The sequence below is a fragment of the Ctenocephalides felis genome, unplaced genomic scaffold, assembly GCF_003426905.1.
Source record: "Ctenocephalides felis isolate EL2017-DRISC unplaced genomic scaffold, ASM342690v1 CF-g0.4_SCAFFOLD_03571, whole genome shotgun sequence".
Taxonomy (NCBI): Eukaryota; Metazoa; Arthropoda; class Insecta; order Siphonaptera; family Pulicidae; genus Ctenocephalides; species Ctenocephalides felis.
Window position 1 is genome coordinate 28,556,828 of NW_020539725.1, and position 72,089 is coordinate 28,628,916.

Genomic DNA, 72,089 nt, shown 5'->3' on the forward strand with positions numbered 1-72,089 from the left:
TGTGTATTTAAAAATGAAGGCAATCATGTGTTCATATATAGAAATAATATTACTGTTACATAATTACTTGTGAAATAGCCTAGTTCTAAAATGCAGTATAAGCACGTTTTGTCTAGGTTCAATTGCACTTTAGTTGAAGCTCGGATACATACATGGGGGTTGACAATTTATATTTATATATGTATATATATACTATACATATAACGTAGAAATTTTGCAACGCATTAATGTATCAAAGCGTATGTGCGTGTTTGTGTGAGATCCTGAACTAAAGCAATAATTGTCATTTAAGAGCAGACACATCGTTAGTGCTTTCTATGAAACAATATCACGCAGACAGTTTCCTGACCCTTACTACTATGAATCTCAAAATGGTCAAACGTTCTATAATAGTTTTACATTTATTAACATGGTCACATACACATATAAACGAGCAGAACCTCGGTAAAATGATTATGCTTAATACGCTTTGTATTTTATGTTAAGTAGTTATGAAATTTATTAAAACTCTCCTTCGATGAACTTAGGTTGTTGGGTTATAATCCAACCCTTGTAGCTGTGGACTGCTTTAAACACTGAATTGTTTGTATATTATGTATTTTTGCAGTTCTTATTACAATCACTGATTTGTCACTAAGTTATAATGAAAGAAGATATATTCAAATATTTATTTATTATAAATGTTGTTTCACGGACTTTACTTTCAGAAGTGAACAATTATTTCTATCAAAACACTCTGCTACCCCCTCTACCAGGGGTAGCAACCATTCCGTGTGAAGCTTAATGCCATGAAGGTTGTCACCTTCATGACCAATATAATAAAATGAAAATACGTCCGAACACGCTCAAAATACCACCGCTATACTTCGATTTCGTTATAAAAATAGTATTGATCTTAACTATCATGAAAAAAATAAGAAAACAAGTTTTTCACATCGCTTGAAAATTGTGTGCAACATAATGTTGTGGTAAAAATGTATCTATTATGCAGTTATTTTGGTTACATTTTAATAAATTTTTTTTTATTTAAGTTTTGCATCCGTGATCGTAAATAAGTAATGACACGATTGCACCAAGTCATTAAGACTTTTTGTTGAACCATGAAATTAAAATTTTGAAAATTATAAAAATTGGCGGGGTCCTTTTTTAAAAAATTCACTACAAGTGTGTTGGCAAGATTTGTCAAAAGTTGGTGGATTTATAATCAGAATTTTTAATTGGTAAAATATAAAAGACTCTATAATTTCATAATAAAATAAAATTGAGTGAAAAAATAAAATCCTAATTTATCCATTGAAAAAGGATTATGCTAGACTTCAATAGAGTCTTATTAAGTCTATGTGCACATATTTTTTAAATCTAGATGAAAATCTGTTAAATAACTTTTTTGTTTATATATATATATATATATATATATATATATATATGTATATAAGTTTACACGATTTCATTCCAATGTAGCTGACACGAAATAATCATAACTGCATCAATATGTAAATTTAGTTTTGAACCTGTTTGATTTCGAATGAGTTTTTGCGCTTTGCACTGACTTTTTGATTTGAAAACATCATCAGTTTATGTACAAAATCATGATGCGTTTATACAGCAGAGTAGTGATAATGTTATTCCATCAGATTGCGAGAGATTTAAGATAAATTCATCAATAAAATCCCTTTTATTGGGTACAAAGTTAAAACTAATACAATTATAGAATTTGTCTGTAATCATCATCTTGTCCCTCTTGAATGTCCGATACATTTTTCTGTGCTTTTTCGCGAAGCATATAATATGATTTAGGTGCACTTTTTTAGTTTTTCTGTAGAGTAAGTGTCTGTACACAGTGTACTATAATGTTATTAGTTTATTTCCTATTCAAAATGTGAATCAGGTTGCTTGTTAGTGAAGTTCTCCTTTCTACGTAAGCACCTTTGGAAATATTTATTTTATTTTGAGATGAATATTAATTTTTGCTCAATAAAATATGTTGTGTTCTCGGTTTACATTTAAATTTTTGTTAACGTTTTTTAATTATGTTCAAACTTTGAGTTTGCAAGGCTTTTCAGAAGAATTACTATAGTGATTATAAAGAATCCACAATGGTTTTAAAATGCGTTTATAAAGTTAGTATTACAAAGTATCTTTTCCCAAGTAACTTTCACATTTGCAATTTGCATACCAAAGTATCCAATTTTTGGATACATACCTTTTATCTAATGTTTGGATAACAATATTTTATCTTTCCTTGCTCGTAACTACAAAGTGACTTAATATTTATATAACAATCTAAACTAACACAATATTGAAAAAACAATTGGATGCAAAAAAAAATATTGTATCAGAATGTGCATATTTACATGTCTATATGAATACTACACATACAAAATAGAGAAATACATAAATCCATCGCTTTTAGATGTATATATGAATAATAACTGATTCTAGAATATTTTACTATTTATTACTTAAAGTTAATACAGAGACTATATCGTTTTGACATGAAGTAAATGACCAGTAATGCTGCATGGAAAACTTTAATATGTATATGTAATTGTGCATATATATATACATATGCAATCAATATTTGTGTATTATAATTTATATAGTCAAAAAATAGAAAAATTCATATATCCCTTTGCTCAAAATTCCAATCTGATTCAGTCGAAATAAAAATGTTTATAAATTATAAATGTTTGCGTCAATTGCGTATTTTGTCCATGGCGTAATAAATATGTTTCGCAGGAAATTTAGTTAAATGAGCTTTCGTTTTATCCATGAATGTGATTAAGTTTCACGCAGCACAAAACGCATTTGCGTTCATACATATATGCTCATAAATGCGATTTTGCAAGCGGTGCATTTCAAATGTAACTAGCAAAATATACTAGATATACGGAAAATTTACCAGTGGAGTAAAATGTCGATGTAAGTCTATGTTGAAATTATAACTGGGAAAATATTATTCGAGAAAATGTCTCTTTGATCGATACCAAATTTAGATTCTTAATTTAAATTAAATAAATAAAAAATATTATAAAGAAAATGTTTTATAAATACCAATGAGTATATAATTATACAAATAATATCTTCCAGAGCACCGTGTTTGAGAAAAATATGATTTACAAAAAAGAGTGCTACAACGCCAAAACGTGCATTTTCATATTAACACTTCAAAAAAGTCGATATTTTGAGTTTCTAGTAACACTTGTGGCCCGCTTAATAACGTTTTGTGTATAAATAAAAAACTACAAACAAAACGACTTACTACAGTTTATTAATAATTAAATAATAATCACGTTAAACATCCTATTAAACGTAATTGAACATCATGTGTCGTTTGGGATCTGACGTATTAGCCACCGTCCATTGTTTTATTCAAATTACGCTTCTACAAAAATGTTCAAATTAAAAATGTGAAGTTTCTACGCAATTTTGAAATAATATTTCACCTTTCCAACAACATACTGATTAGCACGAATTTTTCAAGACTAAGACTGGCCAAATAGGTAGCCATTTTCGAGTTTTAGCGGATCATTTTATCGAGCTCCATTTTTATATATAAGAAAAACTGTTAAAACAATAATTACAAACGTAAATTCTCGTCGTTTATCAAAGCCCAATAATTTTTGATTATGTGCATCGATATGCTTTAAAGCCTTGTTGAGAACTACATGTAGAGGATTTGAAAACAAAATTCAAGTATTGTGCTAATGTAAAAAAAACAACCAAAATACTAATAATTGCTCCCCAATATGTATATAAACCCCAAAAATTCAAAAAATTCAATTGCATTCACATTTTCCAAAACACTCTTCGTTTTTGTGTATGAATATATACACTGCATTATTCATGATCAGCACCCATTTAATTTGGACCATATATAAATATTTTTTCATTTATCAAAACCGATATTGAATAATACTTGTTATCTGTAATAAAATTCATTTGTGATGCGTATAGGACGCATTCAACACATTGGGTTTTGATGGTAGATGCAAAATAGAGGTTTTATTATGCGGTTTGTAGTATGATGTTCATGAGCTATAATAAACGCAATTATTTGTAACATGGGTTTCAGTTAATTTGCATAACGAACGTTGTGCGATCATATGAATCCAGTTGTAAATAAATCTGTCTAACGCGGACGCGTGGACACATATTGCATATGACATATTTAATTGTGCATACTTCATAACACTAAAACCAAAACTGGATGAATTCTGCACAGAATTGACAGACGAATGACATCTATTTTGATACTTATTTTCTACGGGGTTTGCGGTTTAATTATATCTATTATAGGAAATATTATTTCGCAGGATATTACAATCATGATATTCTGCTGAAAACCACATTTGAAAGCTCGTCAATATATGATACAAAATTATACAATGCTTAACGAGCAATATAATATTAATTTTAAGCTTCTCTCTAACTCTGAAAGCTTGCTGACGTTAATGTACTGACATAAATCCATTGGCCAAAGCTACTACTGGTATCAGCAAAACTTGTTATTAATTAATAGTGAAAAATAATAATAAGAGTGATTTGAATGGTGTTAAAAAAATTATTTAAAAGCTGAATGATCTTGACGATGTTTAAAATTTTTTTCAGAAATTTCTAAGAATGAAGCTTTTTCAATAATTTTATTGGCTTTGTCAGATACCTTTTTGACCAACATATGGCTGTATCCATTTTTTAGAAATTCTTTTCGAATACATAAATTTTTGGTTGCGAAACTATACATTTGGTTAATAATTATAAAGATTTGCAATATTTAACTGTGTAATTATAAAACTAAATTAAACTAGTTGTTATTGATAGTTTGCCTAGAGGCAAGTTACATGAACTTCCCGATATTTGTAAATGATAGACTTAATCAATCAAAAATCAATTAATGTATGAGTGATTAAGAGTATTCTGATTGGATTTATTGCACATAATTGAAAACGAACGAACACGTTAACTCGGAGTACTTTCTAAAAACAAATTTTCAAAAATCAACAATTTTTATAATTGAACCATTTTCCGTAGGACTTTAATGGTTTAGTATGTTCATTAAGACCAAGTACTCTAGCGTTATACCAAGTAAATCGTCTAATTTTAATTGTAACAAACGTTAAAAAACTACTAATTTTCTCAAACGTTGATGATTTTTTTAAATTAAACTACTTGTCGTAAGGCCGTACGTTCTATAAGACCATGACGCCAAAAAAGTTCCATAAAAATCGACTTAATTTTTTTTATGGGTAACTAGGTGCTCTAACAAAATTCAATTTTTACTTGAAATCACACTTTTATCTATATTTGCTAGTGAATACTGATAATACTATGCTAAATATTAGACAGTTCGAAATGGGAACTTAAACTTTGGGTACAAGGCCAAAGTTCGCGCCACTAGGATACGAAGAGATCCAGAATTATATTTGTTATGAAAATAATTACATATACAATTAACACTTTTGATAAAAAAACATTTGGCAATAAGATGACCTGCTAATTTTCCTGTTTTTATGTAACATAATAAAAAAATATGGCTTACAATTTATTAATACATTTAAATGAACTTACTCGCTAATTCACGAATTTTATTAGGTCTGATAATTTTTTGTTTGTTGATTGCTATTCGGAATTTTATTGCAGGCGATAAAATAGACCCTTTTCCCGCTCGCAATAATAAACATTACATATATCCGAATGTACAGAAACAGATATTATTATACAGAGTGGTACTGGGAAATTCACAATGAATTATAATGCAAACGATTCCAAATGAAAAAATTAAACAAAATTAAAAAACTTTTTGAAAGTGTGGTAGACAAATTGTAAATGAGTTATGTTGAAAAAAATTTAATTATTCACTTAATACAAAAGTTTAATTAATTATTCAGTTAATAGTCAAGTTAGTATTTGATGATGAACGTATAATCTCAAAAATAAAATTAAAATCATAAACTAAAATACGGTTTGTGTGTGTCTCTTGATAATTTTTAAATAGAACGGAATAATTGCAATAATTTGTATACAAAATCTGGTATTAATAAATTTTTGTAACAAAAAGAAAATATTTTTTATTTGAATAGGTCGTATGAATACAATATTAGTTATAAAAATTTAAATTTTTCATACATATATAAAATATATCTGAAAACTACATATACATTGACTAATATAAGAGAACATTCATATAATACAGTAAGAAAAATGTTTGCATGTAAATACTACTAAATATGAAAGGTACTTTTTGGATAAGATTTGTGATATTTGAATAAATAACGAATGTATATTCTTAAATATGAAAATATATTCTCATAATATAAAACAAGCTGAGAGTGAGTACTATTTTTATAAGCAATATTCGCAACTAATAAAATAATTAAACCAAGAAAGTTTGTACTAATTTGTAAGAAGTATTTGCAAAATTAAAATACTTAAATAAAACTTGCTGATTTTTGAATGAAAGTAGTATAATTTTGTAGTTCTTGGTCTAAAGGTTGAAAGCTTGTATACAAAAAGAGATTTGATTATAAAAATTCAATAAAGTTAGAAAAAATTAGATGCACCTTTAGGACAAACCCTAGATATATTCCGATCAGCGTTGATATATAAAATATCTTTTTCATAATAAAATAATTTTTAATAAAATTTTTTTACATCTATACGTTTCGGCGATAATCCTAGCCTCAATTCAGTGAAATGATTAGTTAATCTTAGTGTTAAATAAAAAAAATCAATAATCCATGGTATCAGGATTTGGTAATGCACTACACTATGCAATATAAACATTAAACTTGTAATTAAACAAAACTTCACAAAATACTAATTAAAAAAATATATAGTGTGTAATATATGTGTTGTTCGTAATACTGATGTTAATTGGAAATTGCAAGGATTAGTTTTTGCAAAAACTTTATTTTCGAAAAAAAGTTGAACCTTGATCTAAATAGCTGAATCTCAGCTCATCATAACGATTAGGTCGAATATTTACACGTACTAGAAAGAAAAGGTTGAAACTCTCCTGAATGCAAAATACCTCTTACGCCTAGGTTATTTTTCTCTCGCCACTCAAACAACAAAGTAAGCAATCAATAGGAAAAGTTTATAGTCGACCTACACAATCATTGATACTAGTTGTTTGTAAAACATTTGTAACTTAAATAAAATATACAAAAAATAATAAAAACAATGTGTATGTTCTCTCTATTTTTTGCAAATAAAATATTAAAATATTCCGAATGCGGGCCACACAGTAATACTTGGTTTTATGCGTATCTATATTCATTGTATCTCTATATACACATTTAGAATCATGATCCAACGTAAATTATGAAAAGCAAATCCTCGCCCGTTGTAATCTCGTTTTCGATTGTTGCCGCAAAAATATTATTAACCCCTATTCGAAATATTATCGCAGTATGCGATTCTGCCGCCCCCGAAGGTTAACCCGTTAATTGGATTCAAGTAAACTGCTGTTGCGTGATAATTAGGCATATTTAACAAAAACATATAGCTATATAATTATTGTATCTGATTAAAAAAACTCATGAATAAACATGTGTACAAATTATCACTTTTTGTTGGTTTGCATTATAATAAAGTTTCCATAAAACGATATGATTAGGAAAAGACAATGCAAAACGTAAAGATGATAATCAAATAATTGGTTAGTTTGTGCAATTTCTCGAGTTTTTTATTCATCTGGATAAACAGAAACAAAAATTTTAGCGTTAGTCGTTTTTGAGCAATTACAATTTTTGTATAATGAATAATCCAATTTAGGAACTAGTGATGCATGGCATCGTGGCTTAAGGCAAATGGCTGAAACTTCCCGTACCGCAATTTAAAATTTTCAAAAGCTTTAATTTTTTTCAAACTTTTGGAAAAAAAGAATTTGAGAATTTTGATAATTTGGAATTTATTTTAACGTTTTTTGGAAATTTCAAGAAACAGTTAAACATTATAAATCTTCGTAGAATGAAAAATGTAATAGATTTTTTTTAAATTACAATTTTTGTAACAACAACTGCTAAATATTTTAACATCAAGTAACAATAATAAACAATAACATAAATTTAAATAAAAAGGAGTATAAAATAAAGGATAGTATTTTTATTAAAATGATATCCGTAGTATGATGATTCAATATAAAATAAAAGCAAATAATAATAAAATTAATAAATAAAATCTATGAATAATAAAAATCATACTAGGAAAACAATAAAGTGGAATAAAAAAATAAGTGACAAATAATAATAAAAATAACAAAATAATAATATTAGAAATAATAAGATAATATAATAATAATAATAATAATAATAATAATAATAATAACAATAATAATGATAATAATAATAATAATAATGTTAGAGTGTAATAAGAAACGTAAACAAAATTAGCACTTGATAGTGAAATCTCTTTAAAATATCTAGAAATTCATCAATGTGCATATGTTGAATTTGAAAATTTCAAAAGCTCAAAAAAATTAGATAATTTTTGAGAAGTTTGAATTTTTTTGAAAACATTTGAAAAATTTGAATATTGGAAAAATGCCCTTTCCAAAAATACTGATATATAGAAAACTTGAAATTATGAAACTTTTCGAAGTTTTTGATACCCATTCAGGTTTGATCCATACTGTCGAAAAGATCTGATTTTCGGCTGCCAAATAGCATTTTTTAAACTTTATTTTGTGGAATTCCGAAAATATAATTTCCGTCTGACCTGTCTTTCATCAAAAATTCAATCATTTCTTCATTACGTCAACGCATGTGCAATGTTTTTTTTTATATCATTCAAATCGGATGCCATCAAACTTAATTTCCATTTTGCGCACTTTTTTATCAGCATTTCCGAACAGGACCGACATTTCTCAAAAACAAATGCTTTTTGAAAAATATCAATCGGTTGAGCGGCGCTCCCAAAAACGTCGATAAAAAATTGTCCCCACACATAAACACACTTGCATTTTTTCTAAGGTATGTCAAAATTATTCTAAACCTCTGGAACGTAAAGATAAGCAAAAAATATCATTTTTGATTTTTGAACGATTACTATAACTTACCCTACAAAAAGATAAAAATAGGATTACTGAAAAATGTAAGAATCTCAGAGATTTATAGGATTACTATAACTTACCCTACAAAAAGATAAAAATAGGATTACTGAAAAATGTAAGAATCTCAGAGATATTTGAATGTGTAAAGTCTAAAATAAAGAAGAAACACTTTATATGTGTTTATATGTGGAAGAAGAAAATAGTGTTCGTACCTAAGGAAGTTTTACTTCCACAACCTGTGTGACCAAGCTTTATCAAGCTTTATCACTTAAACGAGCTTTTCCATATACATGGTATAAACGCACGTATCTAGGAGTATCTTTGTTCTAGAGATTTCGGATTAAATCAAATTAAACCCCGCATGAAACCTCCTTTAGCTGGATATGTGACGCATTATTGTAGAGTGCTGCAACGTATATTCTATATTGTACAATATTGTAACATTCCTTAAGACATTAATATAGCGAGATATAATGGGATAATAATAATACATAATGCCGTATGAAATATAATAAGATTTACGTGTAATGAAATTACTCGAGTTAAACCTCGAGACGGTTTCTGATATTGTTAATATGTGTGCTATTAGATGCGTGTGGCTTTTTGAGATATATTATATCACCGGGCCAATTTATATAAACACCGCACACCAGGAAAAGCTCACATTATACGTGAGTATATATACATATATGAATGCATTTCTCATATCCATGTGCTAGACGATTTACCTTCGTAAAAAGAACGGTTTTCACAATTTTCTGTGTGAGATTAAGTTGAATCAATAATATTTTTAATTCAATTTGATAAAATTAATTTCTCTTTATATAGAGAAGGCTGTAATGACGATTTTTCAACTCAGATTTTATAAGAGAAATAACAATAAAAATAAATGTAGTTTTGCAATGTTAAATGATTATTTGACTATTTTGTACGATTTAACTGCCTATAGTTATTCTGACAAATGCCTTATCAGAATGAATATTTTTGTGAACATTAAAAGCTAAATTACAACCAGGATTGACGATTAAATTTAGACTGGATTATCGAATCTCTGAATTAGCATTCGCTTTAGACATTTTAAGTACAATATTGTTCATACTTTTTTTCCGAGAAGATCACGATGAAAATCTTGTAACTCTTGACTATATATATTTTGATTTGAAGATATAAGATATGGTCAAGATTTAAAGCAAGAGAAAATTTTTAAGCCAACGTTTACCATTCATCATGGTATCTATTTAAAGACCACTGTCTAATTTTAGCACAAATTTCTATTTTTTTTATTTTAAGTTTTATTATATTATATTTCTTCCATATTCTCCTCTAAAATTTTTGAATATCATTCTCGTCCTTTTTTGTACCCAAATTATAATCATATGAGTTTTTCATTAGTCTGTTCTTCTAATCTTGATAAAAAGTAATTTTGTATTCCTCTAATCTGTAAATTCATACGTGATGCTAATTTCTAGATCCAGGTTAAGATTTAACAATGCTCATCAGCAATTTTTTTTTTTAATTAATTGATTTTTATGTGTATGCTAAGTTTTGTGCTAATAGCACATGTTCCCGTTCAAAACATTTGAGTATTTAAAATGCTTTCCTATTCACATTTCAATGCGGTATAATTTTCACATTTACGGCATCTGTATTAATTGGGTTCTCTAATGATTTCATTTAGTTTAACATAACTATGTTGCAAAGATGTCTAGTCATCATAATCTTCTTTAACTACCGCATAAATGACAGCCAAATATTGAATTCAGTTAATGGGTAAAAAAAAACTGCCATGAAGTAAAATTGCAGCAAGAAGATACTAGACACACACACACACATATATATATATATATATATATATATATCATGAAAATACACCTAACAAATACTCAACTTTATCTCTTACTTACGAGTGATGTAAAAGTAAATTGAACAAATCGTTTGATCATTTTTTCCAATATGTTCAGAAGTTAATTTTGTCTTGAAGTACACCTGTAATAAGTAAGTAACTTTGGGTACTTCTAATGTAGAAAAAAATTATTTTTAATACGTACGACCTTCCCCGAGGGAAATTATTGACCGATAGATGCACATACACATGTTTATTTTCTTCTACACACTCGTGCAATTATAAAGGTATCTGTAAAACATCAGTTTAGTAACATCAGAGCTGAACTTGGTGGTTTAATAAATAATAAATAAATATTTGTTCTATAAAATTTTGTTACAATTACTATCGCAGATTATCCAAACAGTAAAAAAACTAGCTTTGCCTTCAGATTATAATATTTTTGCTCTTTCTCCAAGAAAATCATGAAAACTATGTACTGTGTGAGCACAATAGGAACATTTTGTAGAATAAGATAATCCTGTAAAAAAGATTATCCAATGATAGATAATTTGATACATCGATTTTCATCGATGGTAACCTTTCCCTCACCAATATTTAAGAATTGTTTTGAAAATGTTTAAGCGGATAGATAGAGCAAATTTATTTAATCTTTTCAGTAAGCCCAGAAAAATAAAAAATGACACAAACCACAAGAACAGCGGTTACCCAACCATAAAATTTGTTCAATATTTAACCATTTTTATTAGTAGCAATAACAGAAATCAAAATTATTCCTCGAAATCAATATTGCGCTATTGATACATTTTCTAAAGTTTATTTAACTTGAAGTTAAAGTTCATGTTTTTGCAAAAAAAATCGATATGCTATTTTCAGATTTTCTCGACGTTTCAAGTTATTCTAAACCGTTTGACACCAAAATTGAAAATATATGGTATGTGTGGGTGATGTGAGCCAAAGTTCGGCCTTTTGAAGACGCATTATCAAAAGCGGCTACACAATTTTAGAAATTTAAGTGAAGTCATTTGATGAATCTCTATGAAAAATCGCCTTGACTAGTTTTGCACGGCAATCAGCATAACCGTTTCTTTGTCTTTAGCAAAATTTTGGCCAAAAAACTGAACAAATTTAAAAAAATTGAACGGTCTAAATGAAAAGGTTGATAATCGTGCTGATTGATTTTTGGTGAAAATCTGCCTGGTTTTATAAGATGCCTTGTTATTCTTAAGTTAAATTCAACATATTTTTATATGTTGAATATCTAGAAAAACTTACATGTGGATGAGGTAATAAGTACCATCCGAATCTTTACCCTGACAAATGTGTAAATAATAAAAAATAGTGACGGTAATTTGTAAAAGCTAATTAAGTTAAAAAGCAATTTCACAAGAGATAAATTAAATCAAGTTATTACAATTTTGGTGATAAATATTTCTGACAAAATTCCAGATTAAGGCTATATCTAAGGCTATATAACTTACATGTGGATGAGGTAATAAGTACCATCCGAATCTTTACCCTGACAAATGTGTAAATAATAAAAAATAGTGACGGTAATTTGTAAAAGCTAATTAAGTTAAAAAGCAATTTCACAAGAGATAAATTAAATAAAGTTATTACAATTTTGGTGATAAATATTTCTGACAAAATTCCAGATTAAGGCTATATACAGTGTTATCTCATTGTCAGTAAGAAATGTACCCATATAATTTACATCTAGCATTCGTTGAATAATGTAGCTATTATTTCGTAAAATAATATGATGTTGGATCTGTTCGCCTTCTGGCTGACCATTTTTACCCATATAGGATAAAAAAGAACAAATGACTAAGTTCAGAACAACAGTAAAAAAAACGTAGCTCTATTTTTAAGAACTAACTGAAAATTTTATTGAACATAGTTCGATAGTTGTTTGTTGGAAACGTTATGTATAATAAGACTTAAGACAGTATAATTACTTAAAGTCAAATTGAATCTATGTGCGCCCCCTACCCTACTATATAATATAAACGCATGTTGCGGACTATAATTAAAACAATTATTACTGTTATTGAATGTTTGTTTAAAAGATATCAATTACGACTCTCATTTATCAATTCTTATTAAAAGTGATTTTCGAAAAAGCATGCAGATTTATTGCATCGAGAAAAATATTTCCAGCTGTATTGCACTGTTATTGAATTCTTTAGCATCCTGAATATCCTAAAGCCAGCACACTATCATTTTCCCAGTAAACTATGTGCACTCCACCTAAATTTTCCCATAATATTTTGTACACATTATATTATTCAGCTGGTACATATAAGAGGACAAAAATATTACAATGGCCGCGCCAGTCTAGCTCTGACCTCCGCAAAGGGTATTATACATAAACATACCCTAATGAACCTGTGTGTAGAATCCACGTACATGCACACAATACCTGAGCGGTATGTATATCGAGGCGATTGTTTGAAACCCAGTAATTACATATCGGCCGCTCCATCAAAGATAATACTCGAATGTATGATTATATAATCAATATTATGTTTCAGATAATAATACGAGTATACGAGTATACATGCTGGACATACTCCATATGAACCTACTTGTTTCAAGCTATTATGCTTCCGAAGCCATAGGCATTTTTGTTAAAAATAATTCTTACAATAATTCTGAACTTCTTATAAATCTGTTACACTATGTTAAAAAATGATAATCTTGAAGTTTTTTTCACGAGTAAATTCAGGGCAAGCAATATTCTAACGTTTGAACGATTTTGATAGTACTTCTCCTCAATCATGTTAACTTATTATTTGAACTATATAACAATTCTCAATTATAATTTTTAATGATATTTTTTGTGCCCTGTCGTAGGTTGTCCTTTTGCTGATAGTGATTATATAATTTTTTTTTTTTAATTTCCATGTAACAACAAACTAGTCGGAAAGTCATTCAGTAATTTTAGTGTCTAAACAGTTATAAGATTCTCAAAAGATACCCAACGGAAGAGATTTGAAATTCAAAATTAATGAGATAAAGAAAAATAATTAAAATTACATATTATCATGATAAGTCAAAAAAGTTTACTCTTTTGCAAGTTGTTTTGGATGATTTTCCAGTAGCGTTAGCTTAGATACAAATCTTCTGATCAACTGTTACCATATACATGTCTTCGTGGAAAATACAACTTGGAACACATCTAGGAACGTCGAATATTTTTTAAAAACTTAATTCTGAGAGTTTTGCAAAGTTTAATGTTGGTTTGACTTGAACAACCCCAAAGCAAAATGCCATATGTCCATACTGGCTTCAAAATCACTTTACAGACCAGAATCTTGTTGATTAGACTTTCGACTCAATAGCAAGTATGGTTTATCGAAATATATGATTTAAATTAATGCAAATGCCTATTTTTCGGTAACAAATTTGTGATCTATATTTGAAAGAAAAATCACTATTGTTTAACATTAGGCTGTTTAAATTACTGATCCTGGTACTTACTGATTACAAAATATGCATATTGCTGTAATATGATCATTTTAATATTAGTTATGGTTTTGAAATGATAATACGCGAATTATTGATTTAATTTTTAATTAATTGTTGTAGTAGTATTTTTCATAAATATAAATTCCACTGTGCAATGAAGTTTCAGCCTGCTTCGTAATTGCAAAAAATTTGATCCAATCCTCTCTGTCGAAATCATCTACAATTAATACCGATTTTTACAAGGTTGGCCGCTTTGTTTTACGAACTATCGTAAGGTCCACATTATAGTTATTTGAGCATTAACTAGTTAATTACTACGAAAATTACTAAAATTTATAGACGTATTTGGTTTGATCCATTCCTCATTGTTAAAAAATCTACAGTATGATATCCATTCTTACCAGGTTGGGGCGCTACGTTTTACAAACTATCGCAGAGTCTACAATACAGTTATTTGAGCCTTAATTAGTCAATCAACACGAAAATTACTAAAATTTATATACGTATTTGATTTGAGCTGTTGTAATCGCCCAACAAAACAGTACAATGGATTCGTCAATTGATAGCCGGAACATGCAAATGAGTAAATCCGCTCGTTAAGATGATACGGCAAATACCGTAACATTGCACAGACTATGATATTGGGCTGTGTTTCCCAAACTCTGACAATAAAAACAAAATATTAGTTTTCGAAAGGGTATTGACGTCTTTCAATACACAATTGCACCACCCTGACTTTTCTAAGATTTATTCGCCAGTTTCCGAAAAATCTTATATAAAATTTCCAATCATCTGCTTCATAAGTTGGTCGAAATATCATTGAAGCGATTGAAACAAACAATTTTTGACGTAAACGTAAAAAAAATTCGAACAAAAATTAACGAGGTTCAATTCAAATCGGTCTGGAGTGTATTATTCGTATACTTGTACAACATATTATATATTAGTGTATATACTCTAACATGAATATTGATGTCGCGTGCAGAATGCAATGTGCAATGCAAAAATCCCATTTTGACCTCCATCATTATTGCTCTCTCAAAATTCTCATTTTTGATACTTAACATGACAAAAATCAACAAAAAATGTTTTTTAAAACTATTTTTTTTTATATTTATACATACACACAAAAAACTTTTTCACAAAAAAAAAATGAAATAATTTTTTTCCAATGCATTTTGTCTTGAGATAATGGTTTTTATTCAATTATTACTTAATAATTACTTTATTTAGAAACAGTGTAATTGAAGCAATTTCAATAAAACATTTTAAATTTTTTTTTATATAAATATATATGTAAAATTATATCTACTATATCAACTATTGAGCTTATCGATTCAATAAAGAATACTTTGTATGTACATGCAAATCAAACATCATTCGTATGAAAATACGATATGGAACATACTATTTTTTCATTAGAGAGATGTATATCAAAGAAAATTTATTTTATTATTAAATCGATCTAAATTGCATCAAAATGATGCTCAATCAATGTAAATATGGAAAATAATATCGTTGATTCAGTAGTTTCGTATTTATGATACAAAGAGTTTGATCTATTTTGTATTTACGAACAAATATTCATTAAATTAATCAAGATTATGTTAATAATATTATTTTATCAACTTCCCGAAGGAGAAGTTTATGTTTTCAAAAAAAAATCCGATTCGCTAATTTTATGTTTTCTCGACGTTTGAAGCCATTCTGAATCGAATGAGACCAAATTTGAAAAAAATATATGTGTGTGTGTGCGTGTATGTGAACAGATTTTTTGCCGTAAATCGACGTTTTCTCAAAAACGGTTGGACCGATTTCAAAAATTTAAAAGCCATTAGATTTATTTTTATGAGGACTAGCGTTTCTGAGTTTTGTGTGACGATCGGCCGATCCGTTTCTTTGTAGATCGCAGAAAAGTAAAAAAAAATCGTCCACGTTTTAGCCCGCAATTCTTTATCGATTTTGAAAATTCAAAAACCGATCGAAAGATATTGGTTGGGAATCGTGCTGATTATTTTTTGGTAAAGATCGGCCGGGCCATTTTCTTATAATAAAGTTTGAAAATAAAATTCGACGATTTTTATTATTATTTTTTTGACGGTAGATACCATAGTCTTCTAGATCATACTAAAATATTGCAGCCCTACGACAACTCGTTTCAGAATGATTTAACTAATATAAAAAATTAATAGAAAGATAAACAGAAAAAAAAATTATATAAAATCGATCTAAATTGCATCAAAATGATGATGGAGGTCTAGCGGTCTCAGAGATACCGAGGAAAAACTTCCAAACATGAGTGTTTAAAATTATGTAAGATTACTTATCATCAAATCGATCAAACAACCGATTTTATTATTTTTATCTTATTCAGGAAATTAAACTTTTAATTATGGTTCGTTATTTAAATAAATAAATTCAAAATTTTCGAAAAAAAAAAAATTTTCAAAAATTTGATAATTCGATTTTTTTTTTCCAAATTACTGGAATAACTTCAATGTGCTGGACATTGTTCTGAATGAAATGTATGTACACACATCCATATTTACGATAAGCCCAATTTTAAGAATATATAGTTCTTAGAAATATGTGAGTTCTATGTTCGTTCAATATAATATGTTAACATTTAAATTAATTTTTTATGTTTTGAATGTTTAATTGGGGTACGGAAAGCCCAGCAATTTGCCTTAAAGCACGATGCCATGCACTACTAGTTAAAAATATTAATAAAACCCATGAATGATATTGAACAGTATATGGTTCCCCCATAAATATTTTTCAAGATGCCTTTCAAGAGCTTTCGTGAACTACAATTCCAGTCCACGTCAGTGGAAGAACGATATTATTCCTTTGGTTTTTGCCGGGCAATCTGGCTCGCACGAAGTGGGTATATAGAACGTATTGCCCTATAAGGAATATAGAACGATCAGTGAATTATTAATGAGGCGATTCTCGAAATAATATCGAACGAGCCGAGTAATGGAATAACTAACGAAATATCATAGAAAATAACTAGGCACGCTCTGGTAACGTATAAGGCGAGTTATGCACACATACTTGGATTTTCCTAAGGGTATATTTCATTTTCTTACATTTGTATGTCCAATAGAATTAAGTTGCGCAATGGATTATTATGGAAAGTTACGTCACGTGTAGTAAATACAATATATTGCTCGTATTTTTATGCCAATAAAATGATTGATTTTATTAAAGTAAGAAAAAAGTGAAAAAGAAGTTTTTTCCTTAGTGAAGAGTGAGTATGGTTGTCCCAGGGTTCAATAGTGACAGTCATAACAGCTAAACTATACTGATTTTGAGATAGGGTGCAGAAGGAGAAAGATGTATGTTTGTTCGAACAAGTTTATATTATTGCATTGAGTCGGCGCCCTATGTTAACATAATCTGTTAAGATATACCCCAGTCAAATGAAGATTCAGGTTAGATATGCTTTGCATATTTGTACATATGTCAAACAGACCATCATAAATAAAATGTCAAAAGTCCACATTGATGTGACGTCTGCGATTTTGTTTATTCATGGTCAAAAGTACAAAATTCTAGTTTTCACTATATTTTGGATAACCATAAGAAATAAAAAAATGTTATAAAAGTTTGTATATTATACTAGCAATGTATGCAAAATCGTCGAAATCGGTTCGTTTTGTTTACACGAATGCTTCTACCAAATCGTTCGCCAAAAAGCTAAAAGTTTTTCCTTAATGGCTCAATACTTGTAATATGGGTAATATTTGTTAATAGGATAAATCAATCAAAGCCCAAAAATCATATAGATAGTATATTACAGTACAGCGGTCGATTTATAACATATATACTAGAGGTGGAGCTTTTGTCACAGATGTAACTTTGCCTTTTTGAATATTTAATACCGGCCGTGGTGCGGACAGAATGCGTGGTGTTGGAACATACATTTAATTCCATAGATAGCCAGGTAACAAATTTTTACACATGAAATGTATACATATATTTCTACTGACTATTAATATATTTCCATGATGTATGTCCATACAGGTTTTCTATCATAATCGTAGAAGATAAATATTAGCAACATTTTAAATCTTAATATGTGAAATATATATCCACAATCAAAAATTTCAAATAGTCCTACTGATAAAAAAATGATTATAAAGATACAATGTGGAAAATTTGAATATGAAGACACTTACAACGTGTAGCTTGAATCAAGATTGCTAATGGTCTAACATGTGGAAATACAGCAATACCGAACCAGTAGTCACAAGACACATTTTAACTACGAATTTATATTTATGCAAAAGACCAGGAAAATGCTTTTCGATTATATGTAGTATTAGAAAAATCTTCCTAAAATGTAAGGGCTATCTTTTAACTAACACGCGTTCTTCAATAAGATTTTTGACGATTTTTTCTCGATTGAACATGTAAACTGTCCTGCATAATATTATGATAACTACTGCCCCGTAGGTCAAAGTAATAAACAGAACTGTGCAGGTCCGTCATTTTTGACAGGTAATATAAAATTTATCTATCATAAAATTTTGGGATTCATTATTACTACCGACTATAATTTTTAATTGTATACGATTTATCTTATCTAGTTTCAACTTTATTTTTTTGCGATTACTAATTAATTTTTAAGTTAAATGCTTTAACTTCATTCAGACTTATGAACTTAAGAGTACCATTTTAGACCAAATTTATTAACAAAATTGAAGTATGTCGAATTCTTTGGAAAAACGCTTATACAATGAAAATCTCAATAAAAGATAAAGAAAATGTCTTATTGCAAAATATTATTGTTAATTTAGTAAATTTACTATTCATTGTGTTTCTATGTCTTTTATTGCAAAATATTATTGTTAATTTAATATAATTTCTATGTCCTGTAGATGTAAGTAATGTACCCAGAAGCCTAAATATGCGACAGCGCATTACACTACACTACATTAACATTCATAAATTACGTACAATCTTATGCAAACAAGGGCTCAAAAAACATACGAGCTCATTTATTAATTCATATGTCAAACATACACCGCGAGCTAGTACATAGATGTGGACAGGTGCAGATAACAAATAACTTGTATACAGGTATAAGAGTAGAATAATATACTATGTGCGTAATAGAATATTTAAACCATATAAAAAGTTAATTTAATAGCGATATTAATTATTTAATCATAAGAAAAGTACATTTTTACGAAGTAATTATTTAATTAAATGCAATATATAATATTGTGTTATGGAATATGAAAATAATCCAATTAATAACCGTGTAAATCAACTAGAATATCTGTTGAATTTTTGTAAAAACAATCTTTTTTCTACAAATTACAAATAAAATTACAAATAAATTTCTCTTTATATTAGGCAGATATCACAATTCAACAGTTCTATAAGCTTTTGTCATAATACTCCCAATAACAAGTCTTTTTCAAGAAGCAACCTGTCGGTGGGACTATGTACTGTTGATCAATTTTTATATAAACAATGAATAAATTTAATCAGTTAAAAATTAAAAATTAAAAATAATTTTAATTTTTTAAAATGAGCTAGGATTGGTTGATAAATCTTTGGATATAAAATTATATATTAAATTCCGAATTGGACGATATTCGTGTAAGAGCAATTAATGATAAAAGCAATAAAAATGATGGAATATAATAAGAATTTTTTTTAAGTTCTTTACAAGTATAAATTTTTATTTCTTAGCAAATTATCAATAAACGGTCAATCAACATGATTTTCAAACAATAAGTTTTAAATAATATTTAAAGAGTCAATAACGATTCAAGATGTTGATGTTCGGTGACCACTATTAAGTTTTATAAAATGACTTAAAATTTTGAAATTTAAGGGAATTAAATCGATCATTATTTTACAAAATTCTCAAGAAGTTAAATAACATTTAAACATTATAATTAATGATAATAGTGATTCAGCAATTCATATTTGTAAAATGTCATAATCCTGTTTTTGTCTATTTTTAATTATGTAATTTTTATTTTTCATCTTATTTTAAATATAGTAATTATACTAAGAAAAAAATCAAAATATCTTAGCTTATGAATTTAATTATTTGATAAAGGATCGGTACTTTAATAAAATATGTAATATTACGGTAAATTGCGATGTTCTAGTATACGTATAAATATAACTATAAATATAACGGTTTAAATATAATTGTATTTGAAGACCTTAAATCAAATGAAATAAATAATTTGTAGAAAGTCTTTAATATGTCTTTTCGACTCAATTTTATGTCATCTTCGGCAGATATTGAAACAGTACAGTGAATTATGCTTATTTCAGATGCGTTAATTAAATTTAACCACATAAAAATGTTGTAGAATCAGTTGTAATCACTAATTAATCTACAAACACTAATATTTGCAATATATTAATATTATACGTGTTATAATAGGTTGGAGAAAAAGAAATACATTATTTTTTTCGGTAGATAGCTGTAACAATTTCACATTTATGCTCGTTGGAAATGTGACAGTTTGCAGTAAAAAAAATTGTTTGCTGTTTTTTTGTTTGGTGCATTTGGTGAGTTACAGGGTCTTAAACCTGAAAGTGAACACAGAGAAAATTCGGCACATTTTACAGTTTTTCTTTGACAAAGGTAAAATGAAAGCCAGGCGGCTAAAACTGTGAATGGTTCCGATAATGCAGCAGCCAAATATGTGCTGCTATCGTAGATTCTATTCAATTCATTTTTGATATTAAAGATGCACTTCGCACAGGTAAGTCGGTTAATAGTTGAAAATGTTAAAGAAGTCGAAGAAATGATCGAATCGAAGGAGCTAAAAATCGAATATGAACTAGTTTCAAACCAATAAACCAAAATTTTAAGTAAGAAATAGTAAATTTCTTTTTCTCCAACCTAATACGTTATTTCATATTGTCAAGTCTAATGATGATAACGTAAGATCATGTATTGAAACGCATAACAAAAAAAGACAATTAGGGACAATGGACAACGTTGACAATGAAAAATATTTTACGAGTTTTTTTTAAATGGCAGGTTTTCTAGCTATATATATATATATATATATATATATATATATACTCGTATATATATATATATATATATATATATATATATAAGTATATATATATATATATATATATATATATATATATATAGAGTCGGATATAGTGGCACATAAATAGATTGAAACGGCTTCCAATTCGTGTGCGTGGATATAGAATGCACGAAGCGGGTAGTGTCCAGCAGGGTTGGTATCTTATCACTAATTCAACATTTAATGACCCGAGTGAAAACCAAATGCGATGACATGCGGCCAGACCGAGTTTCTAAATGTACGGACACTTATATACTATGTACCCTATTCTCTACACCGCATACCCTATTTAATACCAACGATATGCTATGTATACGAATTGTATATATATATCACTCGTTTTTCCACTTCAGCAAGATTCTGACATAGAATCCTATTAGATCGTTGTCGAAATTAGTGTAAACGGCCTTAACAAGTTCAGAAAGTTTATAATTTATTCTATTCTGTCTATATTGTAATTGACATATTATTTTAATTATTTAACTTTCCTAAATTGGTTATATGTATTACCCATAGACCTTATACTACATGGACTGCTAGTCTTCATATATTTAAAATTTTAAAAAGGGGACTTTTTAAAAATCAAATGTATCATATTATATTATATATTATACATCATAATAGTTAATGTAATTCAAATATTATCTGTAATAGTTTTATTCCATTCATATAATGGCAATTGTGTGGACTTTTAAGAATTTTGATATTAATAATCTTGCCCCTGTGAAATAAATATAAATAAAATCGAATCCACTGTTAAAATCGGTTTTTATAATATGATATTAATGCATATGACATTTAATGGTTAGGGAGTGTTCCACGATTGTCGGCAAAGCTCGTTCACACAGTCCCCTTCTATCTTTTGACACCTATTTCGCGATCGATTAGCAGTCCATGTAATATAAGGTCTATGGTATTACCATATAAAACTGTATATTACGAATGATCACAAACGCATTTAAACGCGAATAATAATTAAAATCGTTAGTTTATTTTTGGCCTTTGGTGAAATTCATCTTGCTTGTGTGGTACATAGTGCCTAGACTGCATTTTTTAAGTAATTGTTTCTAGTAATTATAGTTCTTTCTAAAAATTTAATGTCTCTATTTGATAACAAGTGAATAGCATATGAAAACTAAAATTGTATTATACTGAAGTATCAACAAAAGAAAAAAATCATCATTGGCAATTTCGAACAACAAAAATATTGCCGTTGGTGTTATATATACTATTGCCCTATATATATTATAAGTAGAAGAACAACAACAAATGCTTTGAAGTGTTTTAGGAAAAGTAATATTTCTTCTACGGTACTTAGTTTTTTTTCTGTTTCCTTATAAGTGCATTCCAAATTTTAAATATTTTGTAAAACAGGTAAGGCTCTAAAGGGAATTGTGAAGCCAATAGTTTTTTTTCTGAATTTTATGAATACTAAATTTGTCTATACTATATAACTATTTCTCAAGGATTTATAACGCTATTTTTTATATAAATAAATTAGATCACGTCGGCTTAAAAAAATTGGAAGAAATATCAAACGTTTCCAGTAATTTTCACAGGGGACAAATAAGCAGCATATAGTCAACTACGTTTAAGATCTTTTCATACTTGAGATACTTAAGATTGTTAAAGGAATAATTATGGAAATTAGCATGCTATAACAAATCGAACTACAATCAATGAGGTTTTCCTTCTTAGCCCGGACTTTTGTCCTGGTAACCAAAACTACTGTAACCAAAAATATTCTTGGTAAAAAAAATATTTGAAGTAAGGAATAGAAAACCTTTCTAAAAAGTTAGTTTATGAAATCTCCCTGATGAAATTCAATATAGAAAATTATTAAAAAATTATATACTTATATGAAACTGTATGTTGAATAAATTTTCGTTATTTATTATTAGTAAGTTTGTCTTTTACAAAACTAGGACGAGAGATCCAAAGCAACATCTACAGATTTGTAAATTTTGAAGATACACCTATATTTATAAAAAAACTTTATTGAAAATAAAAACCTGCAGACAATTAATAACACGCCGGAGAAATATCACAACAAGCTTTTATCTAGCCAAAATGTTGCCAAAGAATATCTACCTACAGATAATCAACTCTTGTAATCAATAAAAATCAAGAAAATACGTTATTAAATGAATTGTTAATTGTAATGTTTCAAAATTCAAGTAATTAGTTAAATACATGTACGCTCTAGTATTGAAGATTTTTAAGACAATATCGGAGTAAAGTCTTGTAAAAATATATCGTTAGATTTCTAAGATACACAGCTAGATTTTATTATAAAAGAATTTCTCAAAACCAGAAAATATTCTTGAGTAAAATAGTATAGATATATTTAATTAAAATTGTTAAGAACTCTTATTTTAGTCAAACTTTAGACAATATTTTCTTGGAATCCACATCTCTGGATTTGAAGCATGGTTCAATGTCGATTTAGGGATTCATATCCTACATATATTACTTCAATATTACGTGAGTTATTGAGAAATATTATGTCCTACGTATCACATTTTATATGGGACATATTTATCGTCATTTCTACAACTTGCAAGGGATTACAAGCACTTCTCAATTTTGATGTACTCAGGATACACTAATAAAACTTTTGACAAAAAAGGTCTATGAATTTTATAACATACCTGTTTGCTTTTGAGCTCGTACTTTATTAGACGTACATAAAGTGTGAAGATGGAGCAGAAATATATGAACACTTACAGAGGCTAAATATATTACATCTGAACGCATGGATTTCATATAAGAAGAGCATTCATCTTCATTATGATAGTTTACAATTTGTAGTGAAAATTCACGAGAGTAATAAATACTTTATATTACAGTTTCGATATTTATAACGTACGCTCTAATAATTATTATTAATAAAATGTCTTATATATTGATTTACTTTTGCTTATTAGGTTAGGTGTAGTGCACATCGATTATATTTTTTTTTATTACTGCAATGATATATGTATATAAATTATTATGTGTGGATGAAATATTGAATTAACTATGAAAGATGAATTCACAGCATTCCTTTTCCAATATTTATTAAATATTTTAAATTTTACAAACGTTTTGAGACTCGGTTTGTCACATCATCAGTGTAAAATATTTTATACTTAATCACTAAAATATGAACTCTAATGTTTGTATTATCTGATGTAAGACCAATGACCCAATGATTTTTGAGGTTCTTCAAATGATCATTGGATCATTGAATCATAAATCTTATGAAGGATAACACGGATATTTAAGTCCATATTTCAATGATTAAGTATAAAATATTACACTGATGATGAGACAAACCGTGCCTCGAAACGTTTGTCAAATTTGAAATGTTTAATAAATAGTGCTAAAAGTGTGTTGTGTGTTTATATTCCTTAATATATATATATATATATATATATATATATATATATATATATATTTCTTATAAATAAAATGATAAATTCACTTACCAGTTATGAACAAATTCTCGGATGTATCTGAAAAAGAAATAAAGAGTTTTTATAATTATTTTCATTCGGAAGTATTTTTGCTGTTAAAATATAACATTAATTCAAGAGGTATATAATATATATTAGTAACAAATTATATCAATTGTAATTTGCTGTATACAACAATATAGAAACTTATAGATTAGCAACTAACTTATTAAGTTCATTAATTTATTTATAGTCATCAGTTCATTCATATTAGGGTACAGAAGTAACTTTCACAATAAAAGCAAAAAATATTTTTTAAACCTCATTTGACTAAAGAAACAAATAAAAATATTGGACTGTATTCTAACTTTATTCGAAACAGTACAGAACATTTATTCCAAAATGTATTGAAGAATCTAGATGAATTTAATTTACTTGTAAAATAAATTATATATTAAATGTTGTTTTCGTAGTTTCTACAAGTTTTACTGCATAGCATAAAAATTAAAGATGATTATAAATTACAAGATATAGGTGTACATTAGAACAAAAAAATAATATTTTCCATAATTCCAACAAAATAATATTTTGCATAAATTAAATATTAGAAATGCAGTCGAGATCGTAAATAAACACGGAATGTAAAAGAAAAGTATTATTTAAACCTGTAAAAACACACTTATCTTATTTATTAACACCAATTAAACTGATGGTCTCTATATATGATTTTTATATGCACCTTGGCATTATAATATTTTTTATCACCACTAATTTCACTAATTATCTCTATATATGATCTTCATATTATTCTTGCCATTATCATCTTTAAATAGTATAATTTTATTTAGATTCATACTATCATTCATACCAACAATTGTATTGTAATTGAACTATACAATAGCACCATCTATTCATAAGAGACCCATTTTTCTCCCAGAAATGTATTTGTAATTTTAAGCAACTAATTCAAGTTCAAAAACAATAATATAAACCATAAAAATATTTGATTATACAATGAAGAATGTGCACTGGTAATGTGTACCTGTCTCTGATGAAACAGAATGGAAAAAATAAAAAACTAAAATACTAAGAATATGAAAATAAAGTATTAATAGTGACAGTGTGAATAGAGATATTCGTTAACGATTTTTATTATTTGTAGAAATTATTAACAAAAAAAAACATATTTTACTATTGTTTAATCATTCTATCTGTAATTGGCTAGTAATTCTGAATTCGGTAATACCACATCTGAAGAAGTTCAATTCTTACTATTTTTCTAATTGTAAGGTGAATTATTTTAAAACAAAAGTCTCAATATAATGATTACTTTAGCATTAAAACGACTAATAAATTGATTGATATTATAATATTACAAGTATGTCACACAAATGCATGCTAATGCATGACTAGTATATTACAGCTAGTGGGTGTTTATTGAAAATATTGACTCAATTAACGTAAGTCAACTACTGGTATTTCATGTCAATAAGGTAAGTACCAAAAACCATATGTCCTTATATATAAATTGAATATTCATCAAACATTAACGCCCAGAAATATTTGTTACGTACTCGAAAGCGAGCGAAAATATACCCAAGCAATTAGACTAATGACTCGCTCTTGGTTGATATTTGCACTTTGTTCTCCAATTTCTATTCGCAATACATTAAACGATATATACACACAATATATATATATATATATATATATATATATACATGTACATATAAATCTTTCGAAGTGTTCGTATGAAAGAAAATACGCATGTTTCTGTACATTTATAAATGAAACCACTTGCAATCACTCAGGAAAATTGGAAAGCGCTCTCAAAAAATAAATCGTGCCATACACACAATTGACAAAATACATTCTTACTTCATACTGACTATTGGCAAAACATTTTATGTTATTTTTTGCTTATGTTCCAAACATTGAACTTGAATTTCTGCCAGAAGTGTAAAGGTAAGTAATCACTTTCTTCCTATTTTCTGCTTCTTATTGAAGGATTCTGTTAAGTAAGATTAGATTTCTAAATTTCAATTTGTTATTCTTATATTATAACATTCCTCATATCACTATATAAAATTAGAGTAGACTTGATTCTATAATGATAGCAAAATAAAATAGGATAGATAAATATTTTTTTAAGTGTGAAAGAACTTTCTGAATGTGGGTTTAAATACTTATTTACGAAACTATAAAAGATAGTAATAATATAGCTTGATTGATAATAGTAAGATTAATTTATACATTTATAAATTACATAATCATGTAAAGATATTACTGGCGTAATAATAGAAATTTCGACAGCCATGTACAATCATAAAAAAATAAAGAAACTGTAAAATATTGGCTGTGAAAATATCTCAAAACTGATTCGTTCAATAAAAGTAACTAATATTTAGTTATATATTTATTGATCTCCCAGTAGTTAGAGGCATGTGCCATTTTCTCTCTACCACAAAGTTGCAAGAACAATAACCGCATCGAACAGCTAGGTATCAAGCAGTAGTGACATTTTATAATGCCATATAAAAATTAGCTCATACCAATGCCATAAAATTTACCTGCACTGCTGTATCAAATAAAAAATCATCAAAAAGTCAATCGTTGGATACATGGTTAAGAAAACTCATCATATTAGCATATGGGACTCGTTAATTCTTTAAATGCAAATGAAATGATAATTATCTATATATTTATGAATTTTCAGGGACGCTGACAATTGATGGTTTGGCAAAAAAATATCTGAAATTCAAGACTTATTATGATCTTTATTAATGTATGTATTTGTTACATATTTGAGATAAAATTCCAAAGCATTCAATTTTCGAATTTTAGAATAATTATGTACTTCAATGACTGTGATCAGAAGCAGGTGAACAAGTAGGTGAGATGATATCGAGCAATTAATGGAAGAATGCAAACGTTATTAAATAACTTTAGTCTTTATTTCCGATAAGTTGAATGTTCAATGTAATTATATTTTATCCTAATAATTCCAATTGTCCATTACTGTATTCTCATATAATATTTGTTCGACAATGTATTGGATTTTAAACAACTTTATCGGGATGGGAAAACCTCATCGGAACTTTGTGGAAAACTTTCTCCAACAATTCACCACTTGCACAATCCCTACACACTAATGGTAATATCGACAGGAACAACATTGATTGCTTTTACATATGGTCATATGAATAGAGGACTGGTGGGACAAATATAATGAAACATGAATATATGTCAAGTATTGGAAACAAAATAATCAATAAAATATTACATTAATTGTAAATCAAGTACAAATATTCCAAATATGTACGCATAATACAGCAAGATTTTGTAGCAAAAGTATGTGAAGGACTGGAGACGGTGAAATTGGATATGATATTATCGAAAAGGATTTTAGCCAGAAACGAGCTATTGTCTGAAAAAGTAAGGTTGAATTACTGGCGTACTGATCAAAAGATTCACAGCCATTTAAAATAAAAAAATAGAAAAAATAACAAAAGGTTGGATTTTTTAGTGACTTCTGGAATAATAGTTTTAACTAAAATGCCAATTTAACGAAGTTTTAAAAGAAAGGGTAAATTGCAGCAGGTACTAGAAGCAAAATCACATTTACAAAATATTGTCTGAAAAAGTAAGGTTGGATTACTGGCATAATGATCGAAAGATCCACATCCATTTAAAATATATATATAAAAAAATACAAAAAAGTTGGATCTTTCTAGTGACTTCTAGAAAAATAGTTTTGATTAAAATAGCAATGTAACGAAGTTTCAAAAGAAAGGCTAAATTACAGAAGGTGCTAAAAGCAAAATCACATTTCCAAAATTAAAGGTCTATATTGCCCCGGCTTCCTTTACATTTATCTGAAATATGTATTCATACACTGTATGTGTCAATGTATAGATATATATATTCATGTATTGATATTGGAGTTAGAACAGAAGTACAAAATTGATCATAGTATTACACAGGAAACCTGAATAAACCTCAGGCTCGTCAACAGGTATAAATAGTGTTTATGATTCATTCTACATGAAAATTAATTATTCATTTAATGTATATTAAAATTTGAATCAGTTGTTAAAACTAAATTAATATATAATATATTAAAGGCAAAGTCATGAAAATAGAAAAGAAAAATCAATTTTGAATTTCCTTATAAAAGTTGTAATGAGACGAATTGAAAATGCAAAGAAAAAAACATATGAGGAAAAAATACTCTACAATTATTATAAAAAAGATTACTTTGCAACATGAATTCTAAAAAATATAGAAAGTAGTTCGACTTATACTACAAATAGAGTAACAACTACATAATATCATAGGATGATCATATTTAAACTGGAAAAAAAGAAGAATGTAGATGATCAATTAATTTAATAAATTTAGAAAATTAAAAGCAACAGAGAAATAAAATATAATATGAAAAACACTAGTTTTAAGTCATAGATTAGAGCCAAAAATAAGTTCCGAATAGTAGAAATCACAAAAAGATTAATTTAATATTTGAATACACAATATTACAATTGAGAAAAAATATATAAATTAATAGATATCAATATGATCATTGAAGTTTCCTACTCTTTGTGCCAAGAGCTAACTAAATTAGCATTTGAGTAAACCTTTCAATTTTTATGTATCGCAGATTTTCGAAAAATTACTAGCTGTCTAATAACGAAAATATGCAAAATCATTTTCATATCAATTTGTATATCTTATGTAGCATTTATATGCAATAAATATTCGTTCAAAATGCTAAATATCCAGCAACAGTGCTAAATTATATTTCTTGACAACTAAACCTAACTATTTAAATAATGAATGGCATATTAATTCTGTATCATTGTGACATTTTATGTAAAGCATTTATATGTTTTAATCTTCTAATCCTCCATATACAGTACATATAGTATTGCTAAAGCATTAAATATCCTTTCTATCAATAAATATATGTGTTTCCGTGTATAAAGTTAGTAATACAAGACTATATAAGGCTTGAGAGTTGTATCTTATATATAGGGCTCATGTAAAGCTGAGCTTAAGTAGATCTGAGCTTAAGTCGGTTCATTAATCTGCATACGTACAAGCATTATCGTAATTAAGTGCTATAGTTGATTAGTGTAAAAGCTCTTAAGAAAAGCTTCTTTGGTAATCGATAAATTCGTTGCGCGAAAGCTCAATGGATGTTATTTACAATGTGGATGGTTACATTTTGTTAAGGAAAATTACTGAAAGTTCAGAAAGAAATAGATAAAAATCAATTATTATTTGTCAAATATGAAATCCCCATATAATTTTTCTAGCTATTTATAATTAATTATTTCCATGCATAAAGCAAATGTTTTAAAAATTAAGAAAATTATTAACACACAGTACTTAATTATTTAGTAAAATAACTGTTTATCTTAAACTGGTTATCATAAATTACAGAAATTAGTTTATAGCCATTGTAATTTAAAACTGAAAAAAACATTAATAGAACAATTTAATATTTATAAATTAAAATATAATTTTTTCCTTCTTAATTCTAATACCGTTTCATTTTTTATTTAACTTAGATGTTAATAATATTTTCCGCATTTATTATAAATTTTTGATTTAATATAAATATATTAGTATGTAACGTTTTTATAATATTCTACAAGTAAATTTCACTGATCTTCAATAAACAACAGCAAAAAATTGTTGATATTGTGTAAATTTAATAATTTATATAATACTGTAGAGTGTAGAGTAATATAAAAGTAGTAAAATTTAATCCATATATTAATCGGAGTTTTTAAATTATATAATTATATATTATTACAAAAATCAAAATTTTATAATTTATTGTGCATTTATCAAAACCTCAGGTTTGAAACAAATTAATAACATTTAGGCAGTTTTCCAATAAACTCCAGAAAGTTTGAAACAACATTTCCTCATTATATATTCCTATGGTCAATCCTAATGTAATATTTTTTGAAGCAATCAAATCATTTCAAAAGTTCTCTCAGAATGACATATCTTAAAATGAATACTTTCGCAATTCATATATGAAGTCTTGAAACAAAGAATGAACTGTTCGGGCAATTTAAACAAAATACTAAACGAATAATTTTTGCAAAGGTAGAACATATTTTAAGGTGTATCTGTGGTGTTAACGCCTAAGGCTCAACCCAGGTCTAATGAAAATATACAGAATCGCAATAATAAAACCTAATTCCTTTTATATATTCTGTAGTTTAAAATATAAAATAAGAATTATAATTAAAATCTGAATCATTTTCGATATACAAAAAAAAAATTGAAAAAAAATATTGAAAAAAAAATTTAAACAAACATTTTTTTTACAAAAGCAATTATTTGGTTAAAACAAGCAGAAAGTTTTTTGAATCATTCAAACCGGACGCATAGTTCTCTCAAAAACTGCCATTTTTTGCACATTTAGCTCTGTATCTCCAAAACCGCTAGACCTGCCTTTGCCAGAAACTAATCACCACTTCTCCCCATCATTACGAATTGAATGTTTCTTTAGATCATTCAAATCAGATGCTCCTATTTCTCAAAAACTCTATTTCTATTTTCTGCATTCTTTGCTCCGTATCTCCGAAACGGCTGGACCTGCCTTTGCCAAAAACTAATCAGCAGATCTCCCTATCAATAGGAATCGAATGTTTTTTGAACCATTCAAATTGGTTGATCCGTGCGCCCAAAAAGGTGGACGAAAAATTGTATCCATACACACATCCATTTTTTCTGAGGTATACCAAAATATTCAGAAATTTTTGCAAGGTAAAGTTATATACAATTTTCGATTTTTTTGCGATTACGATTACTATTACTAACCACGGGTAATAATAATTTAACATATATAATCTTTTAATGGTCTGGTATAGCCAATAACTATATCTGGTTCTTTGGCGAATTATGTATATGCATATATATATATATATATATATATATATATATATATATTTATATTGTAAAGTGGTTTGTAAGACAGTACATTCTTTTTCTAATACATATACACCCAGTCTGATATATTGATATATAAAAATCATTTATAAAAATATTTTTGCGGCTTTTCAAAGTACCTTCAGTCGATTAGTTTACCAAATACTCAGCATACCAGTTATCATTTATAATTATACATCAAATGAAGCAATATGTATATTAAACCAAACGCATAGTCAACTATATATAACCAAAGTTTATGCATCCACTATCTACTTGAGCAGGTAACATAGTATGACTATTGAACTAACTACCCCAAAACATATATCCAGCTGCTAGCAAACACATATCTAACACTCTCCACCTATACAATGCTTCGGCTATCGCAACTTTTTCTCTCGAAAATAATTGTTATTGCCACTAGCATAAACATTAGCGCGGTGAAAATGGGAAAAACATTTTTCCCTCTTCGCCTGAAAGAAAAGGAACAAAAAAACACATCGAAGCAGAATAAAATAGAATCGCACTGAATCGTTTGCGATATACAGGGCTTTGTTGGAAATTTATATTGACTTGAAAAATCAAATCTAAAGACGATCAAAATTATATATATTATATACTAACGTAAAACCTAATGAATTTGTTCTATAATACATAACCTATATGAATATTTTTAATATTAATCATATTCTTAAAATATTTATATCTTTAAAAACCATTTTTTAAGGTTCGTAAATAAGCAACATCACCATCTTTAGGTTCACGTAGCAGCAAATATAATCTTAAAGGTCCATATGAGTATGTTAGGCTATATTTTTATAAAGACTAAAAGTTTTTTGCAAAGCAAAATGCCAGTTACAACTTACAACTAGTCATTTCTTGTTTGTATATGTAATGTAATGTAATAACATATCATTTGCATGTAACAAAACCGTATTAACAATCACAATAATCAAGTTTAGCATTTCTTTGAAATTTGGAAAACCGAGTTGTGATGAAGAGGTTCAAAGTGCGATATTAGAAAAGATAGTATGCTAATAAATAAATATTAGCGCAAGAAAAGTAAGTGCAAAATACTAAACGACGAGATTTTATACAAAAATATGATAAACATTTCGGCAAGTATGTTATGTATATATATATTTTTTATTATAGGCATAACCGTTAAATGAACAAAGAAACAAACGACAAGCAGTAAGCTTACACTAATTTCTTGTAATGTTACCTTATTAAATCTTAACATTTAGATTCTATTATCTCTTATTACAGTTCACAACATATATAAAAAATAATACAGTTTTTATTTTCCATTTGGTTTTGCTGGTTGTGCGTACTATTTCATAGTATTGCAAAACGAATGTAAACAGAATGTAACCCTGTTTCATCGCTAATGAGATACCTCACATTTATAACAAAATACCTGGTTATGTACATATATATATATATATATATATATATTTATATAAATGCATTCATTCACCCATATACTATAATATATATAGAAAATCCCAGACCTTAACGTCAAGCTGAAACTGGGTGATATAGTATTGAGCTTAAATGGCCTAAAAAATTTTGAAAAAAAATTTCACGTTGTTTGAAAATAATGAGCTTTCGTAAGTGTAATCTAGAGTTTTAGTAAAGATTTATGATTATTTTTTGGTTATTGCGGTTAATTTTTATTAATTTTATTAATCTTTATTCAACTTTGGAACGGTAACAGTGAATCATATTTTTGGGACCACAATAAAAAATAACACAATTGCCTCAAGTTTTCAAAAGTCAAGTTTGTTCAGAAGAACATTAATTCACAATTTTCAACAATTTATTATAAATTTAGCGTAATAAATTTCACCAACTGTATAGCACGCAACTAATATGCGATTAAATCATTTGCAATTTGCAAACTCTTCTCAAATTATTTCAGATAAAATCTTATGAGAAGATTTCAAAATAATTACACAGATTTCATTAGTCAGTAATTAACTTCCTGTTAAATATTGTACATTCGCGATATTTGTACGTCTGGGTAACAAAGTTACAGATCGGCAGTATATTCCATTAACCAAACGCATTTCGAAAGTTTACACGAAAGTTTGTGCAAAAGTTTTCGGTGGTTTTGTAAGAACATTATCATATGTTTAATGCATCGTTAGGGAGACTAATTAATTAGAGCATCAGGTGTGTGTGTGTACGCCAGGAGCGGTTTAATTTAATTCACTCTTTGATGTTAAGTGAGAAACTCATTTAATATGCGATTGGAAGATGATGTCTCTCGGTTATTTATGGAATTTATGATTTACTTAGTGTAATGTATATTAGAAGTGTTTACGAATTGAAAGGAAAACTCGAACAGGATATGAGGTTAATGAATTATATGCATGGACTATGAAAAGGAAGTGACCTTATGGAGAGTATATGTAAGTACAAATATAAGATAATTGAATCAATACACAAAATTTAAAATTCTCATTTAGAATGTAATTTTATCTATAGACAATTAAAGGTAAAAATGTGAAATATTGTTTGCTAGCTAAAATAGAGTATATTTGAAGAATTTTGTAATGTCGAAAAATTAACTTATTGGTAACTCGTGCAAAAATTGATTCTGTAGAAATTATTAAGATGGGGGATTTGGGATTAAATTAACATTTTGCGATGAAGATGATAATAACTTAAGCAAGTATAAAAAAGAATCGAGCTTCGAGATATTTCACAATACATGATGTAACTAAAATGATTTCGTAATAATAAATTTTAAAACCCATTTTTGAATATTAAAGATTTAAAAAAGAGTTGCTTACCTACAATATTTGAATTATCGATTTAATAATAGAGTTTATATAATGCGTGGAACTAAATAAAACCATTTGCTTCAAACTAAAATATTTCCGTAACATTTTTAGATTATGATTATGATCAAGGCGAAAGAAGTTACTTAATAACGTATGTTAATAACAAATATGAAAAACTTTCAATTGGCGTGCGCTCTATCTAAGTTTTTATATTAAGAGCTAATACTATTAGAGATTCATTTTTTATTAATTTGGAAGCATTGGCCTTGGGAGCAAAGAAATTCGAAAATGTCCTTATTAAGGACCACCATGATATATATATATATATATATATATATATATATATATGTGTGTATGTATGCGTTTAACAACATTACTTGACGATCTAATTGCAAATTGGTATATATGTTAATGACAGTAAGGTATCAACGCTTGCACCAGAAATGTGAAACAGAACCCATTCAAATATAAAATTTAGATCCAGTATGATAAAAAATATTTTTTCTAGAATCACTACGGTAATTAATCAACCCATCCAGAAGCTATCTAAATAATAAATAAAAAAAATATCGATTTTTTTAAAAAAATTAATTATAATAACTGATACAATGTGAAATTTTAAGAGTTTTATAGTATTATCGAAATGAAATAAAACCATTATATATTTGTCAAAATTCGCAAATTATTCATAAAAAAACTTAAATAAAATATGCGTCTCAATTGTGAAATAGAATTATAAATTCGTTTAGGAAAATTAAATTCAAACTAAATATAAATAACAACAATGATGAGCCTATTGTAAGTTTTATTTATAATACAACATATTTGTTTAAAACAATTTTTTCAAAGTATTATTGTTTGTTTTGTTCATAGTGTTTCTCAATTATTTTTGTGTACTGAGGATTAGTCAAATGTGCACCCGAAAAGTATGCAAAGTTTACTAACCTTTAAAAATTATTAACTACTATTTAACCAGTTAAATGTGTCACTCACACAAAACAGTTTTGTGCCGTCCGAATTGGACTCATGACGAGTATATTCGTCAATCACAGACTAAGATGTGCTGGTAAGATATCGGATAAAGAATATGGGTTTGTTTTACAAAATTGAAAAATGTATCACTACATACTATAGACTACCTTGTTAATATTGTTTATATGTATTAAATACATTTAGCACTAAATCCGAAGTAAGAGTAGTTAACAAGAAAATCAACAATTTAAAAAAAATAACAGTATAAAATGTTACTTAAGTAGCTAAATTTTAATTTTTATTGATTAATTTTATTTTCAAACTGTATAATGCCACTTATGATCTCAGAAAATTTCAGAATATGTTGTTTATTTTGCGAAAAAAAATAATTTAAATAGAGAATGCTCATTGTTATATAGTATATACGAATAACGAATATATGCGTCAATACACAAGATTTGATAGAATATTGTATAGTCTATTTATTTTCAAAAAAGATAACCTATCCTATGGAGCTGATTGTCCAGAATTGGCAAGGTACTAGGTACGCCGCGTCGTAGTCTGCTTTGGAGATGTATTGATTACTAATTGGTCTAAGCGTTTGCCCGCGGCGAAAGCGGTCCAATCAGGACGCGGAAAATTCGATACGGAGTATTGCGGAGTTAATTAACTCCGATTTCCCGTCGAACCCAAGACTAAACACTAAACAAACCAAAACAAAAACAAATACAAAAACAAAAACATGCCCACGCACACGAACGGAGTGCATTAAACCCCCGAAAGGATTATATGTTTATGGATAGAAATTTGTTTAAACACTTCAGAAGTTGGAGGGACAGATTGACTTATAAAGATAACTGAAAATGTTCCGAATATTTGAAACTTTTGACAAATTTGTTGCGTGATATCATCAGGAGGAACTCAATGTGTGGTAATTGAACTCGCAAAAAATTATTGAGCTATGTGCCAAAAACATTCTTTCTTCCTACAAGATTGTTTTTGGCACTATAAAATCATTAGACCTCTTAGCAAAGATCTAATTTATCTCACCTAGACAAAGACTTTGATCTAATACAATTGCCAATACAACGAGGTCTATAAAAAATAACATGCATAACAGTCCTTTAAACAAATTAGCCAGAGCAGTCAACAAATATTGCTGAACTTTGAATTATTTTTCACGCAAATTCAAAAAATATTCAATTTGAATTTACAAAGTGCTCTGATTCTGGAAATTTAGAAATTTAATCAAACATAGTTCTTACACCAGGTAATAAAATTCAAAATCAAACAAGAATTAGTCCAAAACATATAAAAATTTCATGATAATTTGTGGAATAAATTGAAATTGTCAATACATGTGATTTCTCCAAATACGTTATTTCACTTACGATATTTTCATAAATAACTTATTTTACATCTTCCACTTATGAAATAATTATTTCTTGAATGTATGCATATGCATATAAATAATTTTTTTCACGGTTTTTTTCTAACTAGAAAAAATTAATTTTTCTCCTACTATTTCGTTTTCGAACATGTCTGCATAAAAGTGTATTGAATAAAAATATTTATGTAAAAGATTTTCAAGGCTTTACAGGACAAGGATATTACAATTTTTTTATTTTTTTCACATCGATATACTGTAAAAATTGTCAGTCGTATAATTTGTCTTTAATTTTTATATGTCATTCACTGCAGATAATAGCCATTAAGAAATGAACTCATCAATAAAAGTTATCGCCACACCTATGCAATATATTATCAGTCATATATCAAGTAGATTTGGTAGCAAAAATATTGATCGTAACAGTTTTTAGCTTTTGTTCAGTAATATTATTATTTGAAAATATTGTTGTTAATCTATTTTTATTATAGGTCATGATATAATATTTGTTTAATTTGCTTAACTTCACATCAATTAAAATTGACATTATTTGATATCGATATTTTTTTAGATGTTTCTTCCATTTCAAAATAGGAAAAATCATTTCGAATAATACATTGATAATTATTATTTTATTATGGTCTGGATATCACTATTTTTTCATAATTTATTTGCATAGTAAAGACTCAAAGAGACTTACATTCTAGTTCAATTACACATGAAAATAAAATTCGAAATAGCTTTTCTCACTTTAACTAATTTTAAGTCTTCCACTAATATGAAATAATATTTTTTGAATGCATGTATGTGCATATGGATATATTTTTCACTATTTTTAAACTAGAGAAAAATAATTTTTCTCTTACTATTTGGTTAAATTACACGATTAAAGATAACAAAATAATATCACTATCACTTTATTTGTAAGACTATGTCATTATCGTAAAAATGACAAACTTGGGTAAAATAATTATCAATGTCAAAAATCTACTATTTTTAGTACTTTCAAATTATGTATTATTTTTTGGTTGAATTGATATATTCTATATTAAAGTTCAGACGTTCTACCTATTGAAAAACAAATCTGCAAAATTATGTATATTTTCTAGTTCCAAAGGTATTATCCGAAAATCAAAAACTGTTTTATAATTAAATTTTACAATACCAAAAATATAAAGCCCTCAATCACAATTCTTTGTCATTTGAAGATAAAAGGGGCACGAATACTTAATCAATAGACCATGCTGTCGTAAAATTTTAATAGCCATCAAGTTATATAAAAGATGTTATGGACTTGTGTTTTATGTTTTGCATTAGCCGTAAACCTTTGAATTTAAACATATTGCCAAAACTTTGCAACTAAAACTCAGTGAAAGGGCAGAATCGTGATAATATGACCAGAATATACTTGGAAAAGGTATCAACTTTGAAGGAATTTATATTTATATTTATATTACTGAAATCATATGTGTTTACCAATTAACTAGTAATAATCTTTGGTCGATTGTACCAGGAAATTGGTTGATTTATAATAAAGACTAGTTTTAACTGATTAATGAAGGTTATAAAATGTTTAGCTCAATCCTATATTGAATGATTATCTAAAAAAATCTATTGCTTGGTAACCAAAGTTACAAAAGTTTGAAGTGTTCTATGTTGCATGCAGATCGCACAAAAACTATAGTTTTGCGATCAGTAAATAAATGTTTAAAGCAGAAAATATATCTATTATCAAAATATATTTATTTTCATGAACTTATACAAGTTAGAAATTAATTTTTAATTATTAAGTAGACAATGTCCTCAACCTTCCTAAAATCATAAAGATGATTTCAGCTCTGTTTAAAAAGGTGTGGTCTTACTGTCGGATTACGCACGTCTTCTTCGGCGTAAGATCATTACTTTTGCATTAAGAACTTTTTTGAGTACCATCGTAATTATGAAAATTATAAAATGTTTAGGGTTTGTTAAAAAACTTTATAATGTCCCCTGCTCGAGAGCGCAAAGTAGCTGAAAAATTTACACTTATATATTTATAACTCTACTTAAAAATATTGTACTTCATGCACAAATGACATAACACGAAGCATTAATAATTTATCGTTACTATTAGAAATTTAATTTTACTAATTTTTATTTGCTTATATATTCATTATTTCTTATAAATCGTAGCAGAAACGCTTTATCTAATTTATAATTTTCGCGAAGAAACCGAATTTCTAAATATAGAGTAACAAGCAGCAAAAGATGTCATTTCAATTCATGTCATTGTATTGACATTTGTGACTTGCTTGTCACAAGCAAAAGATCTATTTTAAAGCACGATATTACTGATGACAAAACGCATTCTATAGATTAATATTAAATTTAAAATTCGAAACATGATAAAGTATGTAAACACTTGAAAAATGTGCCAATTTTAATTGTAGGTAGTACAAGGTTCAAAATGATGTTTAGAAGTAAAAATAGCTTTTTCGGGCAGTACTGATAAATGTTAAAATATCATCACAATAAGAAAAAAATAGCCGTTGAGTTACTTGTTTATAATCTTTATATCGAAAATAGAATATGACATCCATCTGTTATAGCTGCCTTTTGATAGCCCTTAGTAAATTAAAAAAAACATTATAAATATTAATAATCATCATACCAAAATTTGATAGAACCTTACAGTAAATCTATTTTCTATGAAATATTTTCATGATCTTCTTACAGTAAAAGTTAACAAAATTAAAAATATTTTAGTATAACATAGTTACACTAAAATTTTATTAATTACTATCTTTCTTTTTTACCTATTTTCATTTAAAGTTAAAATATATAATAAAAATACATTTGCGCATTGCATAAGAAAGATCATAGAAAAATCTGAAAGTAATCATTTTCCGAGGAAAAGATGCAAGTAATAATATAATAGCATTATTTATAATGCATAAAGCTGTCTTCTCGGCACAGTTGAATAAGAACTTAATTCTCGTTATCTTATTTTTGCGCTAATTAGCTCGTTATAATTCGCTGAGTGTTTCTAAGAGTATAAAATACTCTTGATAAACTGTTTCGAGTACGGTGCAGGAATATTTTACATATATAATACAATAGCAAGTATTTGCTAAGAATATACATATACACACAATGGTTACGACGAATAAATATTATGAAATTGTACGTGATAATAATTAAGATTGCTGTTAATTGCCCACGAGATTAAGTACATGCTTAAATGGGTTCTTGCATATTTAGATTTGACTTTCGTACGTACTAATGGATATATGATTCAGAAAACTAAAAAAACAAACTTTTAGTGTACTTTGCATGTATTATTGTAAATAAAAATACCTGCTTCAATGACTAACGTTTTGCACATACTATTTAAAATAATAGGAGTATCAAATACTTTTATATCCATTTTAATAGAGTATAAAATTTAAAGCTTTAGCGAGAATATTAGAATCGGCCAATTTCTAGAGAAAATGTTTGATATTAAAAATTGAGAATGTACCTATTGAGAATTTACCTAATAATTTCTAATAGTACCACCATCATAAGGTTATGTAAATCTCAATTATGTATTTCTTGCTATTTGAATATTAATAGCATTTGTTAATTATCAGAAATTTTAATGAAATTGGACATTTTTACACTGTCGCTTGTTTACATGTCAATGATATGTACGTGGAATGTATAAAATTTGCTATAATTTATTATTGTTTTTATAATATTTACTAGACTTTTAAGTGTGATCTCGTCTTCAGATTCACTCAAATAACTATTTATATTCTCATGCAATTTAAATGTCCTCATATTACATTTAGACTAGAAACTACAAGGCGTCTCCACCGCATATTTACCAATACCATTTAATATCGCATTTTATATAATGAAAATCATTCAAGTGTTTTACTTTATTTAATTCGAGCTTAATTGCTGAAAAATGCGCTCATTTTTTAAAATATGTTCATAGGTTTATATACTAGCTATCCCGAAACAGCTATTATTATTCAGTATTTATTCTTTATTTTATTATATATTCTCTTCATGCTAATTTTCTTGACATGTTTAAATTTATTGTATTATACGTTGATAAAATTAATAAATTTGAATAAAAATGATGTTAGTGTAAAAGTAATTAATATCTGCTCAATATTCGTAAATAAAAAAACAGCTTTAACCAGCGAAAATGCAACATCCAGCTTAATTCAACTAACGATTGATCCTAGAATTAATTATTTCTCATTGGAATCACAGAGCCATTAGTTATTATTGTATTGATAATCTGATCGATACATATACGTGGAATTAATGTATATGTCAGCTTTGTACTTGTCCTTGATGATTTCATTCGCGGTCACAATTGACAATATAAGCTAAATAATGTTGCGCAATATTGTGGTAACTAAATTGCATTGCGTTTTCAATAATGTGGTGAAATTCGAATGAAATGAATTGCGTTAAAAGCTTAATATCACAATTAATTTTTATCTATCACCACCGGTTCTGCGAAAAATTAACAGTCCTGAAGTTATCCATTTTTTGCATTATTATTGCGAACATAAAATTTCCATATGCTATTCTGTACTGTCGATCAACATTTTTACGAAGTGTTCCAGCTCATATATCAGTGTTGTATTAACGCGTTTTCTCACATGTTTGCGCTGAAATGAACGAACACTTTGTTATCGAATGAACACATGTCTGAGATTAACAACTCTCACTTTGAGAAATATTCTGAGACCATATCTGATCCTTTGTATTTTATGAAACATGAAGGTATAATGATATCGTATCGACAGATCAGCTTTCATGAAGAAACTATAATATCAAATTTTTAGGCTGTTTCACATTGAGTTTTGGTATGAAATTTACGTCTTATAAAACCCATATAAATACACATATATGTATCATGGTGATAATATATATTCTATGTGAACATAAGGCTTCCGAAATGTTGAATGAACGTATTTTCATTGACAAAGAGCTTTTGTTTGAATGATAGAAAACAGAAGATATATATGAATAGAATACTCTATGCAATAAGATACAAGTATTATATATATATATATATATATATATATATATATATTAAGTAAATTAAATTAAATAATGCAATTTATAAGTTAAGAATTAAATAAAAGATTTTACAATATTTTTGTCGAAATACAATATCAAGGATATAAACAGTGTAATATCTGTAAAAATGCACCCATTAAAAAAAGTAAAACATTTTGCATTGGATGAATAATGTAGCAATTGTTCGGTAAATCCTTGTAAAATTACAATAAGACATTGGATCTGATTGCCTCTGGCCGTTCAAATTTACCCCGCCTAAGAGATAATAAGGACCAGGTTATAAATTTTTGGAACACAGCAAAAAAAATATTTCTACAGTGATAAAAAGCCTGTTTTTTATCACTATAGTTTTACTGAAGTATAGTTAAGTCAGATAGTTGTTTGATTGATATGAATTATTTGTTGTGATATAATTGCTCAGGCTAAAATTAGACCACTGTGCCCCCTTCCATATACACTATATGTATATGCATACACATTGTTTTGAATTATTATATTATATGTGTCAGTACAAAATGACACATATAAGACAATAATGTAGATTACAATAACATATGCGAGTATTCCCTCAACAAAACGACAGTGTTTTTCTTGCTCCCTAATAAAAGTACGTAGAAAATCTGAAGAATTTGCAAAGACGAACTATGTTCATGGAACCGAAATCAATGATTATACTCTCAACCAAGTATATACATAGGAAAACATATTGTAATACCAAAATTCAATCCCCTGAACCCCAAACGCAAGGTCTCTAAATCATAAACGAAACCTTCCTCAGCCGAATCGGAATAGGTTGCGCCAATCTGACATCCGATGATGTATAGCTTTCGTAAAGCTTTAATAGAACAATGGGTCATTGTCTACCAGAAAGCTGACTGCATTGTGACGTCATAATATAGTGATCCTTAATTACAACGTCACTTCGCGCCCACATAAACATCGAGCGGTCTGAAAAGGACCCCTTGCTCGGCTCGGAAAGGAGTGCCGTTAATCTCGAGACCGCTCAAGGAAAAATATATTCGAAGATCGAGATACCAGATTACTTGACATTAACTCGATTATGAACAAAGTTGTCATCTTAACGACAAGGATTATGATTTATTGTACAAGCGATTCAGGCTCATTTGATGATTTTTATAGCAGTTAATTATTTGGTTAATGGAGTAGACTGGTATTGAAGGAATTTATGCATGTACATCCGCACTTATATATATATATATATATATATATATATATTAATATATATTGACTCTTGCCTTGTGATCCATAGCTATTACATAGCCTTCGTTCTGTGCCAAAATACTTTTTTAATTTAATTTTTCCACATTTTTGCAAAACAAAACTCTCATTATTTTGCCTATTACGAAAATTCATGATTATCGACTGGTTAGTTATATCAATGTTAGTGCAAAATTCTGTGATATGTACATATTTTTAGATATAAAATACCATGTTCAATATCCACTGACGATGACATCAAATTGTATGTCAAAACGTTTTGAACTAAAGACTATTTTATAAATCTTTGTCTTTTTTTGTTTGATGTATGGCCCTCAAGAACTTACTTAACCTACAAGAATGATTAAATTCTTGAAGGGAGTTCCATGCGTCTGACGTGCATTTCTACTTCATCATCAGAGGATATAAATATTTATAATAAAAACCAACTCCTATCAATAGTATTGCAATGTATGTCACAACCCGAGGCCAACTTACTTTCTGTATAAATACAAAATTTATTATTTATGAAACTTTTATGCAAGTGTATATATTTGAGTGCATGCAACCCCAAAATTCTGCTTTTTCGACGTTGTTTTTATAACAACTGTAGTGATTTGAAAAATTTGAAAGTTATTTGATAGAATGTAATAACAATCCTTGTTGGAACTGATAAAAACCATTGTATGCAAAAAAAATTAAATATTTTGTGTAGCTAAAATTTAAAAATTAAGTATGTATTTCGTTTTGACCAGAATATTTTCAACCTTGTTTAAAAGATCTCAGTATATTTGTAGACATTAATAATAGTGTTAATTAATTTTTGGCCACAAATGGTTATGTTATAAAATATTAAAAATATATTTAGAATTTTAAAAGGTTTCAATTCAAATGAATTATCTAACTAATTTATATATTCTCTATGCGCCTTAGATAATTTTAGAATAGTTCAATGAAATTTTTCAGCGTTTTATTCACCACATATTAAATAAAAAAATCAAATTTAGTTAAAAATATTTATATAGCAGCATTTTAGTAAAATGAGATAAAGCCAATTACTTAACTTAAATAGTAGGATTTTTTTGCTTTACCGCAAAATTGGCGATTTTTTTAAAAAATTATTTGCATTTTTATATAACTGAAAGTTTTTTACAAATTGATCAGTGTATACTATTTAATACTTTGACAAAACTTCTGATCGTTTTTCATAATCATTAAAAAAATATATTATCAAACTCTTATAAAAATGTATTATCGAACTATTGTTTTATATTATACCTCAAAAAAAAGAAAAAACAGTGAGAAATCGTTATTATATGCAGCAGGCAAAACATTTTGAATTTTATGTTTGTTTGCTAATAGTTAAAAATAAATATATAAGATTGAAAAACTGTAATAAAGACAAAGTTCATGGATCATGAATTTGCTTATGCGTATATTGAAAGTATAATTTAAAATTGTAAATATTTTTATTAAAAAAATGTCGATGCATGGCCGATGTTTAGTCAAAACGTTGCATACACCTGTTTGCAAATGAAATGAAGAATCACTAAAAAGATTGAACATGACTAAATAAAATTGCACAATAAATTCAGAGATGCATTAGTTGTTTTGTTATAGATTCTGCAGACTGTAAAACACACTGATTGAAATAGTAAACCCGATCAAAGCATCAGGTGTAAGTTCGCAATGCACGTTCAAAGTGAACACATATCGACGTTCGTTCTTAATATTCGTAAACTTTATAAATATTATTATTACATGCTTGTTATTGCAAAGCTATACTGATATGACTCTGATGCTGCTGTTGGTTTTCCATTACAGAATTTCATGTTTTATTTTGATCACGCACCATATTGCTTCTGCTTCCAGAATAGCAGGCGAGAATTCAAAACCCAGATTTTGCTGAGAATATTTTTTGCATAAATTATATTTATGAAAATAAATGAAAATATATGTCATCCACATATTATTTCTAGAAACACTATAGATCACTGTTTAGGCTATACTTCAGTGTACCATAGATGCGTGATAACAACAGTTTGGTAAATAATAGACAACTTAGTAAAAAGAGATAAAAGAGATAAAAAGTATTTATTACAATAGCTGATCACACATATGCATTGTTATTTACACATATTTTTCTACCCTTGGGTACTTTAAATTACATTATTGATCTTAATATATACAGTGAATATTGTGAATATAGCGAGATTACAAATTGAGTGGCAAAAAAGAGGAAAGAAAACTTCTCCTCAAAAAAAAAGCCACAGAGCAGTATTTATAATTATACATAATTATACAAATAAAAAGGAAAAAAAAAAAACAAAAATAAAAGATTTATGCTCATCCAAGTATCAATTGCCACTATGGGTCGATCAGTATATATTTTGGCATGGCGTGAGTGTCATACCAAATATCGTCTCTTGTGTATTGGCCGAGGCCCGCGATGTTAATATTAGGATGATCCCCACATTTCAGATAAAAATTTTCAGTGAGCTTTTTTATAAAGTCTAGTATGGTCGGTAAGTCAGTTTGTTTGTGTATTTATTTGAAGAGTAGTCATGTCTAGTCAGAGGGTTCCTTATTTTGTTGAGTACGAGTCGTAGTGTCTTATTTTGTAATGTCTGTAGTTTTCGTAGGTTAGTCTTAGTCGTCGCGTTCCATGCTGGAGCGGCGTATGTTAGTATCGGTCTTATTAGTGTCAAGTAAAGTGTTCGCTTGTTCTTCACGCTTAGCGGGCTGTTGTGGTTCAAGAGAGGTCTCAGTAGATTTAACATCCCGTAAGCCTGTCCAATTTTTGTATTAACATGCTTTGTGAAGCTGAGTCTATGGTCCAGTGGACAACTTAGTACAAAATCTATATTTTATGTAATGCTTTGATAATTGCATTATGAACCATCTAATTTAACTAATATGATTTATGAATAACTCACTACACTATATGCTTATACATGTTTTTGTGCATGTTTCATGTGAATGTGATTGTGTATATACATTCGCCGAATACTCATTAATGTGTATTTTGTGCTGTGTGTATGTCAAGCGATATGCCGAGCTTTTGTGCGTGGCCTCGTATAAAGATCTTCATTTATAGACCTCGGGGGAAGCCTTATTTCAACGTTTCTTAAGTGCGTGCATTGCCTTACGCCTCAATCAGAGCTTGATTTGTCAAAGGTGCGCTTTGGACCGTAAACGATATATAATGATACATGCACACAGTTATATATACACATACATACATACACACACATACTTACATATATACATACACATACACACACTTCATATATATATATATATATATATATATATATATATATATATACATATTACAAAGATACGACAAAAATTATTACTTTAGAAAAATCCCCATCAGTAGTAAAACTAATGGTATTGAAGTAATGGTATTGAAGTAGTTTTAAAACATTGAAAAAAAATGGCCAAGAATATACCAAAATACGTAGTAAAATAAAATAAAACCGAAATTATACTTAGTTCCTTGTACATATCATTTAAGAAAAATAAATAAATATTAGTGGTGCATGGCACCGTGCCTTAAGGCAAATTGCTGGTACTTCCCGTACCAGAATTATATATTCGAGAGAAAAAAATCAGTAATCAATAAATATTGATCAATGATTAATAACAATTGCTTTAAACATTTTCAAATAGATAATTATAATCACTATATATTTTATCGTTCATAAAATATACAGTGACGATCTTATCGCTCAAAACACTTGAGAAAGTTTACATCAGCAAGAGGGCCAAATATATCCATCTGAGAGTATATTTCTTACGATTAGAATAACTCATTTGAAATATATATTTTTAAACTGAATTGTAAATTTAAAATTCTTATTTGAAGTATAAAATTTTGTATATTTTTGAAAGTTTTGAAACATTTTTTTTCTTAAAATTTTGAAATTTGCTTGATCCGTATAAGTAAAATTTAAAAATTAACGATCTTGGTACGGAACCTAACAAAATGAAACAAAATTAGTTCTCATTTTTTGAAATTTTATCAAATATCTGATAATTTGATGATGTCTAATGATGATGTCTAATGATCATTTTTGACCGCCAAATATATTTTTTTTTTACTTTTTCATCTGTATCTCCGAAACCGCTAGACCTGCTTCACTAAGAATTTCATCAATTCTTCATTTTGTCAATAGAAGTAACATGTTTTTTGAATCATTCAAATCGGGTACTTCGTTCTCTCAAAATTTGCATTACCGTTTTTGACACTTTTTGCCCCCTATCTTCGACACGGCTGAACCTGTCTCCACCAAAAACTAATCAGCACGTCTTCTCATCAGTAAGAATCGAATACAAACACACATACACCCATTTTTTCTAAAGTATGCCAAAATGTTCATAAACCTTCAAAACGTGAAGATATGCCAAAATTTTCAGTTTAGATTTTTTCGCGATTACTATACTTACGTACGGGAAGTTAATAATGTAAATGAAAAATAGAATATTTTTAATATATATATATATATATATATATATATATATATATATATATATATATATATAGACATGCAAATATAACTATTAATTTTAAAATTATTATTCGAAGTATACCGTTATTGTCATCTTTTTTATATAGTAAAAATCTAAGAGGCAACAAAACTAACTAGCAGTAAATGCCACTTTGCCTAAAGGCACGTTGCATAAAATACAAGGTAAGTGTAAATAATCGACTTTAATTAGATGCTATTTAGGCTTTTTTCAACGATTTCTAATTGATATCATTCCTAGGATTTTTATGTTTTCAAAGACCTTTGGAAAAACTGACAAAATATTATACATTTTTTTGAAATTTTAAAGAAGATGCCCAAGCAAATGTTTTGTGAAACTAGTCAATCTTAATTCTTACAAAGAGTGAAGAGTCTTCTTAACAAAAGTTTCATCAAAGCATGTTTACATTTCTGAAACTCGAACAGCTAGTTTTGAAAAAAAAAAACCTCGACATAAGCTCAAGAATTGGCTCACATACTTCCATATACACATACACATACTTGATACACATTATCACATTAACACATACTTTTTTCGAATTTGGAGTCAAACGAGTCAAAATTACTTGAAAAATTGAAAAAACAAAACTAGAAAATCAGTTTTTCTGATAAAAATAAGCTTCTTCTTCCAAAAATTAAAATAACTGTAAAACACTCAATAAATTCAGTAATCTTTCTAAACCTAATAATAGTCAAACTTATTCATTTCAATTTGTTATGCAAAAAATAGTGTTTCAAACTGCTTTGCAAAAGTACTATAAATTATTATAGTATTATTTAATCAGGTGCATTTATTGAATTATACCTAGCGCAGTATTAGAGATAATATCTTAATAAATCTGCATGTTCAAATAATCAACTCTTGTGCCAAAAATTCAATTTGCAATACAAATAGAATAACCCCTACGTCATGACGATTTTAGGATGCAGAACAAGATTCACTCACACATACTTCTGAAAGATAATAAAAAAATTTTCTTATAATCGATTTCGGAAACACAATTTAAAGTATTATAGTATAAGCACGGCTAAAATAGATCTACAAAGCAATTCTAATGATGTTTTTTTAAATCCAAGATAAATATCGTTTCAGACCATCATCGTCTACCTTCGTATTATTGATACTTTCAACGGCTCAATCAGTCTTTGTGTGAAAACAAACAAGCAAAGGGCTGTTTTGATATTTGTATCGATTCCGCCACGACGCCCTTAAATCGAGCACCATTAAAGGTTTCGCAGAGGGGCAAACAAATAGGGAAAAGGCTTCATTCTAATTGCAATAGCCCCCGCCCTTAGGCCGCAATACGTGATTCCTTGTGCTCGATTTGGGAATGAAATTTAAATTAATTTTACTTTTGAAAAATAATGGCGTTTTTGCCATATGTTGCTGCTATGCAAAGTTCGACACATTCAACAAGGTATACAAATTTACACGGCATAGATACTAAATTTGATGTAGTTCACGTTATTATCGATATACTTAGGTTCGATTACATTCTAACTATTTCGATTCTAAAGACTTGAAAAAGCATATATGTATGTGTACAAAGTATATTATATGTTACAATTTTCTTTCGTGTTTTCTAGAGAACGGATGAATCGATTTGAACGCTTCAATGACCATACGATTTATAATGGCAAGATGATTCTATTGTTCGACAACTCTGTAATAAATTCTTATCCTATATTAATATTTGTGGCATTTGTTAATACACAGCTATCGTTGTACTCAATTGAGAATAAGTTATTTTTATTTATACAAAACTCGGCAATTTTATTTTTTATATAACTGCAATATGCACAGGAATTATTATTTCCAAAATATAAATTTCACTGGCTTACTAAATAAATTATTCAAAATCAACTAAAGCTATCGATTCCTTCGCGTTTTGCAACAACTGATTTATATATAATTATTCTCCTTTATATTAAAAATATAAATCGATTCAAAATATTGTAAATTTCTTTATGAAAACATTAATTGTGATTTACGATGAATAATTGTAAAACTATATGGAAAATATATAATTCTTGGTCTACTCTGGAATCAAATTGAACTAAGAATACCAAGTGCAAATAATAAAGAATTGCTCTCAAAATAAGAGAGATAAAACATAATTAATTACCTAAATTATAACAAAAAATTGGAATTTTAAAATAAATTGAATTTAAAAATCGAGATAACAAAATCTCAAGAAGTGTTTCTAAACATTTTAGAGTTTTGCATTACAGAACATGATGGAGTAATATAAATAATATTAGGAAAATGGAGTAATATAATATTTATATATTATGTTTAACATGAATTTTTAATTTATTAAACAGAATTAATTTTTTAATGTTAAAAAGTTTCAAAAAACATATTTCATAAAAATTAAACAATAAATATTAAAATTTTCAAGTCGTTAAACTTCCAACTATTTGTTTATTTATTTTTATGTGAGTTTCCAATTTTCGACAATTTTCTTGTACACACCACTGGTTCTATTTAAATCTTCTTTTACCCCAGAGCGAAATTTAGGTCATACATAGATTATTTAATTCCAAAGTAGCTTATCACTTGCCTTAGTAAAATTTTTGCATATTCAAGCAACTTGAAATTGTTCATTTTGCAGTGCTGGCATAGAAGTAGCTTAGAAATTGCTTATATCACATTCAAGGAAGGATTTTAGTACCTCAATTCTGTTATAAGTTATATAACATGAACCGTAGAGCTGCAGCTACGTGATAGAGTGTCATAGATTCATATGTATTTGCTTGAATTTGTACTTTTGTCGACGTTTGAAAATACAAGTAATGCAGAATACAAAATTATTATTGCAAATATACTATTAATTGTAATTTTTTTACAATATTGAATAGTGTAAATTTTATGTAAACATTCATTTACTAGTGGCGTTTTGTATTTGGAGTCTACGAATTTTGAAATCTGTACAAATGCCATATTTTGAACATTGAGAATGATTGATTTGCTTACTTCTTTGAAATTAATTACATTTCTGGGTTTTTATAATAAATTAGCTGTAACCGATCACGCGTACTTTTGTAATTACAATAATATTTATATTTCCAATATAATTTTATTAATTAGATTGAATTTTCTGAATTCAAAAAATTGCTTACAATCATTTTTATCAAAACAAACCAAACTCATCATTTTTTTTTACGACTTATTTGCCAATTTTATTTTCCTGTCACGACCTGCCAAACTCCCTCAAAATGAATAAAAATCCAAACAAAACTGCGATTCTATTACATCTGTAATAGTTATTAACATAGAAAATAGCGCAACTACCTTTGTTGGATGCATCATCGAGAGAAAAATTCCATTCAGCTTTTCATTATATAATATACGCTTTTTTAACTTAGTAAATTTAGAGGAACAATATACATCTTAGCATATACAACATATCAAACAACTAACTATTGGAATATGCTCAGGAAATTTTTTTTTAAAAAATCATTTGTCTGCTTTAACGTCATAGAGGCCAACCACATACAATATCTCATTTCTAATTGTAAGAAATCTTCTGAGCTACATTAATTACCCAAAGCTAAATACAAATTTCATGATTTTTACAAAGATTGTACCTAAACATTAATCAGCATAGTTATTTAAACTAATAATTTCATTTCTTTCATGTAAAATTCCCTTTTTACATTAATATATTTACCCGTAGGGTAAGTTATAGTAATCGCAAAAAATCGAACATGAATATTTTTATATATCTTTACGTTTCAGAGGTTTCTGAATATTTTGGCATACCTTAGAAAAAATGGATGTATGTGTGTGTATGTGTGTGCGTGTGTATGTGTGTTCGGATACAAATTTTCGTCGACGATTTCGGGGACACGGATGAAGCCATTTGAATAATTCAAAAAGCATTCGATTTGTATTGATAAGGAGACGTGCTGATTATTTTTGGCAAAGCAGGTCTAGCCGTTCCGAAGATATGGGGCAAAAAGTGTCAAAAATAGTAACTCAGTTTTTAAGAGAACGGAGCTTCCGATTTGAATAATTTAAAAAATATTTTACTTATATTAACAAAGATGAAAAATTGATCAAATTTTCATGAAGACAGGTCTAGCGGTTTCGCAGACTAGTAAAAAAAGCAAAAAAAGTGCCATCTGGCGGTCAAAAATAATCATTAGACATATGCACATCAAATTATCAGAAACTTTATAGAGATTTTAACAATAAGTATAATTTTTGTTTACATTCCTATGGGTTCCGTACCAATGCTTATCCGTTTGACGGCGGCGCGGCGCTTATGCGCTTCGATATTTTGTCTCTATGTAGTTAAAGCAGTACGATTGCTTTGAAAAAAAGTTCAAAATTTCCAAAATATTTCAAAATACACTTTTCTTCAAAAAGCCAAAAGTAATTTTTTGTCAAAAATTTATAGTTTCTCAAAAATCTAATTTTTCAGAGTAATTTTTATTCAAAAATGTTAATCTTTTTAAAAAAAATTTTTGGTACGGGAAGTTCCAGCAATTTGACTTAAGGCACGATGTCATGCGCCCCACTAGTTACTATTATTCTATTATTTACATCTTCGCCAGTGTAAAAGTTCAGATGGTCCTTTTTACACCAACCACATATAAAAATCTGTTGAACCTAAGATAAAAATAACAATGCAGATCTATTTATGAGCCTTTATGATAAATTATCATTAGTTATTTGATAGCCCAAGAGCGCAAGTTATTTATTTCTATTACACTACTTTGTAATAAAAATTAGGCAATAAAAATCAAATTAGCCTTATTTTAATTCGACTTCAATTAAAGTTAGCGGTCTATTCTATGAGAATGGCAAACGACACCAAAACGATTACGTATTCTTAACGCGATGGGATAGATTAAGAGTATCTCGGAAATCCGCACATTTCACACGATTAAGCTTGACCTCACTCAGGCGAACTTATGTCATCAACTGAAGTCAACTTTAAGTCGGCCCCCAGCCTAATCTCGCCTATATATAGTTTCAGTCTTTGGATTAACTCTATTTAAGTCCCCAGATTAGTCGCTTAACTTTCAGTACGGCTTGTAAAAACTAATGATACGGTACATGCAGACCTAAGCTATATATCAAGGAAAATTTGCAAGCGTAATTGTGTTCATATGAAAATGTAGTTTGCAATGTTAATGAATGAAAATATTTATAATTGATTATTATACTTCGCAAGCTATTGATATCAATCAAATATTTGCGAACAATAAATTAATTTGGTAATAATGAATGTGCCGTCTTTTAAATATTTCTTGCTGTGGAAATTTGATTATTTTAATCTTATCTGATTTCCATCATAAATTTATTATTAATGTAATCGCCAGAAAACAATAATAATTCAGATTATAAATTATTTTTGAGGTGTGAATTTAAAGTGCTCCGTTAAATTTATATAAAGTTTAGTTAACGTGTGTGTTCTTTAGTAATGGCATACGAGTATGTAGTGAACGGGATATAAAAATATCTCAGAAAATAATGTTAAGAGTATATGTATATAATATTTGTAAAAAGTGGAAAATATCACTGGCAAATTAGTGACCAAATCATTGAATTAAATCATTCCGCAACATACAGAATATAATCATTCTCAGATCGGGACACCTTGTTTTATGATCAAAACTAAATTTCATGTGTGTATTTAGCTAGATTGTATAATCTGTGGGCTATATATTTAAAAATGATTAAATAAATAAAATAATTTATTGGAATCAACTTAAATCAATTCTAATTTTAATTTTTATAGTTTTTTATGATAAGTTTCTTTTAACACGGTTTATCTATATCAGAATGAATTTTTCGAGTGATACGGTTTTTATGAAACTTTTTTTGTGAAAAGCAGGAAATAGGTGTAATAGATTGAATTGAAGATAGAAATTTAAATTTTCGACACAGTTTATTATCCAGAACTTTGATGAATTTAAATTTATTCACTTCTCGTGCACTTATAATATTTTAGAGAGTTTGTTAAGACCATGAACTCGCTCATCAAACAAAATTATTAACAAAATCGTCAAAAATAAAAATAATATATAAACAATAATTACCGTATTTTAATCAATACGTGTACTTAACGAGATTTATTTATTGGCTTTCAAATTCTGGAAATTAGTGCAGCCGTTAATATCAATTTTGAAGTAAAGGTAAAACATTCATTTACATACACGTAAATACTTTTGCGAATCATGAAAAATGGAATTCACATAATTCAGAATTATTTGAAATGCAGAGAAAACAAAATAAGCAAATCTAATTTTTTTTATCGACAGCAAACTGTTTCTTTAGACATAAAAATGAAAATATATATTATACTTTTCACTCTAAAATTGTATTCATCATTTGAAAACAAAGTACAAATACTTAACAATATAAATAACTCATATCTGTTAATTGCAAAAGTTTTAATAAATGATATAACATGAGAAACGATTTTTTGATATTTAAAACACAATAAAGATGCATGACAATCGATACACCAAAGCTTTGTAATAATATAAATGAATAACTAACTATTGGTGTACGGTATCGTACCTTAAGGCAAATTGCTGGAACTTCCCGTACCGTAACGGAATGGTCGAGGATTATTTAATGTTTTCAAATAGATTATACTGTAACATTGTACAATATTTATAAGAATTTTATAAACTGAATCACAAAGTCAACAATATTCATTTAAAGTATATAAGTGAGTTTTAAAACTTTAGGCAGAATTGAAATTGAAATCTGTATTATTTTCGACATATAAATAAAATTAAATGATTTTTTTTCCAAAAGCAATTGTTTTATAAACACAAGCACAAAGTTTTCTGAATCATTTAATTCGGATGCTTATTTTTCTCAGAAACTGCTATTTTTTGTACATTTACCTCTGTATGTTCGAAATGGCGGGGTCTGCCTTTGCCAAAAACTTATCAGCACCTCTCCCTATAAATAGAAATCGAATGTTTTTTGAACCATTCAAATCAGTTGATCCGTGCGCCTAGAAACGTGAACGAAAAAATGCGGACACACAAAACACACACACACATCCATTTTTTCTGAGGTATGCCAAAATGTTTAAAACGTCGAGAAATGCAAAAATTTTAATTTTCGATTTTCAGCCCATTACCATAACTACCCCACGTGAAGTTTATAAATATCAGTATTAATAATAATATTCTTGTTAATAAACAGGTATGGCAGTAGATATCCATAAATCAAAATATATCTTCAACAGTCTTCCATAACTAATCGCAAAACGTCTAAAATTTCCTCCATCGTATTTCGCCATCGATTATTCGTCAGTGTTAAAACTCAGTTGTCACCAGTGTGATTTTGCGTTGACGTACTTAGCACTTTGCAAATCATTTACATAATTACGACTTGCTTAAGCATCTTATCTGCTCCGAACACGTTTCAGACAAAACACATTCTTCGCACTAGACGGGCACACAGCCACGTGGTGTGTTCAGTGCACACCCATTCCGAGAGTTTGATTTAAGTTCACCTGCCACGCACACCGGTGCACCGGGTAATAGATTTATGTGTATGCAGTGTTAGTCTTTTAGTACATGGAGTAGTTGACATAAAACGTAAAGCGTATATTAAAAGCGGAGAAATGGGTCAATATGACCTCTGGAGTGAACTTTGACGTGGGGGTCGCGGATATAAACGTTTTCATTTTGTTTTGGAACTTTGCGAGATTCACGAGAACATGCCCAGACTCATTGAAACCCCTACTTTGATTATTGAATAATCAAAGTTCATATCACCCTGATGTATAATTCTAAATATTTTTAAGGTATATATGAATAAAAATGTTATGTAATATAAATACTTAAATGCTTAATAATCTTCTTTAAAACTGAGACTGTAGCTGACATTGATAAAACTAAGAGAACAATTCTCGGATAATATAAACCGTAACATAGCTTTGCTATGTATTTGTAGTAAAAACTATCAAAATGCTATATATTCGCTGTTCAATCAGGCGTCTCATACTTAAAACCTAAGTTCACGAATGTGTGACACGTCACATCAGAAAGATACAGTTATGACAACATTCTTTTTCTAAAGTTAGGTTTTATATCTAAAATGCCTGACTGGCCCAGAAATTTCATAGCATTTTGGATGCTTTTACTACAAATTTATATGAAGATAGAAAGCTAACATAGCGTTGCTAAAACAACGCTATTTTATCAGAGAATTAGCGTCTAATTATGACATACGTAGACACTTTTTGAAATGTGAGATGTAAACATAAGACTAAGAGACCGATTCTGCCGCATAACAGAAAAATGTTACGTCAAGGCCATGTTACGCTTCGACTTTTATACATTATGCTAATCATACTCAATACTGTTAAAATGGCATTTATTTGCTGTTTATTCAGGCGTTTTATATATAAACTGCAACGTCACTCGTATGTTATGGAGCTGTATCAGAAACACAATGTTATCTAACATCGTTTTCTGACATTTGTGCGGCTTTTAAGTTATGTTTTATATCAGATAACCTGAGAAATTTGCCTGACTGCATACCAACCGCATGGATTTTGTCAATATAAGTACGGAAAGTTCTTCATAATATGACCTTATCATAACATTTTTCTGTTATGCGGCAGAATCAAGCCCTAAGTTACAAAAGCTGTGAAATAAAATTCTGAGTTTCAAATGAACTTTACACGACCAGTTGTCTATGATCATGTATGAAAACATTTCTTAGTAGAGTAGAATAGGTACGGTTGTGCCAATAAAAGTTGATCAGCAATAATTTTGCAATTCACCAGGTAGCTAGGAAAAAAATAAATTAAAGGATAATTTGAATATTTGTCTACATAGAAATACTGAAATACTGTTCTTAAATCAAACCAAACAAAAAATGGGTGCATCTCACAACCGTCCGCACCCCTTAATAAAATGCCATAGAAAAGCAATTATCAATTTCACTTACTATATAATATTTGTATACTAAAACATACCATATATAAATCGTAATATAAACATAAATTCATTACGAACTGTTTCTTTAACCGTTTGTAGCATTATAAAAATCTATTTTTATATGATACAAAAAATTACGTTAATAAACTATTTTCTATAAGGAAACTAGCAAACCGGGCAAACTCCGTTTCACCACCAGATGGTTTCATTCAATGTAACATTTCGTTTGGTGATTATAAGATGAAGAAAAAAATTGCCTGTTATTGAAATTGAATAAAAATTTAAAGCTTATTTTTTTTCTTCTTTGCACAATTTCACAGTGAACACAATGGCGGTTTGTCACATGAAATTAACTGAGCAGAGAACAATAAGTAGCTGCGAAACAAATGAGTAGCTGTCAAACAAATGAGTAGCAGTCAAACAAAAATTAATTAGTTAAAAATTAGTTTGTAATACATGCTAAGTATCAGAGATAACGCTGTATATGAAAAAAGAAATTGTTTTCCGCTTTTCTGTTGGAATATTTCCTCAATTTTCTTTGCTATAAACCTCACTTTCCAACGAATGCAAAATCATCGAAATCGGTTCGTGCGTTCTGGAGTTATATCATCAGGAAGAAAAACCCGACTTATTTTTGTATAATAGATAATTCACATAAAATTTTTCAAAGGACAATTTGAGTATCATGAATATAATTGGATAAAAAAATTTTTTAAATAAAATTAGAAGCATAACTATGAGAATTGCCTTTTAAGGCACTAATGTTTGATAGGATGTTCATAATGGGAAAATTTCAAACTAATTCTATTTGCAACTTAGATCACAAATCTCGTATTTTATATTTGTTCTCTAATCGAAAGCCTTACGTTATCTAAGTTATCAAGAAAATTTGCAATCATCTTGAAATGGTTTATTACTAAGTTAAATATTTCGTTATTACGTTTAGTTATTAAGTTCAAAGGCAAAATGGTTCAAAGTTTTATGTAACTAAGGCATAGTAGAATACATATGATATTATTTAGATATTATATTATATTCAGACTACAATATTATGAAAAAAGTATGTTGAATATAGAGTGGCTACTGTGTAGCATTCACGATTACAAGGATATGTTTGAAATTATTTGTACTAATGGATAATACTATAGTGATATATAATAATAGCATTACAAGATGAGATATTTGGTAATGTCATGCCATTTATGTGGTAACCCACAATAGAGAAAAGTTATAACTAAATATTAACGAGCCAACGTTATTAAACCACACGCCTCTCAAATTACATTGTAATATTTTATATCAATGGTACCATGAGTAAATTGGGATTTATGCATAATATTTTTTAATACCATTTCCTTCTGAATAAATGAATATTATTGTATATATAGCTTCACCTATATATTATATGTAGCTCTCGTACAACATATAAAATTATACTTTTGTTTCACACGATGGCGCAAAACCTTAGGTAAACTATTCCAAAAGTTATTTACAAGAAAACATTTATTTGTTTGACAACTTAGAAAGCTATCCTAAGACGTTCAGATCACAAGAAACAATTTACTAGCCCTTTGTCTATTACATCGGTATTTGTTCTGGGAAGTTTTGGAACACAGCGACCTGATGCGTTCGAATACATGTGCAGCACACATTCAAATTGGTAGTAAAGTTTTGATGGAGTGCTTACACCCTGGGTACATCCAATTTGACAGGTATCCTTTGTTTGTGCTCGTATTTGTAAACGCGAATTTACATAACTGAGTGTGAATGTCTGCTAACTCATATGCGATTACAATCAAATTTGTCATTCATAGCTTGCCGATCGCAGAAATTTATTGTGATAGATGAATAATTGAAGCAATTTTAGCTTTGATTGCTTCTGTAAATATAATCTTTAAGTGTATAAAATATTAGTAGATTTTTAACTTCGCATAGGGTAAAATATAGTAAGTATAAAATATTGAAAATAAAAATTCCTGCATATCTTTACGTTTCAAAGGTTTCTGAACATTTTGACATACCTTAGAAAAAATTATGTATGTGTGTATATGTAGTATGCATATACGAATGTTTGGATACAGCTTTTCGTCTACGATTTCGTCCAGACTACGGATCAACCGGTTTGAATGATGCAAAAAACATGCGATCGGTATTAATGAGGAGAAGTACTAATTTGTTTTTTTTAAAAAAGGCAAGTCGCGCAAAATATGGCAAAATGTGTAAACAATGGCAATTCAGCTTGCAAGAGCGTCCAATTGAAATAATTCAACAATCTTTTTAGCCATTAGCAATGACAATGTTGCTAGTTTACTAGGTTTTGGAAAAATCAGGTCCAGGCTCTTTGATAGTAATTTGCTTAACAATGCAGAAATGGGTTTATAAAATAACATCATAATTTAATTAAATAATGTTGGTGCGCCAATTCACGTCAATTATCTTAATTATACTTTTTATACTTATCGGTTATTATTAACTTCCCGTAGGATAAGTTATTGTAATGGGCCAAAAATCGAAAATGAAAATTTTTACATTTCTCGACGTTTTTAAGGTATCTGAACATTTTGTCATACCTCAGAAAAAATGGATATGTGTGTGTGCGTATGTATGTATGGATACAAATTTCCAGTCACGTTTTCGGACGCACGTATCAACCGATTTGAATGGTTCAAAAAACATTCGATTCCTATTGATAGGGAGATGAGCTGATTAGTTTTTGACAAAGGCAGGTCTAGCCGTTACGGAGAGACGGAGCAAAGAGTCCAGAAGAGTAGCCTCCGATTTGGATGATTTAAAAAACATTCAATTTGTAATGAGTGGGAGAAGTGATTATTCGTTTTTGGCAATGGCAGGCCAAGCCATTTCGAAGATACAGAGCTAAAAGTGCAAAAAATGGCAGTTTTTGAGAGAACTAAGCGTCCAATTGAAACGATTCAAAGAACTTTCAGCTTGTTTTAACAAAATAATTGATTTTGGAAAAAAAATTCTTTTTTTTAGTTTTTTTGTATATCGAAAATAATTCAGTTCTAATATACTTTAAACAAATAATTTTAACTTTGCAATTGTTACAATGTTACAATATTTATGATAATCTATTTGAAAAAAAACATTTCGTTACGGTACGAGAAGTTCCAGCAATTTGCCTTAAGGCACGATGTCATACACCCCACTAGTTTTTATTATATATTTCATTTATAACATATAAAATATAAAATATTATTCAATGAATCAAAACATTTTTGCCATTAATTCCAGTTTAGAGTTTCGTATCAAATCATGTAATTTATATTAGCCTGAAAAAATGAACAATATAGAACATTTAATAAATTTTATTTAATTTTCTAACTTCTGAAGATTCTAATTATCACATAATGTGTTTCTAATTAAAAGTCAAATCGAAAATTGTTAGATTAGTTAGTTATACAAAAATAATCAAATTAAAGAAAAAATAGGTTCACTCAATTGTCCTCTACGCAGAAACTTCCAAGTGAATATCTTAAGACACAAAGATACAAAACAATAGTTTCTATTCGATTAAACAAAAATACTAAATTTTATTTCGTGTGAACAATATCAGAAAGGCAAAAATGCATTATATAGAAAATTTTTAGAAAGCAAAATGGTTTAAATTACTTTTTGACCTCACATGACTGCACAATTTTATATAATGTATCACAGTTTATATTATTCTATAGTCTGATATTAAAGCAATTGATTATTTTCAGTGTTACTTGAATTATGTTATTTTACAAATGTAGATTTCTTAACATTTTATTCAAAATTAGCTATTGTTGAAATCTACTACATTTTCATTCCAAAACATTGCAAAAAATCTATCAATTGAAAATATTTTTTTTGGACTATTAGAATTGTTTTAAATAATTGGCTAATATTTAATCATTTGATGCATTTTAAAAAAATGTTTTAAAAAAGACTTGATAAATAATATTTGAATAAGCATACAACTTTGATCTTAATCACTTAAATCCTATTATTTTTAAGTGCAAACATTTTGATGTTTTACGAGCACGACGTATCAAAATATTTAGTACAAATTCTCTTTGATTTAATATCTCGTCGTTATTTTCGCCGTGAGTTTTGTTGACGCGAATGCCTTGCCGACCTTCGAGGGCGGTAAAAGAGAGTAATATAGGGGATGAGGGCGGTTAGATTTCGTAAGAGCACTTATTACAATAAGTAGCAACCGGTGCGCTTATTACGTATACAGAACGAGTGGTCGGGGTAGAAAACGCGCCGAGGGTTTATGATAACAGGCGAAAACGTTAGAAAAAAGGGGTGGCCGCAATATTACCGTGAAATGAGCTAAACCGACGTACCAGAGGCGGAAAATTTCTATACAGGTCGCGGTATATTTTCAAGTATTGATGTAAAAATGATTTTCTAGATATGGCTGGAAATGGTACTTATGTTATTACTACTTTCTGAAGACGTATGCATGCAAACAAACCAGCTCATATGTGCATGTATATAAGGATATGTTTATATCCTGTGTGCTGTATTGACATAACAATTACGAAATTAGTAACAGATCTATCATAACGTTAATTAGACAGTTATGCTCATATTGACATCATTTTGACTTGTATCTAAGGCAATAATTATCGAGAAACTCTTCAACAAGTCTATGACTGAGTTAATTATAATTGACTAGTAACACAATTTGCTTGACGTGAAAAATTTAAAATTAATATTTATTATAATGGCATTCAGGATGCACACGCACACTCATATATACGAGTATTTACTTTTTGATTAAATTTTCAAAATCTTTTCAAGAATTTAGTTTCTATTTTTTTATATGTAGGGAAGACTGTGTATGGTTGTGCCATAGTTCGGTCGTTATAACATCTATACTATGACTATACCTATTTTAAAGAAGGGGTCTAAAAGAAAGTATGTTAGATCGAACAAGTTTCCATTATTGCATTGAGTCATCGTCTTGCATTAATGTAATCTGTGAATCGCATTTAAAGTCAAAAAAGTTGATTTGTTTGATTTCTTTCTATAACAATTATTATTTATATGCATATGGATCATTTTTCTTGTTTGTTAGTTTTGTTTTATTAGTTTGCTGCAAATTGAACATTAGTAGTTAATTACCAGCAAATAGTTTAGTTTTATGTGACATGTAATTCTTGTCCTTATCGTCCAAAGATTAAACAGATAAAGAAAAATCTAATTTTAGGATAAAATACAAAAAAGAAAAAAAGTGAATCCATCACAAAAAACAAAAGATTTCAGAAAAATTACTTGTTTAAAAAATTATGTTTTTTTTAATAATTGTTATATTATTATACATAAGCTTGGTTTAAATAATTATGTTGTGTTGTAGTACATAATTCTGACAATGAAAATCATTAAAAACAATCTTGGTGCCAATAGCTATTGCTTTTTAATTTACTTTTATGCCTGTTACAACCGTCCTGGGGGTGCGCGATTCGCCCTTTTATTGTATTATTTGATTTTATAACTAATCCATCGTATTTAAATACAGTATTTCAGTATTTTTACGCAGACAAGTATTCAAGTCACCATTTAATTCGTTTTTCTTCCATCTAACTCGTAAATTAACAAAATCATTGCTGATCAAGTAAAAAGTGACACGACCGTACCCAATTTACCTTATATCTACGTTCTCAGGTGGTCGGTGATCTAGAATTGAACGTGTCACAATCTTGCAGTAACAGTGAACCAATTCATTTTTATATCCAATGACAATGATTATTTATATCCATTACAATATATTATTAAACCCTGGTTTCACCAAAGGTTTCCTAATTCTGAATATCTTCTCTCATAAGTGCACATATATACTCCGCGGCCGCATGTTCATGTACAATGTGTTTGAATGTGTTTTTACGAGCGGCTCGTTAAAGGACATTGACAGTTCCAGCAACAAAAGACGGGGGATGCCGTAGATGGGGTATGTATTATTATTACTATTGTCATCTCTAATGCCTTGGGTAATAAACGAACATATACATTCACATATATGCTGATGAACGAACGAAATACTTTGGAAAAGATACGAAAGCTTGTAGTCGAAGCTTTTATGATTCGTTAGCAAAATTACGGTTTCTAAAATTATATATGAATAGATTTCGAACTGAGACAAAATTATTAAGTAATACATATTAAATTAAATCTTTACTAAATACTTAAATTTCTAGCATTTTGTAGCATAGCGTCCATAAATTTACCAATTTTTGTTTATTTTTTTAAACAGCAATTGAAACAACAAGCTGTTGGGCTACTTTGATTTTGCAACATCGGTTTTACAAATAATTTTATGAAAATTTGTGTGATAGAGGGAATATTTTATTGATGCAGCAATGCCGGATAAGGGCTATTTACACTTGGAAACATATTGCTATTTATATTTCCAGGTAAAGACCGATATCACTAACTGCTTGACATAAGGATCCTCGAAGCGGGATTGAACCCAGGACCTCTGATTCAGGTCTAGTCGCTCTAGCCACTTACCCACGAGCAATATTAAATAATTTATTGTAGTGGAATGTGGTAGACTTGTCAATTGTGGGTTTGGATTTTAACGATGTGATAATGATACCACGACTAAAAAAATTCTTCAAAGATAATTCATTAAGATCATATATGAACCCTTCAACGAATTGTGACTAGTTTCAATTCATTGTTTTATTACATTGTAATATTTACAATTCATTATTTATAGATGGTTGAATAATTCTACCAATAAAAGGAAATTCTATATTTTTTGCGTCTTACTACACCCCCAATAAGGGAAATATGCCCAAATGTAAGAAGTATTTTACATGTATAGTTATAGTAAGTATGACATCTAATATAAATGCAAAACTAATTTTCCAAAATGATTTTTTAATTCAGAGAAGTTGATAGGACATACTATGCGCTTGAAGATGCTTTAAAAAATTCATTTACCTACTCAAAATAAATAAATAAATAATAACATATGCTCTGTAGCATCGCTTTCGTAAATAAGCCAAAATAAATATAAACCATTCACTTTTTTATAATAGTTTTACCCCTGGCAACTTGTCTATCTATACCTGATAATTTCTTGAAAATATTCTTCTGGCAATAAATATGAAAAAATATTTTCTGTTTTCAAATAATTTTTCTCTTCACATTCACTATTTGCATGACCTGTACATTTTATGGAAAGCATATTAGTACGTTTGTAAGTACAACGTATTATATTTTATTTAAGATTTTGAAATAACGACAATTCACAGCTACAAAAATTTATTTCAGAAAATAGTCCCATATTTAAAAAAATATTTAATATTAATTATACTTCGAAAAAAAAGCATATTTAGTTAAGTGGAAGATTGTAGTTGCAGCTGATGCCACATTTGCAAGAGGAAAAACTCGGGCAGTTTAAAATTTAGGATCAGACGTTGAATTTTAAAAAATTAATTAAGGAGTAAAAAAGTCAGAAAACAGATTTTAATTAATACACCAGTTTTGTTTTCACACCGTTAGTTGACTTTCGAGCAAAAAGTATTACCATTATCAAAAGTAAATTAACTGCATATCTGATTTAGATATAAAATGACATTAATAATTTATAAATAATGTGCGTAAAGAAAAACCAATACGGCAATAATATAAAAACGTGCACAATATAATCAATATGACAAAAATACAACAAATTTTACAAGCTCCCTACTGAAATCTCCTCAAAATATAAGACGGTATTATATTTATAATCGTATTATGGTAAGTATGTAATGCAATGACATATCCATTCAATACCAATAGCGCAACTTTAGAAAAGCGATAACCGAGCCCCTTCAAAATGATATGCATTAAAACGACATGTTTTCATTTTCATTTTTCCAGTCTATTTCACCCAGCAGCATATAAATGTATATATGCAAACGAGTGGAAAATATAATCAAATGTGTTACCCCTTTTTGCGTTCTAACTTAAGGGGTAGTTTCCTAAGCGAATTGTCAACCCCTGCGAATACTTTAGACATTTATGTATCTTTATGTATGCATATAAAGAGATATCGAAACGTATTGAGTAAATTTACTTCGAAATTGATTCCTCAAACATGGTGTCAGATATAAAATGACACTTTGGGCATATATTTATCTAGAAAAATATTACTATTAAAAAGTTTTGAAATGTTGTAAATGATATTCTTCCTTAAGGCAAGTTGCATGAACATTTTGATATGTGTAAATGTTGTCAATAAGAATTTAGTTTTAGCTCTGTAGATAAAATTTACAATTCTTTATTTCGAAAAGAAAGTGAAGTAAACTGGGTACCGTTCTGCTAGGGTTCGATAGTGACAGTATTCATAACAAGTAAACGATACCGATTTTAAGATCGGATCTAAAGGGAGAAAAACAAAGTATGTTTGATCGAACAAGTTTCCTTCATTGCAAAAAATCAGCGACATTAACATGATCTGCAAACCGCATTACTTAAGAAGATTAAAAAAAAAATTCAATTTCTCTTAATAATAACTCTAATGACTTCATTAATCATTAGTCTAGCAATTGAGATTTACTTGAAATATCTGGAAAATAAAAATGGGCAAGACGGATTTTCTAGCAACTTCTCAATCGGACAGTCAATTTCATTTTCTTCCAATTGAAACCTCTTCATGAATATTATCAATACTGTTGAATTACTTATTGGTATTATATGCTTTTAATAATTTTTACTATGATAATGATATTCCATAAAATGGCATTTAAATAATGAATTTTAGTACCTACCCACTGTACTGTTTTATCCATGGTTAAAGAAGAAAACATGAGCGATATTAGAACCACTTGAAACCAAAAACCCTCTTAAATGCTAAATGACGACATAATAAAATGTTTGTACACATTACTGTGTATTTATTCTCTCCTGATTTCATTTTGTCTTTAATATATACATATTTTCATTTCTTATTTCCCACAACCGTCTTCATATTTGCGTCACACTCAGTTTCATATTGCTTTTGCAAGACTCGCTTATAAAATTTTATTTCTATTATGTTTTGTTATTGCCGGTTTGTAATGGAAAGAAATTAAATTGCAAAAATGTAGATTTTTACTTACAGAGAAAAAAACATCTATGTCTAAAGAAAAATCTACCTCTATAAAATATTACAATGCAGATATCAAAATAAACCTTAGTCTATACAAGTAATAAGAAACACAAATTTTTATTTGCACATTTTCTGGTATTAATGATGACTTGTATAATAAATTTGACTACCAAATCAGAGCGGCCTATAAAGTTTGCACATCCGTGTATGAAAATGTTATTTTAGGGTGAAAGGTTTTGGTCTAGCTAAGGTCATAAATATCGATATTGGTAGTCATGACATTACAAAATTAAAATTTATGCATCTTCTCACAATAAGGTGATTTTTTGTAAAATATCGAAAAATTTGGAATGTGGCCCGAAAGTTGCGCAGACCCATTAACTTATACTAAAACAAATTAATTATACCAGCTCCTGCAAATGATTGGTTGTAAGAAACTCTCTACACAAAATGTTCACCTAAATACTAACCTAACCAAGCGTGTAAGATATACGTCGAATACATTACTTACTGAATTCATATTTATATCATAATGCATCAATATCAAACACATAACTCCGGTAATACATTTACATTATCTCAATACGACTCGGTCACAGACAAAAAAGATTACAATTGATGTAGCCATTAGTATGCTTTTATTGTGATTCTATCTATCGATACGAACACTATATAAACGTCTACATTCTATACATCGAGTTCGAATAGGTAACGGCACCGGCGAAAGAAATAAATGTCATTTTTATTTGATAGATGACGGCTGGAAACATTAGAGTCCGAATGCCGAACACAAATCGAAAATCGATCGACATGCATATAATCAAGGACTCGCGGCGAGGCGATCATTTGCGCCCGAGGACAAAATTACTGTCGTAAAAAATATATTTTTCTGCATCAAGAAATGTAAACTAAATTGTTACTATACATATGTATTTTATATATGCATATATAACTTGTATATATTTGTGATTACATGAATATAGTTCAATTCAGAATGATATTTTAATACTTAAAATATACTACATAAGTTGTCTACCCTTCGGTATTATTCTTCTTCATTATATATTTTACACAGTCCATGGAACGCGACAACAAATATTAACCCGAGACTACAGACTGCACAAAATAAAGCGCTACGACTAGCACTCAACAAATCAAGGGTCCCACTGACGAGACACTATTACTCTACAAAGTGCATACATGAACAGACTGACTTATCGACGGTACTCGACCAAATTAAAAAGCCCTCTAAAAACTTTTACCTTAAATGTGAGGACCAATCGAATATCAACTTACAGGCCCTTACAGGCAAACACGCCATGCCAAACTATATACTGATCCATTCATAGATGTAAATAGAACCTTTTTTTAAAAATACTGATGTGATTTTTTTAAGAATAGTCGATTCTTTTTTGTCGCATAAATACAATACACAATTTTCTCTTTTAACTTTATATGAATATAATTTTATTTTTAAAATATTACTATCTCACACTTCATTTTTAAAATATGTATATTGTACACTTTAATTTTATTATTCTTAAGTCAGAATCTTAAGTTTATATATATATATATATATATATATATATATATATATATATATATATAGTCGGGCGGGTTTTCCTTCCTGACGATATAACTCCAGAACGCACGAACCGATTTCGACGATTTTGCATTAGTTGGAAAGTTCTCGGACTCCGTGAGGTTTATAGCAAAGAAAATTGAAGAAAAATTTCCACAGAAAAGCGGAAAACACCTTTTCTTTTTTCACATACAGCGTCATCTCTGATACTTAGCATGTATACAAACTAATATTTTTTGTTTTACAGCTACTCATTGTTCTCTGCTCATTTAATTTCATGTGACAAACCGGCATTGTGTTCACTGTGCAAAAAAAGTAAAAAAGTAAGTTATTCATTTCCTAACATTTCAATTGGAAACCATCAAATAAAATCACGTGTATTGTGCAAATTTTTATTCAGTTTGAACAGTAGACAATTTTTTTCTTCATATTTCAATCACCAAACGAATTGTTACATAAAATGAAACCACCTGATGGTAAAACGGAGTTCGCTCGGTTTGCTAGTATATATATATATATATATGTGTGTGTGTATGTAAAAAATTACACTAGGATAAAAACAATTTCACTGCCTCTTAAATTTAGTTGTATTATGAATTGTACCATACAGTAAAACTACTTTCTTGCATTTTAAGTCATATTATTTTAATAGATTGATTTAAATTCATTCACAATGATAATATATATTATTTTAAATTACACAATACAAAGTTTTGAAACGTCTAGTCTTTCAACTTTTACGTGCGATTACACATTTAATATAATATCTTTTCCTTGTTCGCTTTCTTGCCGCTCAAGTTCTAAAAGTCCGAATAATAATAGTAATTATTATGATTAAGAGAAAACTTTATTTCTGCAGGATTTATATTCATAAATGTCATATTGTGTTTTGCTAGCTCGGCAGAGAAAATCCAGGGTTTAACATTTAAATAAACCGAATATTGTATGAAAAATAATGTGTCCCCTAAGAAAAACGTCTTATTGTTTTATAGTAATCAATAATTGAGATATATACCATATGTAAAAATGATCGCTTAAAGAATAATATTAATAAATGAATAATTTAAAATAAAACTTTAAATTTACAATATTTGAGATACAGTTCTGCAAAAGTTTATTACTAGTATTATTATCCTACATATGAATATGATGTTTTTTAGGTGTGTAAAATTGACAAATATTGACATATATATATGTAGCAGTAACTTACTATAAAAATATCATATGTTCTTCACCCCTTAATATGAATATGTATATATAATAGAGTCATTGTTGCATTTCAAAAAGTCGTAAGAAAACTTTGAAAGAAGACAAGTCAGTGCCAGAGAGACAAAACTTTCCAATATTGATATAAAATATGTATATAATTTCGATGATGAATTTTATATGCTGTGTTATACATATAAATGAAATTTTCAACATAATCGTATTTTTGTTACATGTAGTTATGGTGAAAAATTGGTTGGTAGTTAGTTGAGCAGTATTAGAAGCATCAGCAATTTTTTTTGTCTGTTTTATAAGTTTTATCTACCATTTCTACTTAATGTAAAAAAAAATTAATTATATTTATTTTCAGTCCCCCATTATAAAAAAATAATAGAAAAAAATGATCAAAATATGTTTTTTGCTATTTTTCAAAAATTTGTCTCATTACGGGGCAAAATACACTGTCAGGTGGCAAAGAGATCAACTATTTCAATTCCATTTTGAAATAAGTATCAGGGAATATTAGTTGCTCTATTTAATCGATGAAATGCCAATTCAATCAATAGGTTGAACAACAAAAGTAAAAATCATCTAAATATATATTGTTAAAAATTTTATAGAAATATAAATTTTAAAAAATATTTAAAAAATTGATCCAATACATCTCGAATATATTATTGAATAAGTGGTACAGTTGGAAAACCCTTAATAGAATTATTTTTTTAATGTAAAATCAAGATCTTTCATAAGCTCAAAAAATCTCAATCAAAATTCGGTCGAAACATTCGCTGACAAATCTGGATGAAAATTTATGTAATTACTATAATTTGTACAAGTTTGAAGTAAGAAGGGAAAATTTAGGGTAATGTGTTACATGTATATGCATAATATTAAAAATAAAAATAACGTATTTCTATAAGTATACCCCAACTATACTTTGGTAGTAAAAAACATTATCTAGGCAAGATACGAAAAATATTCAATAAAAATAATACTTCAACAACCATGCGAAAAAAAATAAAACATATTTAATTTGAAAAACTAGAATAAAATCATAATGTTGACCATCACATAAAGGTTAAATAACATTATTAATTTAAAAATGTATTATAAAAATCAGTTAAGTTTATTATTTTAGAACAAAATTTAAAACTATACGTAAGGCTTTGTATATTTCCAATATTTCGATCACAAAAACGCACCGAGTGTAATACTAAATATATTTCGCAACATTTTACGCTCTTCCTGGTGTATATTTCGAAATTCAAATTTGTACACTGAACTGTGCAAAGCATAGTTCACCTCTAATCAAAATCCTACAGGCGCGCATATTTGTTTTCGCATCAGAAGTACTTTTTTATCACTTTTTTATATTTTTCAAACATTTCCCGTACAGTATTTACAGATCTATCAGCATCGAAACAGTACCAAATACAAATATTCGTTTCGAATCAACATATAGGAAAAGTACTATGGGATAAAAGGATAGCTGGCATACGTACATTCCACTCTTGAATGGTATTGGAAAAAATGAAGATTGATTCAGGTAATATTAAAAAATACAACAGAGCAACACTTTTTAATGAAACAAATGCGTTGTTTGCTAACTCAGCTACGTATGCAAAATTAATCGATTGTATACCAATGTATTTTGCTCATACTAATAGAAATTGTTATACATGAACTCATTAACTTTTTCCAGAACTTTCATCTTCTCAACGATACTGTACATTATGAATTTTAGTGGAGCTTCTCACAACTACATATAATGAAATAGATTTATTCAATATCAGCAATAATGCTGTGATGTATAAAAAAATTAATGTAACTTTTATTGTTTGGTCCAAAGAGGCATATGAATTGAAATGGTTGAGTCCAACAACGACTTATATTTTTGATCATTTTTTACATTTGATCAAATGTATTTACCTATATATATATTTAAACCAAAAAATAAAAACAATACAGCACTATATGTAGTTAAGTAATTGCTATGAACTTTTAGGCACAACCTAAAGCTTTTGTCAATTTGTGACCATTTTTCGGTTAATCTATTTTCTTTTATTTTTGTTTCTTTAGACATTTAGGACCACAGTCATAATGACTCAATTGCCCCACGTTTTTTTAGTATGAAGACTATTTGTTAAATTGTGATTTCAAAATTTCCAAATTTTGTCGACTTTAAAAAGCCTTTCTTTATAAAAATGCTCTAAAATGACTCGACAGTTTTCATTAAATGTTCGCGCAATTAATCAGGATTTTAAAATGGTTCATTATTTATTATTTCATAGTAAAACGAGTAAAAACAGAAATCTAATAATTACTAGTTTTATCTAACGCCTTTTACTCAGGGTAAGTTATAGTAATCGCAAAAAAATCGAAAATGAAATTTTTTATACATTTTTACGTTTCAGAGGTTTCTGAACGACTTGGCATACCTTAGAAAAAATGGATGTATGTGTGTCTGTATGTGTGTATATGTGTATATGCGAGTGTGTATGCGCGGATACAAATTTTTGTCGACGATTTCGGGAACACGGTTCAAACGATTTCAATTATTCAAAAAACATTCGATTGCTGTTGATAAGGAGACGTGCTGAAAAACATTTATTTTCTAAAAAAGTAAATTTTTGTTAAAAATTTATAGTTTCTCAATAATTTTTGGTACGGGAAGTTCCAGCAATTTGCCTTAAGGCACGATGCCATGCGCCCCACTAGTTTTACTTGGAAAACAAAATCGAATAAAAATATTAATTATAACTTCCTTACTCCAAAGGTGAACGACTATTGCATTATTTTCACGCATGTGTAGAAACAAACAGATTTTTGATTTAAATCGAAGTAAAAAAAAAACAAAAAAAATTATTGGTTTTCACATATGATTTTAATATGGAAGAGCACATGTGTATACAACACGATATATCTGTGCTCAAACACTCCACTGTGTCAATAGGATTATGCTAAACCAGAGTTAAATTCAGTTAAACAATTTTATACAATGGAAATGTTTATTTATCTTGGCCACGGGTTAAATTTGAAATAACACAGAAATTATGATCAGTGCGGATTTTGCGAGCATTTAGTCATTGACTTATAATTACGTGAATCGCTTTTAGTTAGCTGGGAGCAGGCAGAGATTTAATTAGCAAATGTTATTTTTGGGATTTAAATACTGTCGTGAAGAAAAAATTTAATGAAATATAAAGTAGCAAAATGTCTTAATCCTTGAAAATTTGGAGCAGTTGTGGTATAATTTTTATACTGTAGTCCTAGAAATGTTATTCACGGTTACGGTTTCATAGCTTAAATGAACAAAATTTATGAAAGTTAACCACAATATACAAAGAGTGTCATAGTTTCACCAAAGCTCTGGGTTGCACTTGAAAGCTCATAATTTCCATTCAACGTAAAAATTTTTTTTTCTAAATTTTTTTAGGACAGTTAAGGTCAATACTATCACCACACGTTTAGGCTTGGGATACCCTGTATATAT